Source organism: Microcaecilia unicolor, chromosome 11 (genome assembly GCF_901765095.1).
Source record: "Microcaecilia unicolor chromosome 11, aMicUni1.1, whole genome shotgun sequence".
NCBI classification, from domain to species: Eukaryota; Metazoa; Chordata; class Amphibia; order Gymnophiona; family Siphonopidae; genus Microcaecilia; species Microcaecilia unicolor.
This window is the reverse complement of record NC_044041.1, coordinates 158,838,745-158,910,374: the sequence shown is the minus strand read 5'-3', so window position 1 is coordinate 158,910,374 and position 71,630 is coordinate 158,838,745. Positions and strand designations below refer to the sequence as shown.

Below are 71,630 nucleotides of genomic sequence, written 5' to 3'. Positions count from 1 at the left end.
GTCGTGGCCGTCTTTTGTTTTCCCTTTTTATGCCTTTTTGATTGGCACAATTGTTTCCTTTAATTTCGCAGATGCCGTTTTTCCGTCCATGTCATCAAGGACACCCAGTGGCTTCAAGCGGTGTACTTGGTGCAACTGGACCATCTCGGGTACCGACCCCCACGCGTGGTGACTCCAGTGCCTTGGGCCCGATCATCTACCAGCTGCTTGTAAGCTGTGTTCTTTGATGAAAAAATGGACCCAAGTGTCTTGGGAGGTTCGAGAAAAACTTTTTGCGGATCGGTCCGGTCCTTCAACGTCAGCATCAGCATTGGTACCGAGGTCGGCGGCATCGACGTCAAGGGAAGCATCGACTTTGAGAGCACAGGTAATAGCTGCCGAACGATCACATCGCGCTGGGAGCAGCGAGGCATCGAGTGGGTCTCCACCTGTCTCGAGGCCTACTGCTATGCAGGCCCCCTGGGACCGCCCTTCGTCGGACCCGGCCCCGAGGAGGCATGAGGATTCCATGTCCTCTTCGGTACTGAGAAGTCTTGATGACGGGCGTCGAGTGAAGGCTAAGAAACACCGTCATCGATCTCCTTCCAAGCGCGGTACCGAGAGCTCCGGGGAGCCGAGGGATTCAGCACCCGAGAAGCGTCAGCGCCGAGAGGACCACTCACCCTCTATACAGGAGGTGCGGATGCGTCGGTCTTCAGGCAGCCTGGTACCGTCTTTCGAGCCCCCACAGATTCTGCCACCGGCCCCTGCACTGGACCCGCAGCCTTTTCTGATGGCAGCTCTCGACGAGCACATCAGGGCCTTTCTTACAGAGCTTTTGGAGGGATTGCTGCGCCAGTCTACTTCAGTGCCAGGGGTGCTTGCACCTTCTGCACCGTCTGTTGAAGCGGCATCTGGTCCTTCACCTGTGGTGAGGTCCCTGACCTTGGTGCCACTTGTGGCGTCGGCTGCCACCCGGGACGACTCTCCGACGTCGGCGGAGGAAGCTTCGCCGCAGTCCAGGCAAGGGTCGACTACTCGACATCCCCCTTGAGGTCGTCGCTCCTTGATGTCGAGACAGGCTCGGGTTCGGGCCGCTCTTAGAGAGCTTTTGTCCGATACCGAGGATGAGCGTTCGTGGGAGGAAGAGGAAGATCCCAGATACTTTTCTGAAGAAGAGTCCTATGGGGTCCCCTCTGATCCTACTCTGCCCATTGAGAGAAGGATGTCTCCGCCTGAGAGTCTTTTTTTCCTCCTTTGTTTGGGAAATGTCTAAGGATATTCCCTTCCCTATGGAGGTTGTGGATGAGCCCAGGGCCGAGATGCTCGAGGTCTTGGATTATCCTTCTCCACCTACAGAGGTTGCAATGGCTCCTTTGCATAACACACTCGGGGAAGTTCTTATGCGAAACTGGACGTTCCCTCTCTCTAATCCAGTGGTCCCCAAAAAAGCTGAGTCCCTATAGAGTCCATGGAGAGCTGGTAATGGTGAAGTCTCAACTACCTCACGATTCCACGGTGGTGGATTCTGCTCTCAGGAGTGCCAAGAATACTAGGGACTATGCCTCGGTGCCCCCAGGCAGAGAGTCTAGGACCTTGGATTCTTTTGGGAGAAAGACGTATCAGGTCGCTATGCTCTCAGCCAAGATTCAGACATACCAGCTCTACACGAGCATCCACTTGCAGAACTCGGTGAGGCAACTGTCTGGTTTGGTTGAAGCACTTCCTCCGGAGCCCGCCGAACCTTTCCACCAGGTGGTCAGACAGCAGAAGGCGTGTCGAAAATTCCTGGCCAAGGGTACTTACGACACTTTTGATGTGGTATCCTGAATAGCTGCTCAAGGTATAGTGATGCGCAGACTCTCATGGCTGCGCATCTCTGACCTGGATCATAAGATCCAGCAGAGAATGGCGGATGTTCCTTGCTGGTGGGATAAGCTTTTTGGTGAAAAATTAGAGGATGTGATCAATCAGATCAAGAAGCACCATGATGCTATGGATTCTCCTGCCGGGCGTCTTCTGTACCACCTCCTCATCTGGGAGGTTTTTTGGAGGAAAAAGGAGGCTCCCTATTCCTATAATAGGCATAGGTACACTCCTGCTTCTCGGCAACCTACTCAGGCTCAGTCCTAGTGCGCTTGTTCCTGTCAACGGCATGCGCCTAAGGCCCCTGCGGCTCCCCAGCAAAAGCAAGTGACGGGCTTTTGACTGGCTCCAGTGCAGCATAGCCTCCGAAAAAGTGTCCATGCTGGACGACTTGCCGGTCGGGGGGGGGGGGGGTGGGTTGATATTTTTTCACCAAAGGTGACCTCTCATAACCTCGAATCGGTGGGTTCTTCAAATATTCTGCTCAGGATACACACTCAATCTGGAATCCAAACCTCCAAATTGCTCACCGGGAGCTCATTCTTACAGCTCCCAGCAAAAGCAGGTACTTGCAGAGGAACTCTCTGCCCTTCTAAAGGCCAGTGCGGTCCAACCCGTTCCACCAGGGGAAGAAGGGCTGGGATTCTATTCCAGGTACTTCCTTGTGCAAAAGAAAACACGGGGGATGCATCCCATCCTAGACCTAAGGGCCCTGAACAAATTCCTAGTCCGAGAAAAGTTCAGGACGGTTTCCCTGGGCACCCTTCTTCCCATGATTCAGGAAAACGATTGGCTATGCTCTCTGGACTTAAAGGATGCCTATACCCACATCTCGATACTCCCAGCTCACAGGAAGTATCTTCGATTTCGGTTGGGAACTCAGCACTTTCAGTACTGTGTACTGCCCCTTGGTCTCGCATCTGCGCCCATGGTTTTCACAAAGTGCCTGGCAGTTGTTGCAGCATCGCTACGCAGACTGGGAGTGTATGTGTTCCCTTATCTCGATGATTGGCTGGTGAAGAGCACCTCGGAGGCAGGCGCTCTACAGTCCATGCGGATGACTCTTTGAGTGCTAGAGCTACTGGGGTTTGTGATCAATTATCCCAAGTCCCATCTAGTCCCGGTTCAAAAATTGGAGTTCACTGGAGTTCTGTTAGACACTCGGATTCATTGGAGTTCTGTTGGACACCCGGACATCTCGAGCTTGTCTTCCCCAGGCAAGGGCAGACAATCTCCTGGCCCTCGGGTCCATGGCTCAAGCGTCTCAACAGATCACAGCTCGGCAGATGTTGAGACTCTTAGGACACATGGCTTCCACAGTTCATGTAACTCCCATGGCACGTCTACATATGAGATCAGCTCAATGGACCCTAGCTTCTCAGTGGGATCAGGCCACAGGGGATCTAGAGGATATAATCCATCTATCCACCGACGTTTGCAGTTCCCTTCAGTGGTGGACAATTCGATCCAATTTGACCTTGGGACATCCATTCCAAATTCCTCAGCCACAAAAAGTGCTGACGGATGCATCCCTCCTGGGGTGGGGAGCTCATGTAGATGGACTTCACACTCAAGGAGCTTGGTCCTTTCAGGAAAAGGGTCTTCAGATCAATCTCCAACATTTTTCCCCATCCACATATCTGCCCTGGTGAAGACAAGTTGCACACCTTGGACTGTAAGAGAGCATTGGCCTTTTATGTGGGGCGGACAAAACCCTATAAACAGCCCGCCCAGTTGTTTGTTTCTTTTGATCCCAACAGGAGGGGAGTCGCCATCGGAAAACGCACAATCTCTAATTGGCTAGCGGATTGCATATCCTTTACTTATGCCCAAGCTGGGCTGACTCTAGACGGACATATCACGGCTCATAATGTCAGAGCCATGGCTGCGTCAGTGGTTCACTTGAAGTCAGCTTCTATTGAAGAGATTTGCAAGGCTGCAACGTGGTCATCAGTCCACACATTCACATCTCACTACTGCCTTCAGCAGGATACCCAACGCGACAGTCAGTTTGGGTAGTCGGTGCTGCAGAATCTGTTTGGGGTTTAGAATCCAACTCCACCCTCCTAGGCCCATTTCTGCTCTGTTCTAGGCTGCACTCTCACTTATTTGTTTTTCTTTTCAGGTCAATCTGTGTTATGTCCTCGCTGTTGCAAGGCCCAATTGACCAATATTCATTGTTTTGAGTGAGCCTGGGTGCTAGGGATACCCCAATCGTGAGAACAAGCAGCCTGCTTGTCCTCGGAGAAAGTGAAGATACATACCTGTAGCAGGTATTCTCCGAGGACAGCAGGCTGATTGTTCTCACAAACCCACCCTCCTCCCCTTTGGAGTTGTTCTAGTTCTCTGGTTGCTTTTTATTAAACTGAGGATGACACGCTCATGCTGCTGGCAGGAAGCCGTTCACGCATGCGCTCTGCCCGTGCGCCGGAGCATTTTCGAAGGATTTTTATTTTGCTTGCAAAATTTTGCCGGTTTCCTGGGCCGCCGCGGACGTCGAACCAATCATGAGAAGAATCAGCCTGCTGTCCTCAGAGAATACCTGCTACAGGTATGTATCTTCACTTTCTACTGTCTATTGTTGGCCTCCTACTTGCCCTCTAAAGCAGTCCCTAGAAATGATGTGCCTCTGCCCAAAATGTAGCTTTCTGCAACTATTCTCCTTTCCTTGTAGCTGCAGGGGAGCTATGTTTTAAAATGTTATAAGCCTGGGAACTATTCATGACAGGCATCATGCTGACACTGCCCTGGAGAGATTTCTTTTCACCTCACAGGTGAGCAGTATTCTTAGGTTTTCATTGTAAAGAAGACATCTATGCAAGGTGCAAACAAATAGAAAAAGTGGGTTAGAAATCTATACTGTATATGTATGCATGTCTCTCTCACTCTTGAAATTGAATGTGTGTGTGACAAATATGGACTAATGGAAAATGTTTAATCCAAGAGAAGCTTTAGAGGATTATCTGTTGCCCAGAAGCAAAGGGCCAATATTTTCTAGCACAGATTAAATGTGACAACTCATATTTACCTTACTAGTTAGAGATAACTGAAAAAAATGCTTAAGGATTGCACAGAGGCATGTTTCACAGGTGATTGGGTAGAGTGTATTTTGTGTATTGGAGTGAGTTAATGGAGCAGTTAAGACTGGCAGGGAGACTAAATGAAGGAGTAGATGGGAAGTTATGAGTAGTAGTGTGGGTTGAATGCATGGCAGGATGGTGTGGGAATGGACTGGGTGGGGGGGGGGTGATCAACAGCAGAGGGCTGACTGAGTAGATGTACAGGTTCTGAATGGCAGAGAGGTGAGTGGATAGGGGGTTATGAGTTGCAAAATCTGAATTAGAGTGGGTGAGGGTTGGAGTGGCAGCACGATTGAGTGAGTCTGTGAGAGGGGTTACCATTATTTCTATAGCACTACTGGATGTACACAAACATGTAGGACAATCCCTGCAGTGATCTGAAGAAGTGTGTGAGGATATGCCGAGTTAGTGAGTGGATGGTGAGTTATAAGTGGAAGAGGGCCTGAGTGAGTAAATGGGGGTAGGGGAATTAGTGTCGGAGCACTAAGTGAGTAGATTGGGGTTATTTGTGGCTGGGCGTTGAGTGGGATGTGTCAGTGCATCTGTTGGGGTTGTGGGGGATGTGATACAAGATTGCTTGAAGTAGGCTTTGACTACTGGGGATTTTAGTCAGCCACTAGACTAGTCGAGTTTTCCCAGAGATAGTCGCATTTAGGCGTAGGCATCTTTATTGATTATCAGCTCTCTTTCATTCCTCAGGTCTCGGCATTAACAAAATCAGGTTTTTACATTTACTACAACTTTGCTCCGTTTGCAGTTATTTTGATATAGGAACATTTTACTCTCTCCTACAAGTTTTGTTACTTTCAAGGCTTGATTACTATCTATGAGCCTATATTCCACTTTTTTCCTTGAAAATTCTAAGCTTTCAGAAAAGAAGCCTCAATAATGGAGGGAAATACAAAATATAATAATCTGACTGCTACCATTTGAGCATTGTTAAAATGCTTACTTTGAAAACAAATACGTTTTAACAACTTTTCAAAAGACAGTAGGAAGATAATTCTCTACTCTGTCTCAGAAGGCTATTAAAAAAACCCTGGTCCCTTGAAATGGGAAGGACAATTCTATTTGTCTCTTATTTCGAGCTCCTTTCAACGATGGAAATTGAGTTTAATTTTCTGAATTGCATGCAGAGTGGACAAATTTGGAATATTTAAAATCCTAGTAACTCCTTCAGAATTTGAACCATGGCAAGATTTAAAAAAAAAACAAGCAATTTTAAACACTATTTGTGAATTAATTGGAAGCCAGTGCAAGGATTCTTGCAAAGGAGTGGCCCTCTCGAATTTGCCCAAATGAAAAATGAGCCTAGCTGCGGTATTCTACAAGAGTTGACATTTTCTTTCCAGTTTCAAAGATGCTGTACAGTATAAGGAGTTACAGTAATCTGAGGAAGGAGTAGTGATTTGGCTAAAACCCCAAACTTTTCCTTACTCAGAGATAACCTAATAGATCTTAGTTGGCATAATTTGAAAAAACTATGAAAACTGTTTATCTGGGATTCATAGGTTCATTTAGGGCCTCTTATCAAGCCTCACTAGCAGTTCCCACGTGACAATGCAGATGGAGCCATTCAAAATGAAAGGGCTTTTGTCAGTATTACCTTGCCAGGAGCCGCTAGCGTGGCTTGATAAAGAAGGCCCTTAGAGTCCAAAAGGATATCCAGTATCCTTTTTCAATTTTCAAATATAAGTCCACTTAATTAGAGAAATATTTTGTTTTAACTTAGTTTTGTAAAATGTCCTCAAAAGAACTCAACTCGGGACATAAAAAAACAAAACAAAGGACTGAAAGACATTAAACAAAATTTTAAAATACTTCAAAAACTCTGCTATTCATGTGCTATGCCATGCTATTATACCTTATTGTCCCCCATGTTTACTTTCTTTGAATGACCGTTTGGTTCTTCCTAGGCATGGGGTTGCAAATTATGGATGTACCTGTCATTCAGTGTTCTTTTTTTGCAGCACCTGCTGCCTGGAATGGTCATCCTTTGCCTATACAGTTACAGTTGTTTGTTTTTCATCAAGCATTTGGAGAATTGTTGGGCTAACTCTCTAGTATGACTGGTCTGACTAATGTTTCTGTTTGTATAGATTACCCTTTGCTAATTAGATGTGGATGAGTCATTTGTCCTGTCCTACTTAAACTATGAAAATAGGTTCTTGCTATGACTGGCCTTTGACCTATATATTTTTTTGAGTTCTTTTCCATCATTTTAGTACGTCTACCAGTTTAGCCTGCTTGCCAGAAAAGGTCATATAGAAAATCCAAATAATCATAAACAAAAATGTGAACCTAAGTGTTTAGTTTGAACAGTTAAACGTGCTGTGATCCTGACACTTTTATTCCAGAAATACAAGGTCCAGCCAAGCTGTAGTCCCAGTGAAGAAAGAATGAAACAAACAATGTTAAACATGATATGGGCTCCATTCAGCTAAATTAGTAAAGTCAGATATAGTAAACAAATCTTTCATGTTGGTGCAGGGACTGAGGATAGAAGCAGGCTAAGCAAGGCATGAGCTTGCTTGGGTGTAGTATATTCAAGCCACTTACCACCATGAAATACTTTTTTGCAGGATATTACAGAGTAAGGCACACATATTTCTCCGAGGACAAGCAGGCTGCTTGTTCTCACTAATGGGTCGGCGTCCACCACGAACGGAATTTTTCAAAGCAAAAAATCTTCAAGGCTTTGACAGAACCTTCTGGCGCGCGTGGCCGTCTTCCCGCCCGTCTCACGAGAGTCCTGCTTAGTTATATCGAAAAGCAAGAATTAAAGGACAACAACTCCAAAGGGGAGGTGGGCGGGTTTGTGAGAACAATCAGACTGCTGTCCTCGGAGAATACCTGCTACAGGTATGTATCTTCGCTTTCTCCGAGGACAAGCAGGCTGCTTGTTCTCACTGATAGGGTATCCCTAGCACCCAGGCTCACTCAAAACAAAGGTCAATTGGGCCTAGCAACGGCGAGGACATAACTGAGATTGACCTAAAACAGAAACAGCTAACTGAGCGTGCAGCCTGGAACAGAATAAAAATGGGCCTAGGGGGGTGGAGTTTCAACAGAGTGGGTGATTACAGCAATGGAAATGTCCCTAGTACAAGTGTGTTTGCTGATAGTAGGGTCGTTTACCATATTGTCTTCCCACTGGTGTGGATTTTTCTCTCTTTAGTTTCAGGTCATCATTTGATTTGATTTCATCACAAATCTGTCTATAAACAATTACACTCCTAGTATCACCATGATGAAAAAGTGAAAGGTCTTGCTAATATGATGAAGCCAGATGGACTGAGGGCCCTCCAAGCAGCTCAGACTCATATCTGATTGTGTTCATTGCATCATGTGACCTTTCTTTTATTGCTTTTTAATTTCATGTGATTGCATTATGATTTCCATTAGTATAGTTTATGTTTGTTTTGTCATTATAATCTACCTCCTATTGCTATCTAAATTGAATTGGGAGAACCAAGGCCACTACTAGACAGACTTCTAAAGTCTATGTCCCACAAATGGCAAAAAGACAGGTGAAGCTTTGACAACTTCAGTGTTGTAGATCACTTTATTAAAAAAAAAAAAAAATATATATATATATATTTGCAGATGACACAAAATGATTCAGGGTTGTTAAAACATATACAGACTGTGACAAATTGCAGAAACACCTTAGGAAATTGGAAGACTGGGCATCCAAATGGCAGATGAAATTTAATGCGGACAAATGCAAAGTGATGCCACATTGGGAAGAATAATCCAAATCATAGTTACCCGATGCTAGGGTCTACCTTGGGGGTCAGCACCCACGAAAAAGATCTAGGTGTTATTGTAGACAAAATGCTGAAATCTTCTGCCCAGTGTGCGGTGGTAGTCAAAAAAGCAAATAGGATGCTAGGAATCATTAGGAAAGGGATGGTAAATAGAATACTATAATACCTCTGTATCGCTCCATGGTGTGACATCACGTTGAGTATTGTGTTCAGTTCTGATCACCATATCTCAAAAAAAGACACAGCAGAATTAGAAAAGGTTCAAAGAAAAGCAACCAAAATGATAAAGGGGATGGAACTCCTCTCATATGAGGAGCTTGGAAAACAGACGGCTGAGGGGAGATATGATTGAGGTCTACAAAATCCCGAGTGGTATAGAATGAATAGAAGTGAATCGACTAGGGGACACTCAAAGAAGTTACATGGAAATATTTTTAAAACAGGAGAAAATATTTTTTCACTCAAAGCTCTGGAATTCTTTGACAGATGATGTAGTAACAGCAGTTAGATGCTGTGTTAAAAAAAAAAAAAAAAAAGGTTTGGCCAAGTTCCTGGAGGAGAGGTCCATTGTCTGCTATTGAGACAGACATGGCGAAGCTACTGCTTGCCCTGGGACTGGTAGCACAGAATGTTGCTACTACTTAGGTTTCTGCCAGGTACTTGAGCCCTAGATTGGCCACTGTTGGAAAACAGAATACTGGGCCAGATGGACCAATGGTCTCACCCAGTATTGCAATTCTTATGTTCTTATATTATGTACTTACTTTCAAAAGAGAAAAACATTTAAAAAGTGGCATAAAGCAGCATTTGGATGTTTTGCTTGCCAAAATGTTCAAATTGCTATTTTCAAAACCTATTTTGCAGACTTTTATCTATCCATTTCATCTGCAGTGCATCTAAATCACAAGAAGGCATGTCAGGGTTGGATTAGGGCATTCCTAACACTTGGACAGAACAAAACAAAAACATCCATGACTAAAATGAAGACATTTTGAGCTAGATCTATTTTAATAATGACTAAGCCACAAAAATGTGCCCTAAATGACCAGATGACCACTAGAAGAATAAAGGAATGACACCCCCTTACTCCCCCCTCCCACCCCCCAAAGATGTGAAAGGAACAGTACATACCAGCTTTTATGACAGCTTCAGATGTTAAGGCCAGTCCTATTAGAGCAGCAAACAGGTCCCTGGAGTAGTCTAGTAGTTGGTGCAGTGCACTGGTGGAGAAGGGGGCCTGGGCCATGCCCAGAATCTGTTATACTTGTGATGGAAAGTGTCAGCCCATCAAATCCTACCGTACCCACATATAGGTGACACTTGCAGCCATAAGGGCTAGTGTAATGGTGTATAGGTGGGTACAGTAGGTTTTTGGTGGGTTTTGGAGGACTCCCCTTACAATAAAAGGGGGTAACAGTGAGATGTGTACCTGGGAGCTTTTATGTGAAGTCCACTGCAGTGCCCCACTGCTCTGCTGGGATGTCTGTGTGGCCAGTCTACTAAGAATGCTAGCTCCTCCTACATACCAATGCCTTCATCTGTACATTTCTTACTTGGAGACTGCCTTACAGATCATTACTTGCTTTTAAATATCTCAAAAACCACAGCATGCTGGATGGATAGCTGTAGTCAAGTGGTGTGCTGGAGCCGGCTCACACCAGCTCGCAAGAGCTGGTTGTTCATTTTTTAAAGCACTTGCGAGCTGGTTGTTCTGGCAGGCGAGCCGGCTCCTAGGGGTGGTGCAACCCGGCGGTGAGGTAAGCATGGCAGGAGGGCACCACAAGCCATGCTTACCTCACCTCCCGCCGCTCTGGGGGGGGGGGGTTAAATTGTTGATTTACCTCAGTCGCAGCAGCCGCAGTGAAAGCCCGTCTCGTCTTCCCTTCGTTCCCGTCAGTGTCCCGCCTTCTTCTGACGCCATTTCCTCTTTCCGTGAGGGCGGGACACTGACAGGAAACGAAGGGAAGGTTAGAGACGGAATTTCACTGCGGCTGCTGCGACAGAGGTAAATCAACAATTTAAACCCACCCAGGACAGCAGGAGCAAAAAGAGGGATGTTGGGGGGAGAAGACGGCGGGCAGGTGGACATTGGAGTGGGAGGGCAGGGGAGAGAGGAGCATCAAAGCCATTGATGGATATGGATGGTAAAGCAGGGCTCAGGGAGAAATTGCTGGACATGGAGGGGAGAGAGGCGAATCGCTGGGTATGGATGGCTGGATGGGGGGGGGGGGCAAGGAAGAGAAGAAAATCGCTGCGTATGGATGGCTGGAGGGGGGGCAGGGGAGAGAAAAGAATCGCTGGTTATGGATGGCTGGGGGGGGGCAGGGGAGAGAAGAGAATCACTGGCTATGGATGGCTGGAGGGGGGGCAGGAGAGAAAAGAGAATCACTGGCTATGGATGGCTGGGGGGGGGCAGAAGAGAGAAGAGAATCGCTGGGTATGGATGGCTGGAGGGGGGCAGGGGAGAGAAGAGAATTGCTGGGTATGGATGGCTGGAGGGGGACAGGGGAGAGAAAAGTTGCTGGACATAGGTGGATGGAAGGGAGGGGAGAGGAGAGTTGCTGGACATGGGTGGATAGAGGGGAGGGCAGGGGAGAGAGGGTAGCTGAACATGGATGGATGGAGGGCTGGAGAAATTCTGGACATGGATGGAGGGGAGGGAAGACAGGAAGGAGATGCACATGGATGGAGGGGAAGGGAGAGAGAGAAGAAATGCTGGACATCGATGGAGGGAAGAGAGAGGAAATGAGATGAACATGAACGGAGGGGAGAAGGGAGAAATGCTGGACATGGATGGAGAGGGAAGGGAGAGAAGAAATGCTGGACATGGAGGGAAGAGAGAGGAAGGTGATGAGATGAGGGAAAAGGAAGAGAGGAGAAAAACTGCACATGGATGGCGAAAATAGCAAGAAGCTGGATCCACTGGACAGTCAAGTCTGCGGAGGACCAGAAATGAAGAAGAAAGGAGGAAAGGAAAGAAATAAATGGAAAGGAAGCCCTGGAAACAAAGTCCAGGGAACAGATAGAGAGCAGCAGAATCAGATACTGGGCCAGCATGATCAGAAAAACAAAGTCACCAGACAACAAAGGTAGAAAAAATTATTTTCATTTTAATGTTTGGAATATGTCCACTTTGAGAATTTACATCTGCTATATTTTGCAGTGTATAGCAACGTGTTTCTTTCTGTTTTTCTGGTATTGTGCTTCTTAGGATTTCAGGTTAATTTTTGAAGAATTTGAATAGGGGCTACCTCTGTTCTGCATGTATGACTGCAAGGCCAAGTGTCTGAATAGGGATCTGTTTGTTAGGTTCTGAGATTTTGATAACACATTGTTTTTCAGAGTTGGCAAGACTGTCTGTTCTACTAATTCCTGGTCTGTAAGCTAATGTGGTTTGTGTCATTTTGGGTATACTGCAGAGATTTTGTTTTTCCTGGTAAATGGCTTCTAAAACAGACATGTTATGAGAATCAGGTTCTCAACGTTAAAAGTTTATATTTATTTACTTATGTTTAAACGGTTTTTATTGAAACTTCAGCATATCACAACTGTTCAATACTTTCACTGTGTTATTCTCCAAACATATGCTGCATATGAACAACTGAATACAAGTTAGCATCCTTGGAATTTTACAACATTTCTCCCCTAACCCCTCAATAGCCCCCCCCTCCCCAGACTTATCCGTCTACAGGCTAACAACAGAGTTCAAGACATCATCCAATTATGTTTGACATTTCTCCCCAATCTCCTCAGCTTAGCTTTATACAGAACTTAATACCTCTCCACTACCAAGTCCTGAACCTCCCCTCCTCCCCCCTACCCATTCCCACCTCCCCTATCCCAGTGCAACACTCAAAGAGCCCGCCACAGTTACCGATTCCAAGAAAGCGTGTTCAGAATTTGACTCCGCGCCCTTGGCGAGATTATGTCTAAATAAACCCCCCAAACTGCTAGAAACCTCCGCTGCCTACCCGGTGACAGACCTGCACCTCTGGCCTCCCAGGTCATTAATTCATGCAGTTTATTCCTCCAGTGCCAGAAGGAAGGAGGGTGATCTTTCGTCCAATAGAGGAATATACATTTCTTCCCTAAAACACAAGCCTTCCCCAGGAATATTTTTTCTCCTCTTGTGCCCATTCGCCACTGGCTAGGTGCACTAAACAACACCTTCTCATAAGTTAGCTGAAATGGTCTGCCTACAACCTTCTGTAAGAACTGAGATATTGCTGACCAGTATGGAGAGACCCTTCTATATTGCCACAAACCATGAAAAAGTGTAGCTTCTGCCCTGCTGCATTTCAGACAACCCTGTGAAGCCACCACCCCCATATGGTAGGCCTGTCGTTGCGAGATGTAGGCCCTGTGCACCGATCGGAAGTGACATTCCTGCAACTCGACATTATGTACCATCTTAGGACCACTTTGAAGGGCCGTTAACAACAATCTAGCTGGTACTGGTCTGCCTACTTCTGTACTCCACCGATCTGCAAGATCCTGTAAATCCCGGACTTGATCCCGTCTACATAATTCTCTGTGAAACCATGATGTCGACGCCTGACCTACAGCGTCCCCTTCCAACAATTCGCGCAATTGCTCACCGAAGCCAGGCGACAAGCTTCCAGCCGGCAGCGACCTCACATAGTGAGCCAATTGAGCATACGCCAGAATACTCGACGGGTTCCTCCCACAAAGTTCTGCAAAGGCCGGATAGCCCAACAGGGGGCCATCCGGTTGAAGTACACTTTCTAGAGTAGTCACCCCTTTTACTTTTAATTGGTGGAACACCCTATTGTCCTGTCCTGGGGAAAAATTCAAATTCCCTTGCAGGGGCAGCCACACACTACTCATAGGATTCTGTCGCCATAACGGAAGCAATGTTCTCCACAATTGCCATATCGGCCTAAGCAGTAAACTCCTCCTGACTTGCTCTGGTAGTTGCCCTCTAGTAGCGTGTAGTAATGAGGCCACATGCCATGGACCGAAGTAACTCCTCTCCAAATCCATATCTGTGTAATTACTGGTGCCCAACATCCAATCTTGCAAATGACGGAGCAGACATGCTTGGTTATACTTCCTAAGATCAGGAAATCCCAACCCTCCGGACCCAGTGTTACCTACCAAGAATTTCCACTTCATTTTCGACTTTCGACCCCCCCCAACAAAACTTTGCCACCATCCGGTGAAACGCCGCCAAATCCCTGCAAGTAAGCCAGAGAGGCAATATTTGAAATACATAAAGCCACCGGGGAAAGATTATAATTTTAATCAGATGTATTCTACCCAAGAACGACACCGGTAGAGCCGACCAAGTCGCCAACTGTTCCTTCGTCTCCTGTAGCAACTTAGAAATATTGATCTTATATAATATTGAAGTGTCCATTGCTAACTGGATGCCTAGATATCTAATGTTCCCTAATGCCCACCTCAGAGGGAATCCACCCCCCCCCCCCAACTTCTTACGCCATCCGAGCTTGCTAACGCCTCTGACTTCATGAGGTTCAGTTGAAAGCCGGAAAAATCTCCAAATTCTACTAAGCTTTCCCCATAAGATTAGGCAATGACATCTTAGGGTCCATTATAAGCATTAAGTTGTCCGCAAATGCCGCCGATTTAAAGGCGTGCTGCCCTATGTTAACCCCTTTTATACCCTGGTTAGATTGTATCTCCCACAGCAAAGGGTCTAAGGTTAAAACAAAAAGCAGTGGCGATAGTGGGCACCCCTGTCTGGTGCCCCTTTTTATCTGAAATCTATCCGACATTACTCCGTTTGCCCACACCTGTGCCTTCGGATCTGCATATAAGGCTCGTATCGCTTTCAAAAATCCCCCTCCTATTCCATACGCCCTCAACACCTCATAAATCCCCAGTCTACCCGATCAAACGCTTTTTCAGCGTCAAAGCTGATCAACAATGCCGGGATCCGTTCCCTTCTAACCGTTTCCAGCGCTGCTAATATCCGTCTCATATTCTTCGCTATTACTCGCCCACAAGTGAACCCCACCTGCGGTTCTGCTACCAGAGAGGGAAGGACTTTAGAAAACCTATTCGTCATGATCTTAGCCAGAAGCTTCACCTCCGAATTAAGCAACAAAATTGGGCAATAGGATTCCGGTCTATCCGCTGGCTTACCCGGCTTTTGGATAAGTATGATTTGAGCTTCATTAAGATGTTGGGGCAGCTGCTCCTGCTGGATCATACTATTGAAAACCTCAGTCAGTAGTGGGCTGATCTCAGCCTTCAGCAGCTTATATAGTAACATAGTAGATGACGGCAGAAAAAGACCTGCACGGTCCATCCAGTCTGCCCAACAAGACAACTCACGTGTGCTACTTTTGTGTATACCCTACCTTGATTTGCACCCGTGCTCTCCAGGGCACAGACCGTACAAGTCTGCCCAGCACTAGCCCCGCCCCCCAACCACCGGCTCTGGCACAGACCGTATAAGTCTGCCCAGCACCATCCCCGCCTCCCACCACCGGCTCTGGCACAGACTGTATAAGTCTGCCCAGCGCTATCCCCGCCTCCCAACCTCCAGTCCTGCCTCCCACCACCGGCTCCAGCACAGACCGTATAAGTCTGCCCCACACTATCCCCGCCTCCCAACCTCCAGCCCCGCCTCCCACCACCGGCTCTGCTATCCAATCTCGGTTAAGCTCCTGAGGATCCTTTCCTTCTGAACAGGATTCCTTTTATGTTTATCCCACGCATGTTTGAATTCCGTTACCGTTTTCCTCTCCACCACCTCCCGCGGGAGGGCATTCCAAGCATCCACCACTCTCTCCGTGAAGAAATACTTCCTGACATTTTTCTTGAGTCTGCCCCCCTTCAATCTCATTTCATGTCCTCTCGTTCTACCGCCTTCGTATCTCCGGAAAAGGTTCGTTTGCGGATTAATACCTTTCAAATATTTGAACGTCTGTATCATATCACCCCTGTTTCTCCTTTCCTCCAGGGTATACATGTTCAGGTCAGCAAGTCTCTCCTCATACGTCTTGTTACGCAAATCCCATACCATTCTATTACCATTCCATACCATTATAAAATTCGCTCCGAAAACCATCCGGGCCCGGGGCTTATATTTATTTACTTATTTATGGCATTTTATCCCACATTAAACATGAATTAGATTGGAACCTGGGAACATTTAAATTTTTTTTTCCTGGAGAGAGTAATGCATTGCCGCCACCCCCCCAGGCTCTCTCCTCGGCTACAGCCAGCTCTGCAATTTGGGGGGGGGGGGGGGTGCAGAGGTGGACGGGTGGGCGCAGAGGTGAACAGGGGCCACAGAGGTGGACCGGGAAGACAGCCTGTTGTTAAACATTTACCAGCACACCACTGCCTGTAGTTCTCCGAGGACAAGCAGGCTGTTTGTTCTCACATGCGGATCGACATCCGCATCCACCCAGGAACCGGCATTTTGCAAGCAAAATATAAAAAATGTTTTGCCAGAGCCTTCTGGCGCACGTGCAGCGCGCAGACTGATTTCCTGCTCGTCACGTGAGCGTGTTCCCTCAGTTGTTTTTTCTCCGCACTGCGGTGCGGTGTTGTTTTTCGCTGTTCCTCACAGGCCCAAGAGAGAGTCTAAGTTTTTTTCTTTTATTATCGTTTTTAAAATTAAAAAAAAAAAAAAAAAAAAGAGTTCCTTTACTTTTTCCTCCCTTTTGAAGTTTCCTTTCTTTTTCAACGCGGCCGGCTTCAGACCGCGTGGTCGGATTTTTCCCTTATTTTTGTGCCTTTTTAACAAGCACAATCGCGTCTTTTGATTTCGCCGAAGCCGTTTTTCCTTCCATGTCATCGAAGACTCCCAGCGGATTCAAACATTGTACTCTGTGCAACCGGACCATCACAGGTACCCACACCTGGTGTATCCAGTGCCTTAGGCCCGACCATAGCCCAGCTGCTTGTAGTCTGTGTCTTCGTATGAAGAAATGGAAGAGTCTCGAGAAGGCTAACGAGAAAAGCTTTTTGGGGGCTTGGTCCTTCGACGTCGACTTCGGTACCGAGGTTGGTGGCATCGACATCGAGGGAAGCATCGACGTCGGGGGCGGAGGTAATGGCTGCTGAAAGACCAGTTCACGTTGGAAGCAGTGAGGCATCGAATGGGTCTCCACCTGCCTCGAGGCCTCCTGTTATGCAGGCCCCCCGGGACCCACCTTTGTCGGACCCGGCCCCGAGGAGGCGTAAGGATTCCACATCCTCCTCATCAGTACCGAGGAGTCTCGATGGCGGGTGTTGAGCGAAGGCGAAGAAGCACCGCCATCGTTCTCCGACACATGGTGCCGGGAGCTCCGGGGCGTCGAGGGAATCAGCACCTGAGAAGCGTCGGCGCCGAGAGAATCGCTCCTCATCTATTCAGGAGGTCCCAATGTGTCGGTCTTCTAGTAGCCCGGTGCCTGCTCCCGAGCCTCGACAGATTCTGCCACTGGCTCCTTTACCGACTCCGCAGCCTTGTCCGATGGCGGCTCTCGACAAGCGCATCCGGACCCTGCTTCCAGAGCTTCTGGAAGGACTGCTGCGCCAGTCTGATTCGGTGTCGAGGGTGCTTGCGCCTTCCGTACCGTCTGCTGCAGCGGTATCTGGCCCTTCGCCTGTGAAGTCTCTCCGACTTCGGTGCCGCCTGCGGCATCGGTGTCAGCTGCCACCCAGGTCGACTCCTCTTTGACACTGGTGGAGGAAGCTTCACCGCAGTCCAGGCAGGCGTCGACTTATCAGCACCACCATCGAGGACGTCGCTCCTCGGCGTTGAGGCAGGCTCAGTTTCGGACTGCTTTGACAGATGTCATGTCCGATACTGAAGATGAGCGTTCGTGGGAGGAAGAGAAAGATCCCAGGTACTTTTCTTCTGACAAGTCCTATGGGATTCCCTCTGAACCTTCCCCTCCACCAGAAAGGAGACTTTCTCCACCGGAGAGTCTATCCTTTACCTCCTTTGTCCAGGAAATGGCTGCGGCTATTTCCTTCCCTATGGAGGTTGAGGATGAGCCCAGGGCTGAGATGCTCGAGGTCCTGGATTATCCTTCTCCGCCTAGAGAGGCTGCAGTGGCTCCTTTGCATAATGTACTGAAGGAAGTCCTTAGGCGAAACTGGTCGTTCCCTCTGTCTAATCCTGTGATCTCGAAAAAAGCTGAATCAATATCGGATCCACGGTGAACCTGGATTGATGAGGTCTCAGCTACCTCACAATTCCATGGTGTTGGACTCCGCCCTCAAAAGAGCCAAGAGCACTAAGGGCTATGCCTCTGCACCCCCAGGCACAGAATCTAGAACCTTGGACTCTTTTGGGAGGAAGATGTATCAGGCCGCTATGCTCGCTGCCAAGATACAGACATACCAGCTCTTCACAAGCGTCCACTTGTGAAACTCGGTGAGGCAAACTGTCCTGCTTGGTTGATGCACTCCCTCCGGAGCAGACCGAGCCTTTTCGCCAGGTGGTTAGGCAGCAGAAGGCATGTCGAAGATTCCTGGCCAGGGGTACGTTCGACACTTTTGATGTAGCATCCAGGATCGCTGCCCAAGGTATAGTGATGCGCAGACTGTCATGGCTGTGTGTCTCTGACCTGGATCATTCAGTCCAGCAGCGGATGTTCCTTGCCGGGGGTAAACCTTTTTGGTGAGAAAATAGATGATCTAGTTGACCAGATCAAGAAGCACGATGCTATGGATTCTCTCTCCCGCCGGGCGTCTTCTGCTACTTCCTCCTCATCTAGGAGAGTTTTTGGAGGGAAGAGGACTGTTCCCTATTCCTATTCTAGACGTAGGTACACTCCTGCTTCTCGGCAGCCTGCCCTGGCTCAGTCCCAGCGCGCTCATTCTCATCAACAGCGTGTGCCTAAGGCCACTGCGGCTCCCCAGCAATAGCAAGGGACAGGCTTTTGACTGGCTCTAGTTGAGGGTTGTTTTCATATAATAAAGCATTTTTTGGTATCCTCATTTGTTCTCCTCACTTTTTTGTTTCATAGCTCACGAGGGTTTTTAACCTCCTTTTTTTGTGGCTTCTAGTTCACATAGCCTCAGTAAATGTGTCCGTACTGGACGACTTGCTGGTTGGGGGAAGGTTAATGTTTTTTCACCAAAGGTGGCCTCTTATAACCTCCGACCGGTGGGTTCTTCAAATTGTCCAGTTAGGATACACTCTCAATCTGGAATCCAAACCTCCAAATTGCCCACTGGGACCTCAGTCCTACAGCTCCCAGCACAAGCAGGTACTTGCAGAGGAACTCTCCGCCCTTCTACAGGCCCAAGCAGTCGAACCTGTTCCACCAGGGGAAGAGGGGCTGGGATTCTATTCCAGGTACTTCCTTCTGCAAAAGAAAACAGGGGGGATGCGTCCCATCCTAGACCTAAGGGCCCTGAACAAATTTCTTATCCGAGAAAAGTTCAGGATGGTTTCCCTGGGCACCCTTCTTCCCATGATTCAGAAAAACGATTGGCTATGCTCTCTGGACTTAAAGGATGCTTACACACATATCTCGATACTTCCAGCTCACAGGAAGTATCTTCGATTTCGGCTGGGAACACAGCACTTTCAGTACTGTGTACTGCCTTTTGGCCTGGCGTCTGCGCCCAGAGTATTTACAAAATGCCTAGCTGTAGTTGCAGCATCGCTACGCAGACTGGGAGTGCATGTGTTTCCTTATATCAATGATTGGCTAGTGAAGAGCACCTCGAAGGAAGGTGCTCTGGAGTCCATACGAATGACTATTCAGGTGCTGGAGCTACTGGGGTTCATCATAAATTATCCCAAGTCTCATCTCACCCCAGTCCAAAAATTGGAATTCATCGGAGCTTTGCTGAACACTCAGACAGCTCGAGCTTATCTCCCCAAGGCAAGGACGGACAACCTTCTGTCCCTGGTGTCCATGGTTCGAGTGTCTTAGTCAGTCAAGGCTCAGCAGATGTTGAGACTTCTGGGGTACATGGCCTCCACAATTCATTTAACGCCCATGGCATGTCTACATATGAGATCAGCTCAATGGACCCTAGCTTCCCAATAGTTTCAAGCTGCGGGGGATCTAGAGGATGTAATCCAACTGTCCACCGACTTTCGGAATTCTCTTCAGTGGTGGACAATTCAAATCATTCGATCCAATTTGACCATAGGGCGACCATTCCAAGTTCCTCAGCCATGAAAAGTGCTGACGACGGATGCATCTCTCCTGGGGTGGGAGCTCATGTAGATGGGCTCCACACTCAGAGAGCCTGGTCCTTTCAGGAAACAGGTCTGCAGATCAATCTCCTGGAATTAAGAGCAATCTGGAACGCTCTAAAGGCTTTCAGAGGTCAGCTGTCCAACCGAGTAATCTTAATTCAGACAATCAGGTTGTCATGTTTTACACCAACAAGCATGGGGGCACCGGATCTCGCCCTTTGTGTCAGGAAGTCATCCAGATGTGGCTTTGGGCTCGCCGTCACGGCATGTTTCTCCAAGGCACTTATCTGGCAGGCATAAACAACATTCTGGCCGACAGGTTGAGCAGGATAATGCAACCTCACGAGTGATCTCTGAACATGGGCATAGTCCGCAAGATCTTCCGAGTGTGGGTGGATCTTTTTGCCACTCAGATCAATCACAAGGTCCCTCAGTTCTGTTCCAGGCTTCAGGCCCACAACAGACTAGCGTCAGATGCCTTTTTCTTACATTGGGGGACAGGCCTTCTGTATGTGTATCCTCCCATACCTCTAGTAGGTAAGACTTTGCTGAAACTCAAGCAAGACTGCGGAACCATGATCCTGATTGCACCCTTCTGTCCACGTCAGATTTGGTTCCCTCTTCTTCTGAAGTTGTCCTCCGAAGAACTATGGAGCCTGGAGTGTTTTCCAACCCTCATCACAGAACGAGGGGTCGCTTCTACATCCCAACCTCCAGTCTCTGGCTCTCACAGCCTGGATGTTGAGAGCTTAGAATTTGCCTCCTTGGGCCTTTCAGAGGGTGTCTCCCGAGTCTTGCTTGCTTCCAGAAAAGATTCCATGAAGAGGTGTTACTCTTTCAAATGGAGGAGGTTTGCCATCTGGTGTGACAGCAAGGCCCTAGATCCTCTTTCTTGTCCTACACAGACCCTGCTTGACTACCTTCTACATTTGTCAGAGTCTGATCTCAAGACCAACTCCGTAAGAGTTCACCTTAGTGCGATTAGTGCTTACCATCGCCGTGTAGAGGGTAAGCCTATCTCCGGACAGCCTTTAGTTGTTCGCTTCATGAGAGGTTTGCTTTTGTCAAAGCCCCCTGTCAAAACTCCACCAGTGTCATGGGATCTCAACATCGTTCGTATCTAGCTGATGAAAGCACTTTTTGAGCCACTGATTTCCTGCCATGTGAAGTACTTGACCTGGAAGGTCATTTTCTTGGTGGCTGTTACTTCAGCTCGTAGGGTCAGTGAGCTTCAGGCCTTGGTAGTGCATGCACCTTATATCAAGTTTCATCATAACAAAGTAGTCCTCCGCACACACCCTAAGATCCTGCCAAAGGTGGTGTCAGAGTTCCATCTGAACCAGTCAATTGTCTTGCCAACAATTTTTCCCCGTCCTCATACCCGCCCTGGTGAAAGCAGTTTGCATACCTTGGACTGCAAGAGAGCATTGGCCTTTTACATGGAGCGGACAAGCCCCTTCAGACAGTCCGCCCAGCTTTTTGTTTCTTTCAATCCCAACAGGAGGGGAGTCGCCATCGGAAGACGCACACTCTCTAATTGGCTAGCAGATTTGATTTCCTTCACTTACGCCCAAGCTGGGCTGACTCTACAGGGCCATGTCACGGCTCATAATGTTAGAGCCATGGCTGCGTCAGTGGCTCACTTAAAGTCAGCCTCCATTGAAGAGATTTGCAAGGCTGCAACGTGGTCATCAGTCTACACATTTACATCTCACTACTGCCTTCAACAGGATACCCAATGCGACAGTCGGTTTGGGCAGTCAGTGCTGCAGAATCTGTTCGGGTTTTAGAATCCGACTCCACCCCCCAGACCCATTTTGGTTCTGTTCCAGGCTGCACTCTGTTGTTTATGGTTTCAGGTCAATCTCTGTTATGTCCTCGCCGTTGCGATGCCCAATTGACCAATGTTCGTTGTTTTCAGTGAGCCTGGTTGCTACGGATACCCCTCATGTGAGAACAAGCAGCCTGCTTGTCCTCGGAGAAAGCGAAGATACTTAAATTTTAAATATTTAAATTTTGCTTACAAAATGCCAATTCCTGGGCCGACGCGAACATTGACCCACATGTGAGAACAATCAGCCTGCTGTCCTTGGAGAATACCTGCTATAGGTAAGTATCTTCGCTGTATTTGGGCATCAGAGATTAAAGACTACCCGTTCATGAACAGGTGTTACCATAAAAAAAAGGAATTTTTTATTTTACATTAGCTACACTCCCTGAAATATGTTTGAAAAACCTGCTGTTTTCACTCTAATCCTTGCCTTGTTCAATGTCTGTATCCGATTACAGAAATGTGGTATATACAGGCACTTCAATAACATCAAATGTTTACAGACACTACAAAATGCAGCAATACACATTCAAAAATCTGTCCCCCAATAAAGAACAAAGGCATCTGATGCTCATCTGCCATGTGACCCAAGCCTGGAACAGAACTGGAAGACTGTTGAGATGAGTGGCAAAAAGATCCATCGAGAGGGTACCTCACTCTCAGATCTTGCGGGCTACACCCATATTGAGAGACCAATTGTGAGGTTTCCTTACCCTGCTCAGTCTGTCTGCCAGGCTGTTGTCCTTTTTGGCTAGGTAGGTGGCTCACAGGAGCATCTCGTGGAGGGCCCACTGCCACATCCCTATCACTTCCTGGACACAAAGGGTAGGAGCCCATATCCCCTGCTTGTTCACACAGTACACTGCAACCAAATTGTCCATTTGAATGAGAATTTGTTGCAGTAGCCGATCTCTGCAAGCCTTTAGGATGTTCCAAAGGGCCCTCAGCTTGAGGAGTTTGATATGAAGATCTGTTTCCTGAGCAGACTACGTCCCTTGAGTGTGAAGCTCATGGACATGAGCGCCCCATCCCAGGTTGGATGCATCCATTGTTAACATCTTTTGAGGTAGCACAATTTGGAACAGTAGTCCCACAGTCAAATTTAACCAAATTGTCCAGAGAAGGGAGTGACCCAACTCTGTAGGGACCTGGATGACATCTGCTAGGTTCCCAGCTGCCTGAGTCCATTGGGAAGCTAGGGTCCACTGGGCCTCTCTCAAATACAGATAAGCCATGGGACAAGCACTGTGGAGGTCAAGTGGCCTAACAATCACATCATCTGCCAAACTGTGATCTACTTGCTGCTTTGGACTTGCAAGGCGATTGTCACCAAGGCATCTGCTCTCACTTGGGGCAGAAAAGCCAGAGCTTGCACTGTACCAAACAGAGCACCTATGTGCTCCAATTGCTGTACTAGGAAAAGATGGGACGTGGGGTCATTTATGACGAACCCTAGCAGCTCCAGCACACAAATAGTTTTCTGCATTGACTCTTGCACAGCCAATCATCCACGTAGGGAAACATGTAAACTCCCAGTCTGCATAGTGACGCTTCAACTACTGAATACCCTAGGAGCTGACGCAAGGCCAAAAGGCAGAACACAATACTGGTAGTGATGTTTCCCTACATGGAATCTGAAGTATCGATCAGATTCAATCAATGCCAGAAGTTTGGGTTGGTCTCGTGGTTTCAAGTCTCATGAGACTTGAAACCGAGAGATCAACTCAAACTTCTGGCACTGCATGGCTAATGCTTACAGACAGCTGAGTCGCAAAGGGGAGGAAGGAATCCCACTGTAAGCAGCACAAGAAGTGCCAAGCTTCCGAAGGCAGGGGGAAAAAAAAAACACCTGGTGGGCTGCATTCTGGCCTGTGGGTTGGACAAGCTTGGCATTGCCAATCGTGGGAAGAAGGGTGCCTAGGGAAAGCATCCTGAACTTGTCTTTGTCCAGGAATTTGTTTAGGGCCCTTAGGTCTACGATGGGACAGAATCTCCCTGTTTCCTTGGGCACAACAACTCCCCGGAATAGAATCCTTTCATCCCCTGGTGGAATGGGTTTGGGCCGCATTAGCCTATAGAAGGGCAGAGATTTCCTCTACAATTACTTGCTTGTGCTGAGAGCTAATGAATGATGCTCTCAGTGGACAATTTGGTGGTGTGACACCAATGAAGTGCATAACCAAGATGGACTATTTGAAGAACCCACCAGTCTGAAGTTAAGTTACAAGGGGCCACCTTTGATGGAAAAAATTGAGCCTCTCCCTCACCAGGTCCCATGATGGTTACTTGGACTGTGGCTGTGCTCTCCTGGAGCAAGTCAAAAGCCCGGCCCCTGCTTTGACTGGGGAGCCGGCTGGGGCTTCTTAGTGCGGGACTGACAAGAGCTCTGGGACTGGGGCTGCTGGGCAGAGTAAGAAGGCAGCAAAAACCTACGCCTTTCAGAGTAGTAGGTCCATCACCTAGACAAACTCGAAAATCTCCTGGCTGAGGCTGCCGAGAGGAGTCTGGGTGGTATCTGTGTGCTTCTTTATTAGGTCAGCTACTTCCTCCACCTTGCCCCCAAAAGATAATCTCTTTGGCAAGGTACATCTGCTAATCTCTCCAGCAGAGAGTTTGGATGCAATGTCAAGTGTCCTAAGAGAAAAAAACAACAATAAATTAAAGACAAAATGAAAAAATGAGGGGCTCTGTCAGATGACTTCACCCCAGCGGCATAGCCAGACCTCGGCGGGAGGGGGGGGGGGGGGGGGGCAGAGTCCAAAGTGTGTGTGTGTGGGGGCACATTTTAGCATGCCTCCCCCAGCCGCTACCCCCTCCCCCCGCTGAAGCGTTTATCTGTCCCACACTTGCTTCCTCTCCTGTTTTCAGTGCGCCGTGCACTGCATGCTCAGTTTCTTTAAAACGAGAGCATGCACGGCATGACTGAAAATAGGAGAGGAGGCAAATGCAAGACCAGTGCAGGACAGATAAACGTTTCAGCTGGCGGGGGTTGGGGTTCCCTGCCAGCCAAACCGGGGACCCCAGAGCCAATTTTGGGGGGGGGGCCCAGGCCCCCCATAGCTATGCCACTGCTTCACCTACATGTGACAATGCAATTGGCCTGCTTGTCTCTGGAGTGATACTTTGTTCCTTCAATGACAATTTTATAAACTCTGTTGTCATTACTCAGGTTCTTTAATTCTGTAATTACATGTTTATCAGAAACTATTCAGTGCCACATATATGCAATATAGGGAAAATCAGGAGGGGGGGGGGACCTTTCCCACCACAGATAATTCAGTAGTATGGCAAAAGTTTGAGAATTGTTTGAACGTCAAGTTCAACTGATATGAATCTTACCAGCTACCTCTGTCTCATTAAATTCACCCTGCATGGCTCTACAGATCTGGAAATAAATCAAACTATACAAATTATGATAAGCACCAGAGAAACAGAGCAGAAGTTTTATCCTCAAATTTATTATATAAAAAATTTCCACATAACAATGCAGCGGGGTAGCCCAGCAGCAGGAATAGGGCAGGAGATTCTTATTACCACTCTCAAATCATCCTTCCAAAGTTAAACTAATATATGGAAAAAAGTGGAAAAACATCAAAACTACTATTAAAGAATAACGCTCCCTCATGTAAAATAAAGGAAAATTAAAGTAACTTTTAGTAGATTTGATGGGTCCTTGTTACTTTGCCTTTGGATTGACAGGTATAGGGACAATTTATTTGCCAGCAAGCAGGGGATTTCTCAGCACTACGATGACAGAGTCCCCTCGGAGGAACATCTTGGAGATGTAACGATCCTTGTTGACAGGTTTGGATTTCTTCTTCCCCTTTCCACTCTTTGGGACTTCTGTCCACATTTCCTTCACGTTCTCCAGCACCATGTTACAGTGCCTGAAAGAGAAAGCAGAGTTACTTACCAGTGAAAGGGAGGTTCTCTGTGGACAACTGGGAAAGGCAACATGACTGAGCAAGGTCATTCCAGGCTGGTCACTCACTAGATTGAGCTAAGCTCAGAGAAGTGGTAGAACCCTTGGTGAATATATGCAAGAATCACATTATTAGGGCCCTCCCTCTCTCCCCCTCACTGTAGACCAATGATATAACAGTGCTGAAACTTAGCAAAGAGGGCAGGGTAGTATGGCCGCAGTCTCCTGCTATCTCCTTACTGGAAATTAACTCCACTTTCTCCATGGATAAACGGGGGAGATGCAGCCAAAACTATGTAACTCCTGGGTGGTTGGAAAGGAGTGGAGATCAACCAAAGAGGTTATGCAAAATGGACTGTCCAAATGCCATCCTGATATTACAAGGTGTTTTTCAGGCATTAATGTTTTGGGAAAGCATGGTGAGCAGGGACTGTCTCGTAAGAGTTTAGTGCACGGAATCACATACATCTAGTAGCACCATAGATATAAATAGTAACAGCAATAGTAGAAAACCAATTTGCAGCTTCAAAGATGTCATTTATGGAGCATTTCTGAGGTTGCTGTAGTGTAGATCCTGTTTTTGCACAATGTGCCCTGGTAAAGGCAGGTTAGCCTTGTATCAGAAATTGATAAAGGCCAATACCCAACTGGAAACGGTATGCTTGGTGACCCACACCGTGGACTGCTTTGGATTAAAAGGAAACAGGTAGCTAAAGAACAGCATGTCTGCAATCCGAGTCCAGGGTTTTCTCAGCCAAGCAGAACAGGCGGAGGGTTTTTTTTTTGGAGCTTGCTATGCTGGGAGTGCTGCCAGTGCAACACAGAAAGCCTGGAATGGTCAGAAATCACAATAGAATGTGCTCTGGACTTACAAGCCACAAGCATCCAGAGAATTGGCAAAAGTTTAAAAGTGGAAAATCTATCTACAAGGCTTTACTGAGACCGAGTCAGCACGGCTTTTGTGTGGGGAAATCTTGCCTGACCAATTTACTTCAATTCTTTGAAGGAGTAAACAAACATGTGGACAAAGGGGAGCCGGTTGATATTGTGTATCTGGATTTTCAAAAGGCGTTTGACAAGGTACCTCATGAAAGGCTACAGAGGAAATTGGAGGGTCATGGGATAGGAGGAAATGTCCTATTGTGGATTAAAAACTGGTTGAAGGATAGGAAACAGAGAGTGGGGTTAAATGGGCAGTATTCACAATGGAGAAGGGTAGTTAGTGGGGTTCCCCAGGGGTCTGTGCTAGGACCGCTGCTTTTAATATATTTATAAATGATTTAGAGATGGGAGTAACTAGCGAGGTAATTAAATTTGCTGATGACACAAAGTTATTCAAAGTCGTTAACTCGCGACAGGATTGTGAAAAATTACAAGAGGACCTTACGAGACTGGGAGACTGGGCAGCTAAATGGCAGATGACGTTTAATGTGAGCAAGTGCAAGGTGATGCATGTGGGAAAAAAGAACCCGAATTATAGCTACGTCATGCAAGGTTCCACGTTAGGAGTTACGGACCAAGAAAGGGATCTGGGTGTCGTCCTCGTCGTCGATAACACGCTGAAACCTTCTGCTCAGTGTGCTGCTGCGGCTAGGAAAGCGAATAGAATGTTGGGTATTATTAGGAAAGGTATGGAAAACAGGTGTGAGGATGTTATAATGCCGTTGTATCGCTCCATCGCTTGAGTACTGTGTTCAATTCTGGTCGCCGCATCTCAAGAAAGATATAGTAGAATTGGAAAAGGTGCAGCGAAGGGCGACTAAAATGATAGCGGGGATGGGACGACTTCCCTATGAAGAAAGACTAAGGAGGCTAGGGCTATTCAGCTTGGAGAAGAGACAGCTGAGGAGAGACCTGATTCTGAAGCCTGCACCGCCTTTGCTCGGGAAGAAACACATAGCCCGAGGCTGTGTCGAACCTGGCCCCCAAATATTCTAGAGATTGCGAGGGAGTCAGGTAACTTTTGGCCATATTGACGACCCAGCCCAGAGATTGAAGGACTGAAAACACTCTGGCTGTAGCTAGATGACTCTCTTTTTCTGAGTCTGCTCTGATGAGCCAGTCGTCTAGGTACGGGTGAACTTGGATACCCTCTCGCCTGAGAAAGGCAGCTACTACCACCATTACCTTGGAGAAGGTTCGGGGAGCTGTGGCGAGGCCAAAAGCCAAGGCCCAAAACTGGAAATGTTTTCCCAACACCGCAAACCACAGAAACTTCTGGTGCGGGGGCCAAATTGGTATGTGCAAGTAAGCTTCTTTCAGGTCCAGAGACGTGAGAAACTCTCCTGGCTGTACCGCCGCAATGACGGAGCGCAGGGTTTCCATTTGAAAATGCTGCACTCTTAAGGACTTGTTTAGCTCTTTTAAGTCCAGGATCGGGTGAAAAGACCCGCCTTTTCGTGGCACCACAAAGTAAATGGAGTAGCGGCCTAGACCTTGTTCGGTGGGAGGCACCGGGGTCACAGCCTCTATCTGGCTCAGACTGTACAAAGTCTCCTCTACCACCGCCCGTTTGGCGGCAGAACCGCATCGGGACTCCACAAACACGTCTCTCACCGGGGCATCGAATTCTATTCGGTATCCGTCTCTGATCAGGTCCAAGACCCACTGATCTGCGGAGATCTGTGCCCACTCCTCGAAAAAGAGGGAAAGTCTTCCTCCGATGACCAGAAACGAGGAGGGGGCCGGCGCACCATCATTGAGAGGGTCGCCCCTGAACTCCAGGCCTTGAACCGGCAGCTGCGGAACGTTTGTCCGAGCGAAAGAAGTTTCTCTGCTGAAAGCGGGCACGCGAAGTGAACCCAGCAGCACGCCCCGGCCGGTACCTTCTAGCTTCACAGAAGCGAGGTCTGTAAGAGGAGCGGACCGCCTGACCCTTAGAGGAAGGCTTCGGCCTATCTTCGGGCAAGTGCTGAGGTTTGGAATCCCCCAGGCCTTTAACAATGTTTTCCAGCTCCTCACCAAACAGGAGAAGGCCTTGAAAGGGCAACTTCACCAACCTTTGCTTAGAGGCCATGTCTGCCGCCCAATGTCGTAGCCAAAGAGTGCAGCGAGCCGCCACTGCTACTGCCATTTGTTTAGCCGAAACTCTGACCATATCATAAAGGGCGTCAGCCAAAAAGAACAAGGCTGACTCCATCCGCGGAGCCACTTCAGATAAGGTCTCCGCTCCATCACCAGGCTGTTCCACTGCCTGCTGTAACCAAGCCAGGCAGGCTCTAGCAGCATAACAACTGCATGCAGATGCCCGAACAGTGAGACCTGCCAAATCAAAGGACCGCTTCAGAGCTGAATCAAGCCTGCGGTCTTGAATATCCTTCAAGGCAACACCTCCTTCAACAGGGAGGGTAGTTCTCTTTGTCACAGCCGTGACCAGGGCATCCACTTTAGACATTGCAAAGCGAGCCAAATGTTCCTCACTCAGAGGGTATAATTGCCCCATAGCCCTGGCAACCTTCAAAGGTCCCTCGGGGTCAGCCCATTGAGCTGAAAGAAGCTCCTGGATGGAGACATGCAAAGGAAAGGCTCGAGCAGGCTTTCTGGTACTAGCCATCCTTGGATTAAAAGAGGAGGCTGTGCCACTCCCAGGATCTTCAATCGAGAGGGCTTGTAAGGCATCTGAAATAAGCGCTGGCAGCTCCTCGCGATGGAAAATCCTCACCGCAGACGGATCATCAAGCTCCTGTGGCAATTCTGCACCTGACTCTGGCTCCTCAGCCCAAGAAGTTCTGACAGACCCCTCAGAATCCTCATAGCCCGACCACAGGGGGGAGCGCCACACTCAGAAGGGGAATTAGCCCTTCTGCGTTTATCAGGAGGATAAGAAACAGGCAAAGCCAACTCCAAAAGGCCAGGATCCACCGGGGGGGGGGGGGGGGGGGGGGGGGGGGGGGGGGCAGGTAGAGGGTCCGAAGATCCCTGTGGAAGAGCTCTTTTAAGCATGTACGCCCTATGCAGCATTAAAACAAAATCAGGGGAGAAAACCGCTCCCTGACCGCCCGGATCCTGCCCAGGGCTATCAGCTCTATTATTAGCCTCACTCAGAGGACCCCCCCCCCCCCGGATTCAGGGCTCTCCGTCGCAACGAAGGCCGCGCCATGTGGAAAATCCAAAATGGCGTCCGCTGCCAGCTCAGAGCGCAAAAGATCGCCGCTCGCCATGCTTGGGCCGGCTCTACCGTCTGTACAGCACGAATTACAGAGCCCTGCTGCTGATTTGCGCTTGCCACATTTAGAACAGCGCTTTACAGTCTCCGCAGCCATCGCCAAAAACGGCGGTAAAATTCAAAAATGGCAGTTTGTGCCAAAAACGTCCCGATCGCGGGCCCACTCCGGAGGAGTCAGAAAACATTCTTACCTCACTAGACCAAGTATCACAGCTCCGGTCCTGCAGAAGAATCTCAAGAAAAAAACCTCTTTTCCAAGATCGCTGCGCTAAAGCACGACGCGACTTTAATTATTTATTTTTTAACACTGTGAGGAAAGCAGAGGCAAAAGAGGTAAATAAAAACACTCCGGAGGCTCAGATAAGTGTAAAGGCAGGGAAAGGCGAACCAATGTGCCTGCATCCACTGAGTGGGAAAGGACAGGGAAAAGCAAGCTAATATGTCCACATCCACGGGGGCATGGGTAAGGCAGAGAAAGGGCTGACCTATGTGCCTTCAAAGTGAAGCTGCTATAGCTTCTAACACCACGGCTAACAACTGGCAAACCAGGAGCCACCCCCAGGCAGATTTTTGATGGAGCTCGAAGAAGCTTCAGCCACCCTGCTTGGGGAGATAGAGAATACTGAAGAGGCAGTGGAGCTAGCTGGCCATGAGGCACTGTGAAAAGTTGAGTGCTCTCTATCTCCCCCTGCTGGTTGATGGACACAACCCATACGTAATGGCTTCATCTGCTTGATGACAAGGAAAAATCCCTTATTTTTAATAATCGTTTTGCTATTGTTTTCAATAGCATTTCCTATTGTCTTGGGTGAACCAGTGTGCTGGCAATCTCCACCTACTGGCTTCAGTCCATATAACGGGCTAGATAGGCTCACCCCATCTCCTGTTTTATCTAAACTCCTAGGTAAAAAGGGTGGAGGAAGTGTGGGTGTAAGGAAGAGGGGAAAAAAAGGTTGGTAAGGGGGGCATACATGGAAGAGTGGGGAAGGGAAAATAGAGCACATGGGATAGAATAGGATGGAGAGGGGGACACGCTGGTCATGCATATGTGTATCTTAATTCTGTATTTAGCAGAGTACTGAAGAAAATGATTTATGTTACTTTTACTACTATTTTTACTGCTTATAGAATCTGGCTTTCTTGGGAGGGGGTTCAAGGTGACTGCAGCACAGCAAGGGCAAGGCGGGCTGGGACGGAAGAGATTATTTGAGGTGGGGACGGGCTACATTACTATCCCAATGCAACTCTCTACTCCATAGTGAAGTACAAGCGTTGAGCCTCCGGAAGAAGGGGGCCTTTAAGCGAGAGAGCTGCCCAGCTAGAGTGTGCCAGGCTGGCAGAAGCGACTGGGCTGCTGACCCAGCAGCTAGTAGAAGTGCAAGATGACATGTGCAGAGTCTGTCAGTGTGCAAGAGTACTGAGAACAGATGGCAATGCTGGAGCATAGAGTCCAAACACGGCAAGGCCAGCTAGTACAGAGGCAGGACTAGTTGACCCAGATGGAAGTCTCCACAGGTGAGACTTTGAAAGAGTAGGAGAATATGGCTACCTAGCTCAAAAAGGCTTCTCTGTCAAGAGCTGCTTTGGAGAGATGTCAGCATACAAGGGAGAAAAAGCTGAAGAAAGCCATGAGGACAGTGAAAGAGAAACAGCAGATACAAGGTGCTCATGTAGTGCTGGAGGAGTGGCCTAGTGGTTAGGGTGGTGGACTTTGGTCCTGAGGAACTGAGTTCGATTCCCACTTCAGCACAGGCAGCTCCTTGTGACTCTGGGCAAGTCACTTAACCCTCCATTGCCCCAGGTACAAATAAGTACCTGTATAAAATATGTAAGCCGCATTGAGCCTGCCATGAGTGGGAAAGCGCGGGGTACAAATGTAACTAAAAAAAAAAAAAAAAAAAGGGAGATGTCTCTTCAAGTAGAAGATTTAAGGAAACAACTGGAGGAAGAGTCGGGATCACAAGAGGTCTGGTGGAAGCCTTACAGATTGCTAGCTGAGTCCAAGTGGGCTCAAGAGGCCAGAGTGCTCTAGTCCATGCGATTTCTGAAGTGGTTCAGCAGTGAACCTAGAGTGTGACTGGTATCAGAGGTGCCAAACTGGGCAGAGAATGGCCTGTCCTATACTGAGAAGGAGGGCCAGTCCAGTCACCAGGAACATGGAAGTGTCAAGTGACTTGCTGCAGGTATACGAGGAAGCCACTATAAAGCCGCTGAAAGATATAAAAAAGTGAAGTTCTCAGAAAATGAGCAAACCATGAGTTCTGTCTTAGGATTCACCCTGAACTTGGGGGTGAGGATGCAGTCAGAGGAGGCAGAGCTGTTGGTGAACTCATGAACTGTGACAGTACTACTTTGCCTGTGGAGTGTGAAGTCTCCCAACCAGTGTTGAGCAGCCCAGAAGAGGGCGCAAGAGTAAGTAAGGAAGATGAAGATGCTAAAATGGAAAGTGGTACGCTGCCTGTAGGCAAAACTTCAACTCCCTGAGGAAGACAGGGTGAGGCCAGAGGCCTATGACTGGACTCTTCAGTGATTCAATGGGACAGGATGATCCAGGACAACGATCCATCTATCCTACAGTGCAGTTCCTACAGCAAGAATAAAGGTGTGGGCTTGGAAGGAGCTGAAACATCTCAGACTGGAACTCCTCAGGAAAAGACTTGACGGTGTGATCTAAGAGGGTCCCGTTGGGTAGGAGCCAGAGACTCTTGGAGATGCAGTTGCCTGAAGATGTGGTGCCAATATGGAACACAGATGGTCAAGCTTAGATACAGATGGCAAGCAGCGGTGTCCTTGTGCCCAAGATCTGGCTAAATGCAGCCACTGTGTGTGACGGGGCCCAATGGTTGCTCTGTTTACTGTGCCCCATCTACGTTATGCTGATGAGAGCATTACCATCAAGGGTGGGAGTCTGGGTTTGGCCCAAGGGCAGGTTGGAGTACCCTGGGTGTCCATGGGAGTCCTGGATGTCCTAGCAGATGATAGCACTCAGCCCTTATAGTTGAGGTGGTCCCAAATAGTGCAAGCACTCTACCTGTAAAGGCTAAGCTGAGGGGGAAGGTGGTAAATGGATAGGATCACTTCCTCACTGAGGCTGAGAGTGAGCCACCTTAGGGTACTTGGAGTTATGCTTGACGAGTCAGAAGGGCAGGGCTCAGGCAGGGAGGTAGAACAGATCATAGAGGCCCCGAGGCAAGTTGTCTCCAAGGGAGTACCGAGAGTGACCTGAGTCAAGAAGCCTCAAGGGTGCAGCCCTGAGACAGGACCTCCCAGAAAATGAGAGAGAGAGAGGAAAGAAGAGTAGCCTAAGCGTAAGTTTCCCTTGGGTAGGAAACTAAGTAGTCTTCAGGAGTTGATTTATATATATATATATATATATATATATGGAAAAACTGCCAAGGTATGAGAACACCCTGCAAAATATTTCTAAAGCGAAGATACTTACCTGTAGCAGGTATTCTCTGAGGACAGCAGGCTGATCATTCTCACAAGTGAATCGATGATCCACGTCAGCCTGGGAACTGGAATTATGCATAGCAAAGAAAAAAAAGCTTTGCTAGAGCCTTCTGGCATGCATACAGTGCAACACTGCACACACATGGAGTGCCTTCCCGCCCATTGTGCTCCTCAGTTAATTCCAAAAGCATAAATGAAAGAAAAGAGGTAGGCGGAATTGTGAGAATGATCAGCCTGCTTTCCTCGGAGAATATCTGCTACAGGTATCTTCGCTTTCTCCGAGGACAAGCAGGCTGAGTTATTCTCACAAGTAGGGTATCCCTAGAATACAGGCTCACCCAACACAACAAACATTAGTCAATTGGGCCTCACAGCCAGGAACAGAACAAAATGGGCCAAAGGGGGTGGAGTTGGATTCTAAACCCCAAACAGATTCTGCAACACTGATTGACCGAACTGGCTGTTGCACCAGGTATCTTACTCAACGCAGTAATGAGATGTGAATTTGTGGACCCAAGACCATGTCGCAGCTTTGCAATTTTCTTCAGTGGAGGCTGACTTCAAGTGAGCCGCTGACGCCGCCATGGCTCTGACATTATGAGCCATGACATGACCTGCCAGAGTCAGTCCAGCTTGGGCATAAGCAAAGGAAATGCAGTCTGCTAGCCAACTGGAAATGGTGTGTTTACCGATGGCGACTCCCCTCCTGTTGGGATCAAAGGATACAAACAACTGGGCAGACTGTCTGAAGGTCTTTGTCCGCTCCATGGAAAAGGCAAACACTCTCTTGCAGTACAAGGTGTGAAAGCTGCTTTCGCCAGGGTGGGCATGAGGATGGGGGGAAAGATGTTGGCAAGACAATTAACTGGTTCAGATGGAACTCTGACACCACATTCGATAGAAACCTGGGGTGCACACGGAGGACTACTCTGTTGTGATGAAACTTAGTATAAGGTGCATCCACTACTAAGGCCTGAAGCTCACTGACCCTAAGAGCTGAAGTAACAGCCACCAAGAAAATGACCTTCCAGGTCAAGTACTTCAGATGGCAGGAGTTCAGTGGCTCAAAAGGAGCTTTCTTCAGCTGGGTGAGAACGACGTTGAGATCCCATGACACTGGCGGAGGTTTGACAGGGGGCTTACCTTCTACATCAGCATGTAGAAAGTAAGCCTAATTGCACTAAGGTGAACCCTTACGAAGTTGGTCTTGAGACCAGACTCTGACAAGTGTAGAAGTAATTCAAGCAGGGTCTGTGTAGGACAAGAGAGAGGATCTAGGGCCTTGCTGTCACACCAGACGGCAAACCTCCTCCATTTGAAAGAGTAACACCTCTTAGTGGAAACTTTCCTGGCAGCAAGCAAGACCCGGGAGACACCCTCCGAAAGACCCAAGGAAGCAAATTCTAGGCTCTCAACAACCAGGCCCTGAGAGCCAGAGACTGGAGGTTGGGATGTAGCAGCGACCCCTTGTTCTGAGTGATGAGGGTTGGAAAACACTCCAATCTCCACGGTCCTTCGGAGGATAATTCCAGAAGAAGAAGGAATCAAATCTGACGCGGCCAATAAGGTGCAATCAGAATCATAGTTCCGCGATCTTGCTTGAGTTTCAACAAAGTCTTTCCCACCAGAGGTATCGGAGAATATGCTTACAGAAGGCCTGTTCTCCAATGAAGGAGAAAGGCATCTGGCGCTAGTCTGTCGTGGGCCTGAAGCCTGGAACAGAACTGAGGGACTTTGTGATTGAGTGGAGTGGCAAAAAGATCCACCGAGGGGGTGCCCCACGCTCAGAAGATCTTGCAGACTACGCCCATGTTCAGAGACCACTCGTGAGGTTGCTCAGTCTTTCAGCCAGGCTGTTGTTTACACCTGCCAGATAAATGGCTTGTAGATACATGCCCTGATGGCGTGCCCAGAGCCACATCTGGACGGCTTCCTGACACAAGGGGTGAGAACCAGTGCCCCCTGCTTGTTGGTGTAGTACATTGCAACCTGGTTGTCTGTTTGAATTAGGATAATTTGGTCAGACAGCCGATCTCTGAAAGCCTTTAGAGCATTCCAGATCGCTCAAAGCTCCAGAAGGTTGATCTAAAGACCTGTTTCCTGGGGGGACGACCAGGCTCCTTGAGTGTGAAGTCCATCTACATGGGCTCCCCACCCCAAGAGTGATGCATCTGTCATCAGCAGTTTTTGAGGCTGAGGAATTTGCAATGGAAGTCTCAAGGTCAGATTGGACCGAACTGTCCACCACTGAAGAGAGCGTACAAGCTCTGGGGACACTCAGATGACATCTTCTAGACTCCCCATGGCTTGATACCACTGAGAAGCCAGGGTCCATTGAGATCTCCTGTGAAGGTGAGCCATGGGTGTAACATACACTGTGGAAGCCATGTGGCCCAAAAATCTCAACATCTGCCGAGCTGTAACCCGCTGTGAGGTCCGAAACTTGGACAAAGGGACAAAAGATTGTCTGCACACGTCTCCAAAGGATAATCTTGAACTGTGAGTCGAGAAGGCTTCTATGAATTCCAATTGTTGGACGGGAAGGAGATGGGACTGGGGTAGTTTATTACAAACCCTAGTAGCTCAAATACCTGAATAGTCTTCCGCATGGACTCCCGAGCACCTTCCTCCAAGATGCTCTTCACCAGCCAAACGTCGAGATAAGGGAACACATGCACTCCCAGTCTGCGCATCGATGTTGCAACTACTGCTAGACATTTGATAAAAACCCTGGGAGCTGACACGAGGCCAAAAGGCAGTACGCAGTACTGAAAATGATGTGTTCCCAGCCAAAATCTAAGATACTTCCTGTGAGCTGGAAGTATCGAGATGTATGTGTAAGCATCCTTCAAGTCCATAGAGCATAGCCAATCGTTTTTCTGAATCATGGGAAGAAGGGTACCCAGGGAAACCATCCTGAACTTTTCTCAGAATAGAAATTTGTTCAGGGCCCTCAGGTCTAGGATGGGACGCATCCCCCCTGTCTTTTTCTGCACAAAGAAGTACCTGGAATAGAATTCCTGCCCTTCTTCCCCTGGTGGAACAGGTTCGACCGCATGGGCCTTTAGAAGGGAAGAGAGTTCCTCTGCAAGTACCTGCTTGTGTTGAGAGCTGAATGAATGAGCTCTTGGTGGGCAATTTGGAGGTTTGGATTCCAGATTGAGGATGTATCCTAAACGGACTATTTGAAGAACCCACCAGTCAGAGGTTATTAGAGGCCACCTTTGGTGAAAACACTTTAAACCTCCCCCCAACCGGTAAGTCGCCCGGCACAGACACTTTTATGGTGGCTATGCTCTGCTGGAGCCAGTCAAAAGCCCGTCTCTTGCTTTTGCTGGAAAGCAGCAGGGGCCTTAGGCGCATGCTGTTGACAAGAATGAGCACACTGGGGAGTAGCCTGAGTAGGCTGGCGAGCCGCCGGAGCATACCTATGCCTAGAGAAGGGGTAAGAAGTACTCTGGGACCCACCAAAACACTTCCTAGATGATGAGGTGGTCGCAGAAGGCGCCCGGCGGGAGAGAGAAGACATAGCATCAGTATGCTTCTTGATCTGGTCAACCAGTTCTTCGACGTTCTCTCCAAAAAGATTATCTCCCCTGCATGGGGCATTCGCCATTCTCTGCTGGACCGAATGGTCCAGGTCAGAGACACGCAGCCATGAGAGTCTATGCATCGCTATATCCTGAGCAGAGATTCTGGATGCCATGTCAAAAGTGTCGTAAGTGCCCCTGGCCAAGAACTTGCGACACACCTTCTGCTGCTTGACCAGCTGGCAAAAAGGCTTGGCGTACTCCGGAGGGAGTGCATCAACCAAGTCAGACAGCTTCCTCACCGAGTTCTGCAAGTAGGCACTTGTGAAGAACTGGTATGACTGAATTTGGGTGATGAGCATTGCGGCCCAATACATTTTTCTCACAAAAGAGTCCAAGGTCCTAGCTTCTCTGGCTGGGGGAGCCGAAGTATAGTCCCTAGTACTCTTGGCTCTCTTGAGAGCGACATCCACCACCATGGAGTTGTGGGGAAACTGAGACCTCGCCAACCCTGGTTCCCCATGGATCTGATACTGGGTGTCAATTTTCTTGAGGACCACAGGGACAGAGGGGACGCCCAGTTCCGCATGAGGACTGCCTTTAGTACATCATGCAGAGGAGCAGTCACAGTCTCCTTAGGTGTAGAGGTGTAGTCCAGGACCTCGAGCATCTAAGCCCTGGGCTCATCCTCCACTTCTACTGGGAAGGGTATGGCCTCAGCCATTTCCTGCACGAGGTGAAAGAGAGGCTCTCAGGTGGCGATAGCCTTCTCTCAGGTGGAGGGAAAGGTTCTGAAGGAATCCCATAGGATTAATCGGGGGAAAAAAACTTGGGATCCTCTTCAGACTCCCACGAGCAGTCCTCCTCTGTGTCAGATAGTACTTCCCTAAGGGATGTCCAAGACCGTGCCCTTCTCGACTTCGAGGAACCATGGCCTCGAGAATGGCGTCGAGGAGTCGGTTCTTGCCTCAACTCTGGTAAAGTTCCCTCCACCAACACTGAAGGAGAACTGGCCTGGGTTGCAGTTGACACTGGGACCGCAAGTGGTGAGTGCCAGAAGCCGCACTGCGGGCCATGCCGGGCCGCAGCGGAAGGCATGGTAGGCGCAGGCACCCCCTATGCACATTGCTGAATAAAGGCCTCAAAAAGCTCCGGAAGCAAGGCCTGAAGCAGCTCGTCAAGAGCCGCAATTGGTAAAGGCTGCGGGGCAGGTGCGGGCTCAGGATCTCGGCTGCTGGGAGACAGGCACGCCAGCACCTCTTGAATGGAAGGGGAGCACTCCTCCCAGTGCCGACGCTTCTCGGGAGCCTGATCCCTTGACATCCTGGAGCTCTCGGCACCATGCGTCAAAAGAGATCGGTGTCGGTGCTTCTTGGCAATGAGCTCCCCAGCCTGATAGGCTGACATCCATTATCACCAGACACCAAAAAGGAAGAGCCAGTGGCATCCCCTGCCGCAGCATGTTGTCAGAAAGCCACCAATCCATACTGCGCTGGGCCGCAGGAAGCCACCTTAGTCTGCGTTGGTATTCCTGGGAAATCTGAGACCATTGCTGAAGCAGAGCACGCTGCAGTGGCCTCATGTGACGCGCTCGCCCAGGGAACCACCTCTATGGTGGCCGTCATCGATCCAGGAGCTGAACAAAGTCCGAAGCTCGAGGGCGAGGCATCCGCAGGAGCCGGCGGACCTGATTCTGAAGCTGGAGACGCCTGTTGTCGGGAAGAAAAACGAACCCCAAAGCCATGTCGAACTGGACCCCCAAATACTCGAGAGACTGAGAGGGGGTCAGGTGACTTTTGGGCATATGACTACCCAGCCCAGAGTCTGAAGAACTGAAACAACTCTGGCTGTGGCAAGTCGGCTTTCGTCTGCCAAATCCGCTCTGATGAGCCAGTCGTCGAGATAAGGGTGAACTCTGATACCCTCTCGCCTGAGAAAGGCAGCCACCACTACCATCACCTTGGAAAAAGTCAGAGGGGCAGTTGCCAGGCCGAGAGGCAAAGTGCGAAACTGGAAAAGTTGGCTCAATATCGCAAACCGGAGAAACCGCCGATGCGGCGGCCAGATGGGAAAATGCAAATACGCTTCCTTGACGTCCAAAGATGTGAGAAACTCTCTTGGCTGTACTGCCGCAATGACGGAGCGCAGGGTCTCCATGCGGCAGTGTCGCTCCATGCGGCAGTGTCGCACGCCTAAGGCCTCGTTGACTCTGCGTAAGTCGAGGATAGGTCTGAACGACCCGCCTTTTCGAGGCACCACAAAATAGATGGAGTAGCGATCGTAGCCGCGTTCGGCAGGAGGAACCGGAACCACCGCTCTGAGCTTCAGCAACACCTGCAAGGTCTCATATACCGCCACCCGCTTGACGGCAGTGCCGCATCGGGACACCAAAAACGCGTCTCCCACCGGGGCAGTGAATTCTAGTCGGTAACCTTCTCTGATCAGGTCCAGGACCCACTGATCCGAAGTAATCTTGGTCCACTCCTCGAGAAAAAGGGAGAGATGACCCCCTACTGCGGGAACAGACGAGTAGGAACTGGTGCCCATCATTGTGGAGGACGCCCCTAAACTCCTGGGCGTTGTCCAGACGCTGCAGTGCGTTTGTCCAAACTAAAGGAGTTCCTCTGCTAGAAACGGGTACGCTGACCAAACTCCGCAGAGCGCCCCGGGCGATACCTACGAGCTTCGCGAAAACGTGGCCTGGAAGAGGAGGGAAAAGAAGGACTTTTGGAAGAAGGCCTCGGCCTATCCTCAGGCAACCGTTGGGACTTAGAGTCCCCTAGGTCCTTAAACAATCTTCTCCAAATCCTCCCCAAATAAAAGAAGGCCCCGAAAGGGTAACCTCACCAGCCTTTTAGAGGCCATGTCAGCCGCCCAATGCTGGAGCCAAAGAAGGAAGCAGGCAGCAACCGCCACATACATCTGCTTAGCCGAAGCTGTGATCAGATCATAATAGGCATCAGCCAAAAAAAGACAGGGCAGACTCCATATGCGGGCCTACCTCAGCGAGGGAACCCGCTCCATCGGCGGGCTGCTCAACCGCCTGCTGCAACCAGGAAAGACAGGCCCGAGCTGCATAGGAACAGCAAATAGCCGCCTGTAAGGACCCGAGATTTCAAAAGGCCGCTTCAGCGCGGATTCCAGCCGTCAGTCCTGCATAACTTTCAAAGCGACCCCTCCCTCCACCGGGAGAGTAGTCTTTTTTAGTCACAGCCGTGACGCATCCACTTTAGGCATCCCAAAGAGGGCCAACTGACTTTCTCTCAGAGGGTAAAGGTGACACATAGCCCTGGCTACTTTCAAGGGACCACCAGGGTCAGACCACTGAGATGAAATAAGCTCTTGGATGGAAGCATGCATGGGAAAAGCCTGAGAAGGCTTCTTAGTACTAGCCATCCGAGGATTAATAGAAGAGGCAGCGCCCTCGTCAGGATCTTCAATACAAAGGGCCTGTAAGGCATCAGAAATGAGAGCTGGCAGCTCGTGGCGTTGGAAAATCCGAACCGCTTTAGGGTCATCCAACTCCTGTGGCCAACAGCCACCCTTGTCTGGATCATCAGTCCGTGAGGGCCTGCCAGACCCCTCAGACTCCCCGAAACTAGACCACGGGGGAGAACAGGGTGAAGAGTCCCCCTCAGACGGGGAATTCACTCGTCTACGCTTAGCGTCAGCCAAAAGCTCGGGGGAAGAAATAAAGTCTCCAGCAGATGCTGGGCTATCAAGAACTGGAGGCAACCCAGTCTGAAAGGAATTGTCAGGAGCCTCAGGCAGTGCTCTTTTTAACATAAAAGCCTTATGCATCAGCAGCACAAATTCAGGGGAGAAAAACTCACCCTGTGCATCCGCCCCCACACTGGGGGAAGCGGAGGCAATAGTTCCTCTAGAAACCTCGAAACGAGGCGTCCCCCTGCACTCAGACCCCTCCGCAACTGCGAGGGTCGAGTCACGCGGCGCCTCCAAGATGGCGCCCGCTGCCAACTCCGTCTGGCGGGAAGAATCACCGCCCGCCACGCTCGTGCCAGCATTAGCATCTAGGCAGCATGTACTGCAAAGCCTCGCTGCTGATCTGCGTTTCCCACAGTGGGAGCAGATATTAACCCCTTCAGCAGCCATCAAATAAAGAAAATGACGTCCTCGCGCCAAAACTTACCCCGCACAGAGCGCTGTCAGCGGGAACCTCCCCGGAGGAGCTGGGTACCACTCTCACCTCAGGAGACCAAGTCAAACGAGCTTCGGTCAAGCAGCACCGAACCAGAAGCTCTAGAGAAAGCCTCAGAAATCGCCACACTGAGAAAGCGAGACTTTTTTTTTTTTTACTGTGAGGAAAGTTAGAGGCAGGCAGCCACAGAAGAACTCCGGGAGGAGGGGGAATGGGGTAAGGCAGGGAAAGGGAAAACCAAGTATGCCTTTAAAGTGGGCACCACCAGCCACAACACCCCCCGCTCTACTGGCAAAGCACAGGAGCCACCCCAGGCAGAAATCCAGGAGCTGAGAAAGCAACGTCCACACCTGCTGGGAGATAGAGATATACTGAAGGCAGAGGGGGCTGGGCGTCAGAGATATACTGAAGGCAGAGGGGTCTGGGCATCCAGGAACACCATGTGCTTTCAGTGTTCTCTATCTCCACCTGCTGGTAGGCGGATACAACCAATCAGTTAATGGATTCATCTGCTGTTGATGACAAGGAATTGAGAGTTAGGTATGAAACCTCTGAATGGTAAGCTATGGAGTTTATGCTAGCAAACATTGTTTGCACATTAGAACCTATTGCAATGTAAAGCTTAGGTATCGGTGGTATCTGACCGCTGACAGGATTCATCAATGGTACCTGCAGGCCTCATCAGCTTGTTGGCATCAATGTGGTTAAGTGGACACCTGGTCATAGATGGTGGACTTGTTCTAAAGTGAGAGCATTTTGGAAGAGTATACGATTTCAAATTTGTTGATTAATGGGACCATCAATTACCTGGGACCAAGGAATTTTTCTTTTCAATAGAGCTATTCCAGGATTGATAAGCACAAACTAAAGTGGTCCATCACTGTCTCGGCGCAGCAAAATTGACACTGGCTGCTAGCTGGATGGAGGTGGGAATTCCACCTATACATAAATGGCAAGCTAAGTTAAGCTATATATATATATTGTATGTAAAAATAACAGCGATGACAAAATTCCCTGGTGAAATGGGAGAAAGTGTGGAGTTCCCTATGGGAGGTGGCCTTTGCTTAAGATCTATGGATTGATGTTTTGGACCAGTAACATATCAGAGGATGAGAGGGGGGTTCTTACTGTTTGGGAGGGAAGTTAAACTGTTATACTGTAAAATGTTAAAATTGAAGGTATATAGCGCCATGATAAAAGTATAGCTGTTATATTTATTTAGGAGTAGCTGCTTATTTGGGATTATTGTTCCATACGATATTCTTTTGTGAGATGTAATTTCTTAACCTATCGCTGATATTATGGAAAGTTTGTAAATTTGATTTCTACTGCCATGATTTGTTGTTAGTCTTACAATAAGGACTCTCAGTCTTACAAAAAAGACTCTTTTAAATTAACAGAGTCCCAAATGTCCTTCAGGAAACAGATATTAGATTGCCATTGGAGGGATTCCTAAACACGCACAGTAGGGTTTCTACCACTTTTCCAAGTTCAGGAAGAAAACCAATCCACTGAAGGAGCAGACTAGGATGACATCACCCAATCACGTCTCCTCTGCCTGTTCATACAGGAATGACTACAAGCTAACACAATCTTCCCCAGCAGCAAATTAACACAAGAGAAAGCAACTTCTGGGCATGTACTCAAACTTGCTGCCTTACTTGACTACCTTTTCTTGAAGGCTTTCTGGGAGCAATTCTTAGCCAGCAATACCAGAACAGAATACCCATGTTGCTGGAAAGGAGGAAGGCTACTAGATTATAAGTATCCTTCAACATGGTGTCACAACACTGGCCATTTTTAAGGCCTGTATCTTGCTAACATCTGGTAATACAATATATACAAAAGCTACCCTTATCTGCTGTACCAGTAATGTGTTCAAACATTGTAATTGGGTACTCCCAGATCTGCAGCTAAAGGCATCAGGATACCTTTTTGATTGGGGAAGGGTAGGGGCTGATGCCATGTGGCCACCATTCTGCTACCTATGATCCAGAGAAATAGGTCAAGTCAGCAAGTGCTTACTGGCTACCCTCTTTAAGAATATTTTAGCTCCAATAGTGTGGAAGGGCTGAGCCTTGTAAGCACAAATGCCTCACCTGTCAAAGGCCTTGACTCTTCCCAAAAGTTTCTTGTTGTTGCGGCAGTTGATAAGGACCTGAGTGTTGTTCTTCACTGACTGAGTCAGTACAGACAAGGGTCCAGTATTGAACTCCTCTTCTTCTCGCTTCTGCAGCTCCTCTGGGGTCATCTCACTCTTGGGTTTGTTTAACAGACTCCTGCAACCAAACCAAAACAATGTGAGCAGAAGCAGAACAGCTAGTGTGGACCCTGTATCAGAAGATCCTCTCAAAACAGGCTGTCTACTTCCTGCCTTGCTATAAGTCAGTAACACCAATCTGTCTTTAACATCCATGCCAAGTTTGCCTCAAATAAGTTACTGTATAAGGTAAAATTATGTATAATCATACCAGATAATTTCTTTCCATTAATCATAGCTGATCAATCCATAGACTGGTGGGTTGTGTCCATCTACCAGCAGGTGGAGATAGAGAGCAATCCTTTTTGCCTCCCTATATGTGGTCATGTGCTGCCGGAAACTCCTCAGTATGTCGATATCAAAGCTCCATCCGCAGGACTCAGCACTTAGAGAATTACACCCACGAAGGGACACTCTGCCCAGCTCACCACCGCCGAAACGGGGGAGGGGAATTAACCCAGCTCATCCCCACACAAGTGGGGGAGGGGAATCCGTCCAGCTCATCCCCGCGGAGCGGGGGAGGGACACCACACCCGCCGATGCGGGGGATCGGCTTATCCTGCAACCGCAACCGCGGGAGGAGCTGACTGACCCTAACACCGCCGAAGCGGGAGGGGTACAAAGCTGCCCTACAGCCGCACGAAGCGGGAGGGAGTGCCGGCAGAATTTAAATCTCAATCCAGCCCCGTAAAACGGAGGGGAGAGGAATGCAGCAGCTCACTGTAACACAAACTCGTCTCAACTCTTGAAGAATCCAAGTGAAGGAAGAACTTGAACACGAAGTCTTTCTGAAGTAACTGAAGACTAAACTTGAACCTGAAATGCAACCAGAATAAAAACAGTACAGATATCTGGGAGGGGCTATGGATTGATCAGCTATGATTAATGGAAAGAAAATTATCAGGTATGATTATACATAATTTTACCTTCCATATCATCAAGCTGATCAATCCATAGACTGGTGGGATGTACCGAAGCAGTACTCACCCAGGGCGGGACATAGAAATCCCTGACCTCAACACTGAAGCTCCAAACCGGGCCTCCGCCCGTGCAGCCACAGTCAACCGGTAATGCTTGGAGAATGTATGAGCCGAAGCCCAAGTTGCCGCCTTGCATATCTCTTCCAAGGAGGACAGGATCCGGCCTCTGCCATCGAGGCCGCCTGAGCTCTCGTGGAGTGAGCCTTCAGCTGGATAGGCGGCACCTTCCCCGCGGCCACATAAGCCGCTGCAATGGCTTCCTTGACCCATCTTGCCACTGTAGGCTTAGCAGCCTGCAGACCCTTACGAGGACCTGCAAACAGGACAAACAGATGATCCGATTTCCGGAAATCATTGGTCACTTCCAAGTATCTGATGATGACTCGTCTCACATCCAGATATTTAAGAGCAGAGTACTCCTCTGGGTAGTCCTCCCTACGAAAGGAAGGGAGACAGAGCTGCTGATTCACATGGAAGCGAGAAACAATCTTGGGCAGAAAGGAAGGCACTGTGCGAATAGTCACTCCTGCCTCAGTGAACTGCAGAAAAGGCTCTCGACATGAGAGCGCCTGGAGCTCGGAAACTCTTCTGGCTGAAGTGATAGCCACCAAAAAGACTGCTTTCAACGTCAGGTCTTTCAGAGATGCCCCTCGACAAGGGTTCAAAAGGCGGCTTCTGCAATGCTCTTAACACCAGGTTGAGATTCCACGCAGGCACCACTGAGTGCAGAGGAGGGCGCAGGTGATTAACTCCCTTGAGAAAGCGCACCACATCTGGCTGTGAAGCCAGGGAAGCACCCTTCAGGCGGCCCCTGAAGCAAGCCAGTGCCGCTACCTGGACTTTAAGGGAACTGAGCGACAGGCCTTTCTCCAGACCTTCTTGCAGGAACGCCAACACTGAAGAAATTGGAGCAGTGAAGGGAGAAAGAGAGCCTGCTTCACACCACGCTGCAAAGATACGCCAAACCCTGGCGTAAGCAGTAGAAGTAGAGCGCTTCCTCGCTCTCAGCATAGTGGCGATGACCTTGTCTGAGAAGCCCTTCTTCCTCAGACGCTGCCGCTCAATAGCCAGGCCGTAAGACCAAAGGGGGAGGGATCCTCCATCACCACGGGACCCTGATGTAACAGGCCCTGTTCCACTGGCAGTCGCAGAGGATCGTCCACTGAGAGCCTGATCAAGTCCGCATACCAGGGACGCCTGGGCCAATCCGGACCCACCAGGATTACCCTGCCGGGATGCTTTGCCACCCGGTCTAGCACCCTGCCCAACATGGGCCAGGGCGGGAACACATAGAGGAGCTCTTGTGTCGGCCACTGTTGGAGAAGAGCATCTACTCCCAGGGATCGAGGGTCCCGTCCTCTGCTGAAGAAGCGCGGCACTGGCAATTGGCCGATGACGCCATCAGATCTAGGCTCGGCTGGCCCCAGCGCTTCGCGATGTCCAAGAACGCCTGAGCAGATAGCTGCCACTCTCCGGGCTCCAAGGTATGGCGACTGAGAAAGTCCGCCTTGACATTCATGACTCCAGCAATGTGGGCCGCTGAAAGCTGCTCCAGGTTCGCTTCCGCCCACTGGCAGAGATACATAGCCTCCTTGGCTAGAGGGGCGCTCTTGGTACCTCCCTGGCGGTTGACATAGGCCACAGCCGTGGCATTGTCCGACAGGACCCGTACAGGCTTCCACACCAGTACCGGGATGAACTCCAAAAGCGCCAACCGAATGGCTCTGAGTTCCAGGAGGTTGATAGACCACTTTGCCTCTGCAGGAGACCAGAGCCCCTGCGCTGTCCTTCCCAAGCAGTGGGCTCCCCAGCCCGACAAAGAGGCGTCCGTCGTAACGACAATCCACTCTGGGGTCACCAGAGGCATTCCCGCAGACAATTTGTCTGTCTGCATCCACCAGCTCAGCGCCTTGCGCACTGCTGGGTCCAAGGGAAGTCGCACAGCATAATCCTCCGACATCGGAGTCCAGCGCTGCAGCAAAGAGTGTTGAAGTGGTCTCATATGAGCCCTGGCCCAGGCACTACTTCCATCGTGGCCGTCATAGAGCCCAACAGCTGCACATAGTCCCAAGCCCGAAGAGGAGAGGCTCCCAGGAACTGGTCCACCTGAGCCTGAAGTTTGACAATCCGATTGTCTGGCAGGAACACTCTGCCCACTTGGGTGTCGAATCGAACTCCCAGGTACTCCAGGGACTGAGTCGGGCGCAGCTGGCTCTTCTCCCAGTTGATGATCCATCCCAGGGAGCTCAAAAGAGCAACTACCCGGTCCACAGCTTTGCCGCACTCTGCATAAGAGGGGGCTCGGATCAACCAGTCGTCCAGATAAGGATGGACTTGTATCCCTTCCTTTCGTAGGAAGGCCGCGATGACACCATTACTTTGGAAAAGGTCCGCGGAGCAGTAGCCAACCCGAATGGGAGGGCTCTGAACTGGAAGTGTCGTCCCAGGACTGCAAAACGCAGGAAGCGTTGATGAGGAGGCCAGATGGGAATATGCAGGTACGCTTCCTTGATGTCCAAGGAAGCCAAGAACTCTCCTGCCTTCACTGCCGCTATAACAGAGCGGAGAGTCTCCATGCGAAAGTGCCGCACTTTCAAGGCCCAATTGACCCCTTTGAGGTCGAGGATAGGCCGGACAGAACCTCCTTTCTTTGGTACCACAAAGTAAATGGAGTAACGTCCCTTGCCAAGCTGACTTTCTGGCACAGGAACGACCGCGCCCAGGCGGATCAGATTGTCCAAGGTCTGCTGCACTGCCACAGCTTTGACCGGAGACTTGCAGGGAGAGAGTACAAACCCGTCTTTTAAGGGTCGGCAGAACTCTAGCTTGTAGCCGTCTCTGATGACTTCCAGCACCCACGCGTCTGAAGTTATTGTGGTCCACTCGCCCAGAACGAGGACAGCCGTCCTCCAATCTGCACTGGGGCGTGGACCAAGGCCCCGTCATTGGGTACGAGACCCTGGGGGAGGACCGGAGGAAGCACCTCCGGGACGGCGGTCTCTGCGAAAGGAATGCTGCTTGGGGGAGAAATTCCTCTTGAAGGAAGAGGGGGCAGAGGAACCCGACTTGCCGGGCGGTACCGACGGGCTTCCTGCAACCGTCCTCTGGAGGTACGGGACGAGTACTAGCCCAAGCCCTGACCTCTGGTAATTTCTTGCCCTTAGACGTGCCGAGATCGGTCACGATTTTGTCCAGCTCGACCCCAAAGAGCAGCTTGCCTTTAAAAGGCAATCTAGCCAGGCGGGATTTAGAGGCGTGGTCAGCAGACCAATGTTTCAGCCAAAGCCACCGCCGCGCAGAGATTGTCTGAGCCATGCTTTTAGCTGAGGCCCTCAAGACATCATACAGCAAGTCCTGCCAAATAGGCTAAGCCCGATTCCAGGGCCGGCCAATCAGCCCTCAAGGAATGATCCGAGGGGGAAAGCCCGCTGCACCATAGTCAGGCACGCCCTGGCCACATAGGAGCCGCAAACTGAGGCCTGCAAACTTAAAGCAGCCGCCTCAAAGGACGACCTTAAGGCCGCCTCCAATCTTCTGTCTTGGGCGTCCTTTAGGGCCGTGCCACCTTCCACCGGCAACGCCGTTTCTTAGTCACCGCAGTGATTAAAGAATCCACGGTAGGCCACAGTTAGGCCTCACGTTCACTCACAGCCAAAGGATAGAGGCGGGACATAGCCCTAGCCACTTTAAGGCTCGCTTCCGGGACATCCCATTGAGCCGAAATTAAGGTGTGCATGGCATCATGCACGTGGAAGGTTCTAGGCGGGCGCTTCGTCCCCAGCATAATGGCAGAGCCAACAGGGGCTGAGGGAGAGACGTCCTCCGGAGAGGAAATCTTCAAAGTGTCCATGGCCTGTAACAACAGGTTGGGCAAATCCTCTGGGCTAAAAAGCCGCGCTGCAGAGGGGTCATCCGCTCCATCCGAGCGGGGATCCGTCTCCTCCAAGGAATCCGCAAAGGACCGTTGGGAGACCTCAGACACGCTGCCCTCATCTACATCGGAGGAGACAAAGTCCTCCAAGGCCTGGGAATCAACCCGAGGGCGTTTACCTCTGGGAACCTCAACCTCTTTACCAGACGAGGGAGCAGGGGCAGCGTTTTGCATGAGGAAAGCCTGATGCAGCAGCAAAACAAACTCGGGGGAGAAACCCCCCAGACTGTGCACTTCCGCAGCCTGGGCAACAGCCCTAGACGCACCCTCAACCGGCGCTCGCAAGAGCGGGGGAGAGACATGCTGCGCATCCAAAATGGCGTCCGGCGCGACACTCCGCGAAGGAGCCGCGCGGGAAGAACGGCGCTTAACTTTAGCCGCTTTTGTGCCGTCGCCCAAATTAAGGGCGTTCATGGCATTAATGTCTCCAACCTCAAGGGCGGCCCACGAAGAAGCCGTCCGAGCCGCGTGGCCGGCCAAGATGGCGGAGGCGAGGGAGCGGGGGATGGGCGTTTATGGCGGGAGAAAACCGCCACGCTGGAGGAAGGACCGGGACATTCATCGGTCACGAAACTGTCACCCAACAAGGGCGAATCAGGCTGTAAGACCCCCGCATCCCCTCTAGAAGCGCTCAAGCGATCCGGGGAGCGACCCTTTGCGCCCTCGCCCTCCGACGCCATATGCCACGAGGAGAAGAATCGGGGAACCCCCTGCCCGCTATAAAAAGGTAAAAATTACCTGCTGTCCGCTCCGAGCTGTAACGAACTGGTGTCCCAGTGAGTAGCTGCAATGAACGTTTAAATAAACGTCGAAATAAACGCCTTTAAGGACGTTTAAAATTTTTTTTTTTTTTTTTTACGGAGCCAGCGGGAGGGGGGAGAAAAGGAGGGACCTGGCACCACCAGGTTTGCACTTGCTCAAAAGAGCCCTCAACCCCAGGCACTCAACAAAACCTAAAAATTAGGCTTGGAGGCCTAGCCAGAGCTGCTGCTGTGTGTGACCACCACCTGCTGAGATAGAGAACATACTGGGGAGTTTCCGGCAGCACATGACCACATATAGGGAGGCAAAAGTTTGCTCTCTATCTCCACCTGCTGGTAGATGGACACAACCCACCAGTCTATGGATTGATCAGCTTGATGATATGGAATTCAGATTTTCAGGTTATGTCTATGCAAATACATCTGCCGAGTTTTACATAGGCATAAGCAAGGTATAATCTGTACACAAAAGGGCCTTAGGGCTTCTGATTTTAGGTTTTCACCAACAGAATGCCTTGAATGCAAAACCATTAACTGGTATTTACTGGATAAACACTGAAAAAATACTATCACCCCTAGTATTCTCTCACTCCACCCCTGGCTTGTTCTTGTAATCTCCACTCAGTTCTTGTGCTTTTTCTGTGTAGATGCTTCTTGATTCTAATAGAAAAGGTACACAACAATAGTACGTGTGGAATAGCAACACAGATTTTTTTTGTACCTTCAAAGAACCCTAATTAGCTGGAAACAAACACCTAAATTTACAATTTATACACACTCAAGAACAGAAGCTCTACTTATCCTCATAAAGCATTGCTGAACAAAAGATGGCTGAGAATTGGGGATGGTGATGAAGAGAGATCACAGGAGTAAGAAGGATGGTAGAAAGGATGGGCTCGCTCTCGCTCTTTTCTCTATCCTTGTGATCTTGGTCCTCCATCCTAAGCCCCCAATCTCTGCTGGCCTACAAGCACCCCCCCCCCCCCCCTCACACACACACTCATCTGCATCCCAATAATGGTCACTAATTCCTTCTCCTAGAAAACTGCCCTCTTCAGCAACAACTCTTACTGGTCAATGAGAGAGAAAAACAGGCGTCCACTTCAAGACAGAATCATGTGGTTCTCCTCTACCATGCATGTAAGCTGGCTACACTGCCTGCTTTCCTCAGCCTCCTTAGACAAGTAATACGTGGAAAAATAACAGGCTGTACTGTAATGATGAGCGACATCTTTCTGTAATGGGAAAAAGGATCCTTGGGGAGAAATTCAGACACTACTTTTCTAGACATTTAAACTGAGCCCCTACGTCTTGCCCCATCCTTGACCATCTTTAAATCTAGATTGAAAGCCCACCTCTTTAACATTGCTTTTCACTTGTAACCACTCGCCTCCACCTACCCTCCTCTCCTCTTTCCTCTACACATTGATTTGCTTGCTTTATTTTTTGTCTATTAGATTGTAAGCTCTTTGAGCAGGGACTGTCTTTCTTCTATGTTTGTGCAGCGCTGCGTACGCTTTGTAGCACTATAAAAATGCTAAATAGTAGTAGTAGTAGTAGAGGGTGGGGGTGACAAAAGGAAACAAGGGATTTCAGAAACTCACTCCCAGAATAAAAATGACGGCACAGGGAAAGGTCATGTAAATATAGAAAACCACCTAAACTCACTAAGCACATGGAAAGCATGAGCACAAATGCTCGTAGTCTAAGTAAAAGGGTTCAAGACTTGCAAGCCCTGATATTTGAAGAAAACTTGGATATTGTTGCTATTATGGAGACATGGTTCAACGATTCCCACGAATGGGATGTGACCATACCGGGTTATAATCTTTTTAGGACGGATAGAGAGGGCTGAAGAGGTGGGGGAGTGGCGCTGTATGTGAGAGACAATATCAGAGCGGCTGAAACGCAGGGAACCTGGGAAAAGGAAGAAGCTTTATGGATCGTCCTGGAAAGAGAAGATGGAACCACACGGGTGTTATTTACAGACCTCCGGCACAAACGGAGAAATTAGACAAGGCTCTGATAGAAGATATTCAAAAGATTGGTATGAAAGGGGAGGTGCTACTGATGGGAGATTTCAATTTGTCTGACATGGATTGGAAAGTCCCGTCTGCGGAATCGGAAAAAAGTAGGGAGATTGTGGATGCCTGTCAAAGTGCCTTGGTCTGACAAATGGTGACGGAACCCACGAGGGAAGGGTCAATGCTGGATCTAGTGCTCACGAATGGAGGAAGTGTTTCCAATATCCGGATGGGTGCCCACCTATGTAATAGTGATCATCATACCATATGGTCTGATATAAGGGCGAAGGCGGAGTGCGGACGCACAAAACTCAAAGTACTGGATTTCAGACGTACTGATTTTGATAAAATGGGGGAATACCTGAAGAAGGAGTTGTTGGTGTGGGAAGGCATAGGAGATGTGGAAAAACAGTGGTCCAAGCTAAAGGCTACTAAAAATATGGCGACTGATCTTTATGCGAGGAAAGTAAACAAAAACAATAGAAGCAGGAAGCTTATATGGTTCTCCAAACAAGTAGCTGAAAAAATAAGAGCAAAAGAGGCTTTGTTCAAGAAATACAAAAGAACGCAACGAGAGGATCACGGAAAAGATTATCGGATTAAACTCAAAGAAGCGAAGAGGGAAATACGGCTAGCGAAAGCATGAGCGGAAGAAAACATGGCTAAAGATGTAAAGAGAGGTGACAAGACCTTTTTCAGATATATTGGAGAAAGGAGAAAAGTTAGGAATTGTGAGACTAAAAGATAATGAGAATGGCTATGTGGAGAGTAATGAAGATAAAGTGAATGTGCTAAACAATTATTTCTCTTCAGTGTTCAAGGAGGAAAATCCTGGAGAAGGACTGCGGTCGGCTGCCAAGGGAACATCTGGGAATGGAGTGGATACTGCGCCATTTACAGAAGAAAGAGTTTGAGAATCTGAAGGTGGACAAAGCTATGGGGCAGGATGGGATATATCCCAGGATACTGAGGGAGCTCAGAGAGGTCCTGGCGGGACCTCTTAAACATTTATTTAAAAGATTTTTAGCGACGGGAGAGGTTCTGTGAGATTGGAGATGAGCAGATGTGGTCCCTCTTCACAAAAGTGGAGGCAGGGAAGAAGTGGGAAACTACAGACCGGTAAGTCTCATGTCGGTGGTAGGAAAAATAATGGAGTCGCTGCTGAAAGAAAGGATAGTTAACTTTCTAGAAACCAACAGGTTACAGGACCCGAGGCAACATGGTTTTACCAGTGAAAAATCCTGCCAAACGAACCTTATTGACTTCTTTGACTGGGTGACCAAAGAACTGGATGAAGGACGTGCAATATATATAATCTACTTGGATTTCAGCAAAGCCTTTGATAAGGTCATCCACAGAAGAGTCATTAATATGCTGAAAGGATTGAACTTAGGACCGAAAGTGGTGAACTGAAAGGGAAACTGGTTGACCGACAGGTGGCAGAGGGTGGTGGTAAATGGAATCCGCTCAGAGGAAAAGAAGGTGAGCAATGGAGTTCCTCAGGGGTCGGTGCTGGGACCTAATCTGTTTAATATATTTGTGGGAGATATTGCTGAAGGGTTGGAAGGAAAGGTTTGCCCTTTTGCGGCTGACACGAAAATAGCCAATACAGTGGATACCCTGGAGGGAGTAGAAATGATGAGAAGGGATCTCCGAACGTTAGAAGAATGGTTGAGGGTCTGTCAGTTAAAATTTAAAACTGAAGATCCCACACAGCAGCACAAAGACTGCAATAATGTTGATACCAATGCTGTAACCTAAACAGGCAAACACAACTAAGCACTTAAAGTGGAGAAAAAAAAGCCTCAGTAACGCCACCCAGCCAGCCTGAAACAAACTATAAGGCATGGGATTTCTTCTATTTCCTACTGTTCCTTTGACGCTCCACTGCCAATATCGTCACCAGCCTGATTTTGCGATACAGATCGGACACAGGATCGGAACCTCTGATGCAGCTTTTGCGAAACGGGGACTCCCTATTCCCTGGGTTTTCTGGATGAACAGACCAGCTGGTGAAGATATTGGCAGTGGAGCGTCAAAAGAACAGTAGGAAATAGAAGAAATCCAAATAAGTGTTTTGTGGCTGTATCACCAGTGGGGTTGAACTGGACTGAACTATATTGTGTTCTATATGTATACACATGTTTGTTACCTGACCAGTTTTTTTGAAACACTTCAGCACATTGAGGAGTGGAGTGTTTTTTGGAGCCACATGATGGTGCGCCGGGCCCACACCTTATAGTTTGTTGTTTCAGGCTGGCTGGGTGGCGTTACTGAGGCTTTTTTCCTCCACTTTTTTAAGTGCTTGGTTGTGTTTGTCTGTTTAGGTTACAGCGTCGGCATCAACATTATTGCAGTCTTTGTGCTGCTATGTGGGATCTTCAGGTAAAATTTAAAGCCAAGAAGTGTAGAGTGATGAACTAGGGTGCACAAACCCAAAAAACAGATACCAAATAGAAGGGGAGAGATTAGTAAGCTCAACTCAGGAGACAGACCTTGGGATGTTGGTGTCGGAGGATCTAAAGGTGAAGAAACAATGTGACAAGGCGATGGCCATGGCCAGAAGGATGCTAGGCTGCATAGAGAGGGGTATAACCAGCAGAATAAAGGAGGTGTCGATGCCCCGCTACAAGTCATTGGTGAGGCCCCACTTGGAGTATTGTGTTCAGTTTTGGAGGCTGTATCTTGCTAAACATATAAAAAGACTGGAAGCTGTGCAAAGAAAAGCTACAAAAATGGTATGGGATTTGCGTTGCAAACCGTACAAGAGACTTGCTGACCTGAACATGTATACCTTGGAGGAAAGGAGAAACAGGAATGACATGATACAGACGTTCAAATATTTGAAAGGTGTTAATCCGCAAACAAACCTTTCACAGAGACGGAAAGGCGGTAGAACTAGAAGAAATGAATTGAGGTTGAAGGGGGGCAAACTCAGGAGTAACATCAGGAAGTATTTTTTCACAGAGAGGGTGGTGAATATGTGGAATGCCCTCCCGCGGGAAGTGGTGGAGATGAAAACAGTAATGGAATTCAAACAAAGGAATCCTGTTTAGAAGGCATGGATCCACAGAATCTTAGCGGAAATTAGGTGGCGACGCTGGTAATTGGGAAGCAAAACCGGTGCTGGCAGACTTCTACAGTCTATGCCCTGATCGTGACTGAATAGATATGGATGGGCTGGAGTGTAAATTTTAAGGGGTTTCGATGTTAGCTTCAGAACTTAGTACAAGAAGAGTGCTGGGCAGACTTCTACGATCTGTGCCCTGAAAAGGACAAATCAAACTCAGGTATAAAGTATTACATGCCATGTAAAATGCCTATCTTGTTGGGCAGACTGAATGGATCGTACAGGTCTTTTATCTGCTGTCATTTACTGTGTTACTATTATGGAAGTCTGGCATATTAGAGGATGAGGGAAAGGCCGTTCCAAAATAAAAAAAATACTACCTGGTGCTGTGAAGGAATAGCCTAGTGCAGTGGTTGCCAAACCTGTCCTGGAGTCCCCCCAGTCAGATTTTCAAGGCGCTTTAACTATGTCATTTACACTACATAAATGAATGGGCCCTGAGCACGAGAAGTCACATTCATTTTTGCAATATACAAAAGCGTACGCAGCCCTCACAAAGAATAACGACCTCATGTGAAAAGGGACCGCATAAACCAACACCCCTAACTCCAAACCGGTACCCTACAAGCAGCGCTCTCATCTGCTACCTATTAGTGTTGGGAGCAAGACTCACATGTTTCCGTGCCCGTCTTCTTTCTCGCCTCACCGGTGTCGCACGCACGCTACACAACCGCCGTCTGCCACCGTCACTGACAACTTCCTCTTCCGCTGCCTCTGGGTCAACAAGCGAGAAAAAAAAAAACTACAACTTAAAAAGAAAAAATTCTCCAAATTAAAATCTAAAAAAAATTGGTGCGCGAGAAATGTTTATTTCTTCCGTTCAGGACAAACTTTTCGCCAGATACAACACGTGTGTAAAAGCAAGGTTAAAGCACTGCAGGCGATAGGAGAACCACCACACTTTCCCACTTATTCCAAGTTTCCATGGAAACGAACCCGGATGTATAAAGTCTTTCTTGTAACTTGGAAAAAAAGTGTTGATTGTTGAATTTTCTGGAAAGGTCCGGTGTATAGTATGGCAACCGTTTGCGAAGAGGTGCAACAGCGAGCAAACACTCTCCCCCCCACCCCGATACTCCTCATGTAGCCCGTTGGGCAGCCTGGGCTATCCTTGGGCTTCTTTTTGGGCTGGGAAATTTTTCCCCATCTGATCTGCCAAACCCTGATGTAGGGCCAAGGCGCAGTAGTAGCGTAGTTGTGGTTAAGAGTACAGGGCTAAGAAACTATTCACACCCACCCACTAATGCTATAAGTCAAAGTTTCCCAAATATGTTTTGCGGATCCCATAGCCAGTTGGATTTTAAGGATACAAGATCAATTCGGATTTTTTTTTTAATTTACAAGGGTAACTTTATTGAGGTTATGGGATATAACAAAATGTGAAAAAAGAACAACAAACTTAAGACAATATAATGTAAATCCGACACCAAGAACCAAACGGAAAGATACTTACAATACACTTAAATTTAGTAAAGTTTTTATATCTATTAATAGCCACTACCCTCCCCCAAATCCCCCTCTCCAAATCACCAGACTACCCCCCAGAGAAAAATAATAAGAAGGAACAAAACATAGTAGTGACTTGATGTAATAAAGGGCAGCCATATCTTTCCTAACATAACTTAGTAGATGACAGCAGATAAAGACCTGTACAATCCAGTCTGCTCAACAAGATAAACTCATAGCAAAAAGTATGATGTGATAGTATTTATGTATACTTGATCTTGATTTGTCCTTGCCATTTTTCAGGGCACAGACTATAGAAGTCTGCCCGGCACTGGCCTTATTCTCCAACTTCTAAGTTGTCATCGAAGCCCCTTTCCGGCCCATCCCAAATCTTTCCTGCCATGATCACTTGGGCAAGGAGGCACATCTCAGACCAGCTACAAGTCTGTCCATCTCACAAATGTACCAGAGCATGTTATACCATTTAATCAATGGTAGTCAACAGGGCTGCCTCCGGGCTTGTGCAATCACAAGGCGAGTCGCATTTAAGCACTGCTTAGCATACAGGTGACCATCTTTCCTTGCTCCTGGTGAGGCAGCCATGGGCATAATTATATATATAAGAAATTATATTAAGTGTTAATTCTGTTTAGGGTTTAAAAGTTTGGTGGTTAAATTCTCAGTTCTGTACAGTAAAGTGAAGGAATGCCAGATGGTTCAGATTATTTTGAAAGTCTGGCTTTAGCTAAGCTAAAGGTTAAAAAGGTCAAAGACAGAAACTTCTTTCACCCCTTGTGAGTGATGGAATGCAAGCTAGCACATCTGTATACCATTATGAGCCAGGCATATTGCAGGCAATTTAAAAGGATTAGGCTGAAATGCTGTTTAGTTAGAAGAAAAGAATTAGATTTTAGAAGTGCTTAATATGTAGATATTCCTGATATTTAGAATATGTCTTATAAGGAATACTGATTCTGTGTATTTTAGAATATGTCTTATTTTAGAATATGTTTATTCTATGTAGTTAATATGTAGAATACCTTTTTAAATCTAATGTTTGTTCAACTCTTTGCCTTACGTTCTGAGTAGGGCTGCAGTGAAAAGGTCAGCATATGGTTTGAGTTTTCTGCAGTCCTGGCTGGTTTAATGTATGGAGCTGATAGGTGAAAAGGGTCAAGAAAAGTCTTGATTAATTATAGGTAAATGTAGGAATGGTCCTGAAAGTAATAACAGACTATAGCTGTATGCTATTAAGTAAGACTGGCCCTTGACCCCTTAATGAATGCCAGAGTTCAGTTAGCAGTTAGTATGGAGTTGACTAGGAATATGAGAATGTCCCTTAGTCCCTAAATGAATTCAGTTTAAGCTATAGCTGAGAAATTAATCATAATGAAAATGTAAGAGATGGGAGCCACAATGTCTAGTGTGAGAGGCCCCAGGTCATAGGTCAGTTTGAGAAATATCAAACCTATGTAACTGATATTTTTAAAGTAATGATTGGCTGAGGCAAGGTAACCAATCTATTCTTTACCATCTGGAAAGTAAGGGGGGCTAGAGAGGGGGATAGCACTGTATTTAAGTGGGAGTAGAAGCAGTTTACGTCAGAAGGAACAGACAGAAGAAGGAGAGCTGAAGGAAGACAGACAGCAGAAGAAGAGAAGGAGCTGAGACAGAAGCCATAACATCCAGAGAGCTGAGAGAGAGAGAGAAGAGAGCTAGAACTGATGTCCTACTCTGTTTGCTGGCAAATAAAGAAGATTTCTCCCTCATTCTGGTGTGTGCTGTTTGACTCCTGAAGTACCACAGATTCTGCTAACAATAGGGGTAATTCATGCATCCATTCCTGCAACACTGGGAGAGGTTAAAAAGAAAAATTGCAGGATCCCAGGGAATCACATGCCAAAGCCAGTGCTGCATACAAACTTGGATAGATTTCTAAAAAGAAATCACCTTTTGACAAGTCCACCATATCAATTTGGATTTTGAAATTTAAAAATTACTTGTATTTCCAAATTTCAGTAGTTTAGGCAAATGTGGACCTACAATTCAAGCTATACCTGCGGTAATAGAGGGTGAAATGACAGTGGGAGAAGCAGGATTTGATCCATTGTTTTCCTGATTGTTAGCCTGCTGCTCTAAATATTAGCCTACTCCTCTATTCCATAGCCTGAAAGGCTGCGCTTAACACAAGCAGGTATTTCAGGAAGCAGGTGAAAGCTTGTCTGTTCAACCAGTCCTTTAATGGAAGAAGTAACTAAAGTGTTAGTCTCACTCACATACTCAAGGAGCGACTTGGGTTGCACATACTGCTTCAGGACATGTTTATCAACTACCCTAGCTGACCTCATGTACAACTTTTTAAAATCAGTCACCTTACTCTCTTACCTATCTATATGTTCTATCTTTGCTTTACCCTTCACTATCAGTTATAATGTTCTATTACATATTGTGTTGACATTGTAAGTAGTATATTATGCGACACATTTATATTGTCCTCCTATATAATAATTCTCACCTCCAGCGTTCTAATCTTGCTGCCTCAGACCATGGCTCCTTCGGAGTTGGTCTGCTAGGCTCCGTAGATCGCTGACGTCACCGGAAAGGAGACACCAGACTGGCTCGGCGATAAGGAGCAGGAGCAGGAGGGGTACGTCACCCGCAACACTGACCAACCGCAAGTCAGGAGCAAAAGGCCCTGCCCCTGCCGCTCTCGCCGCAATGCCACGCCCCCCAGGTCGCTGCCGCCGCTCACCCACCACCCCCGAGGTTGCCACCGCTCCCCCTCTACCCCCCCGAGGTGATCCAACAGCCCCCCCACAAACTGCCTCGCCCATATTTCACACACCTTCCCAGTATCTCCCTCCCTCACTCCGAGTGTCAGGGTCTCCCTCCCAGATCCCCGAGTTTCAGGGTCTCCCTCCCACTACCAGGATCCTCCCTCCCAGTTCCAGGATCCCCCCTCGCTCACAGTTCCAGGATCGTCGTAGCCTCCCTTCCTCCCTCCCTCCCGTCCACTGCCAGCCCCCCTCCTTACGAATTTTTGAAGTCTCACCCAGTCGGGGTTACAGCGGACGGCGGCAGCAGCAGCATCGGTAAACGGCGTACAGGCAAGGGCCATCTCTGTCTCTCAGCTCTGGTCCTGCCCTTGTGGAAACAGGAAATGAGGGCAGGACCAGAGCTGAGAGACAAAGATGGCCCAAGCCTGTACACCGTTTACCGATGCTGCTACTGTTGCTGCCGCCGTCCGTCGTAATCCCGACTGGGTGAGACTTCAAAAATTCGTAAGGAGGGGGGCTGGCAGTGGACGAGAGGGATGGAGGAAGGGAGGCACGATGACCCTGCAACTGTGAGCGAGGGGGGATCCTGAAACTGGGAGGGAGACCCTGAAACATGGGGATCTGGGAGGGAGGGAGGGGGACCCTGACACTCGGAGGGAGGGAGATACTGGGAAGGTGTGTGAAATATGCACGAGGCAGTCTGGAGGAGGCGGATCACCTCAGGGGGGGTGGAGGGGGGAGGGGGGAGCGGTGACGACCTCGGGGGTAGAGGGGGGAGCGGTGGCGACCTCGGGGGTGGTGGAGGGGGGAGCGGCGGCGACCTGGGGGAAAACCTTGCTAGCGTCCATTGTGTTCAGAAACGGGCCTTTTTTACTAGTTATTTTAATATTTTGGCTGCTGTAATTGCCTATGCCTCGTGCTTGATCTATTCTTACTGTGCACTGCCTTGAGTGAATTCCTTCAAAAAGGCGGTAAATAAATCCTAATAAATAAATAAATAAAATACAGTGGAGACTTTATGAGGTAGCTACAAGAAAGAACACCAACATTTAGGCATTGGGATGATGCGCACTAAGCACAACTTCTATAAAACGCAGAATGTCTGTTATGGAATACTAATGTAAGATCGACATTTGGTGCCTGACTATAGGCGTGAGCCCTTATGCCATGTCAAAGGCTGGTGTAAGTGCTTGCACCTAACTGTTGACAGTTAGGCACGTAACTCCTAATATTCTGTAACCTGCACACCTAACTCCTGAAACTTTGGCTTGCTGTGGAGTCCAATTGGCAACACTACCTGAGGACTCCACAGCCAGCCAAACTTTCAAGAGTTAGGTGTGCAGGTTACAGAATGCTAGGAATTACGTGCCTAACTGCCAACAGGTGCAAACAAGCACTTATACTAGCCTTTGACATGGCATAAGTGCTCACACCTAAAGTCAGGCACCAAACGTCGGATTTACGTTAGCCAGCAATAGAAAAGTCATTTTTTGTGACCTCAGGTTCCCTGCTCCTGCTCTCTGCCCCCTACGGTCCAGCAACTCTCTCCCTGCTCTCTCATGGGTCTTGCATCTCTACCTATCCACTCCCCAGGCTCCTGTGAGTCCAGTGGCACCTCTCCCTCCCTCCTCCCCCCCCCCATTTGTCTTCCAAACACAGCGAATCGCTGGCAGTGGCAACGATGAAGATAGCTATTTCCAGATGGCCTCAGGGCCCTCCCTGTGCTGCGTCCCACTCCCCCCTCCTCTGATTCAACTTTCTATGAGTGCAACATAGCAGAGGGAAGGCCCCAAAAGGCCAACTGGAATCATCATGTCTTCATCACTGCTGCTGCCAGCGACTTACCACATTAGAAGGACTGCAGGGGGAGAGGGAAAGATGCGAGACTTGCTAGACCTATAGGATGGGGGAGAAGGAGAGATGCCAGACCTGTGGAAAGGGGGGGGGGGGGTGGAGAGATGCTGGATCCAGGTACAGGGAAGAGCAGAGGGGAAAGAGAGAGAGACTCTGGATCAATGGACAGACGTGAGTCTGCAGGGGGGGGTTGAAGGGGATACACTGGACAAGCACACAGGAAAGATACTGGGCATGGAGTGAGCAAAGAGATAGGGACACCCGGGATTGATACTGGACACAAGGGGAGGGGTAGGGACACTGAGAGGGCAGATACCAAACATGGGGGGAGGATACAGGCAGAGACACAGAGGGGAGATGCTGGACTGGACAGCTAAGGATGCAGAGGGAAGATGAATGGTGGGGATGAAGAGAGACAAAATGTCAAATGGAGAGAAAACCCTGGCAAAAGAATTAAGGGAAAAAGCAGAAAGGAGATGCTGGGACCAAAGCAAATGGAAAAATAAAATGCACAAATGACAAAAGCAGAAAAAATATTTTATTCTGAATTTATTACTTGGACTATTTCAGCTTTGGCAAATGTACACCTCTAATATGCTTTCTTTTTACCCTTTGGCTTCCATGGTTATTTTCTATGCTTCTGTTTTAGTCTCATCTTGACTATTGTTAATATGGTATTTGCTGGCCTTACCTCTGTTCTGTCCAAACATCTCCAGTTGGTACGGAATACCACAATCCATCTTTATTTTTGTTCAAAGAAATTTAATCATGTCACCCCTCTCTTATTCCAAACCACTGGTTTCCCATCCAGTACAGGATCCAGTTCAAGATTTTGATTCTGACCCATAAAATTCTCTTTGCAACTGTTCCCGCCTGTCTCTCATCCCTTATTTCCTCACACCTCTGCTGAAAGATGTTAAAACAATGTTATGATTGTGGTCAGAACCCCTCTCAAACTTACCTTTTTCCTGGGGGTCAGCTTCTTAGCTGGCTTCTGTTTCTTTTGTCTGTCCTTTCTGAGCTAGCTCTCTCTCTCTATGCTGGCAGCTTCCAGCAGCACGACTCTAATTGTTCCACTTTACTATAGCTGTGTCTGTGGACTGAGTTAGTTCTACCTCTCTTTGGGTGTACTGGCTTCAAGTGCTTCACGGTGCTGCATTGGTGTGGGTTGGGCCTCTCTGGGGTTCAGTGTGCTGTATGCCTGGCTCTAGGGAGTGTGACATCATCTGGGAGGGCCTTGATAAGGAAGTAGTGTTCTTCCCTTCCGGGCCTTTGCAACATTTGCTTTTGCTACAATTGCTATAGGGCCAGGTCAGTGTTAGTGCAGTGTTCACTTGTGACTTGTATGTATTTAGCTCCCCTGCTTTTTCCCTTGTGGCTCCCCTGCTTCCCCTTCTGTGGCTTTAGAAACTGTTCTGTGCTTGGGGGTTAGTAGCCTTCTGTGTTTGGGGCTTTAGAAGCCCTTCGGTGTTTGGTGCTTTGGAAGCACTTTTGGTTCTGTTGTGTTTAAAGCACTTCTGCTTTGCTTGTGTTAGTTTCCCTGCTTTTCCCTCTTGGCTCCCCTGCTTTCCCTCTTGTTGCTGATAGAAGTACTTCAGGTTTTGGTGCTGTTAGCAGCACCTTTGGTAGTTTAGTGCTGTAGGAGCTCTGTGATAGCTTGGTGCTTAGGAGCACCTGTGGTAGCTTTGTATTGTACCTTCCTTGCTTTTCTCTTGTGGCTTCCCTGCACTTCTGTTAGTGCAGGGAAGCCACACTAACCCCTGTTAGTTTTGGTTAGAAGCACTTCTGTGGGTTTAGTTTAGTGCTGTGGGGCACAGCTGTAGCTTGGTGCTTAGGAAGCACCTTTGCTAGTTCTTGTGTTTTTTCTTCCTTGCTTTTCCCTTGTGGCTTCCCTGCACTTCTGTTAGTGTAGGGCGTAGGGGCACCCCTGTTAGTTTACTGTTAGGAACACTTCTGTTGGTTTAGGGCTTGGGAGCACTTAGGTCAGTTTAGGATTTAGGAGTACTTCTGTTTCCAGTCCTGTTCCCTGTGTCATCCGGTATCCGGTAAGTCCTGCCGGCCACTCGAACCCAAGGGCTCAACCCTTGGGGGGGGGGGGGGGGCAGTGGCTAAGTGCAGGTGAAGCTGTACGGACCAGTCCAGTGTGCTCCAGTCCGGTGTGCTCCAGTCCAGTGTGTTCTGGTCCGGTATGTGTTCCAGTCCAGTGTGTGCCAGTCCAGTGTTCCAGTCCTGTGTCCTCCAGTCCAGGGGATTCCAGTCCTTGTGTTCCAGCTTGTTGGGCGGTGCCTGCAGTCCTTGCCGGTGCCGGTGCCGGTGTGCTTGCCCAGTGTTGGTTGGGGGGTTTTGCCTGCTGCTGCCGCTCCTCGGCAGCAGCCCAAGGGCTCACGTTTGCTCCAGAGCCCGGCCCCGCGGGCTCTGAACCTGAGAACCTGACAGATTGCAAAGGCCATGAGCCCAGCAAGATCACCCGCCCAGATGGGGTCCAGCTCCATCGTTGTTCTTGATCCTTCTATGACTCTTCGTCAGTATCGTGGGAAACTTTTGTCTCATCCTGTTTTGAAGAAGACCCCTGAAGCGGCAGCTGAGAGAAAACATGTCCGGCTGCTTGGGATCGTTGAAAACCCAGTTTCGGACATTGACCCTTTTATCACGCTCTCTGAATATCGCCGCAGCCTTGTCTTGAATCCAGCTTTGTGGGATACTCCTGAAGCTGTCGCTGAGAGGAGACGTCTTGGGAATTCCACGCTCTGGGCCCAGCAGGGGTCCAGTCCAGTCCCAGCTGCGCGTCCAGCCAAGTCTACAACTCCAGTTCAAGTGGCGCTTCCACTCAAGCCTCGGAGCCTAGTCCAAGGGACGCTCCTAACCGAGTCGCCGACTCCATTTCAAGTGGCGCTTGCACTCAAGCCTCTGAGTCCAGTCCAGAGGGCGCTTCGAACCGAGCCTCCTATCCCAGTTCAGGTGGTGCTTCCATTCGAGTCTCCGAGTCCAGTCCGAGGGATGCTTCCGACCGAGTCTCCGATTCCAGTCCAAGCAGCGCTTCAAGCCAAGTCTCTGCATCCAGTTCAAGTGGCGCTGTCTATTGAGCCTCCTAGTACCAGTTTGGATCCCAGTTCCAACCCCATTTTTGAGCTGGATCCGTTTCTGACGCTCCATGATTACAGTGTCAAACTGTTGTCTGATCCAGCCCTGAAGAATACTCCTGAAGCTGCAGCAGAGAGAAGGCGTGTCTCCTGGCTTGGGTTCGAAGAAAACCCAGTTTCTGCTATTGATCCCTCTACCAAGCTGTTCTTTTACCGCTTCCAACTCCTCTCGGAGCCAACCCTGCGGGATACTCCTGAAGCCCAAGCTGAAAGAAGGTGGCTTCCTGACTCTGCCCGCCAAGCTTCTGAGTCTGTTTTGATTTCCAGCCCAGATGCTGAGTCCAAGCCAAGGCCCAATTCCAGCCAGGTTCAGAGGCCTGTCCGAGCAGCGCTTCTAACCGAGCCTCCAATCTCAGTTCAAGTAACGCCTTCAGTCAAGCCTCTGAGTCCAGTCCGTGGGACGCTTCTAATTGAGCCTCCGATTCCTGTTCAAGTGGCGCTTCTGGCCGAGCCTCCGGTCCCAGTTCAAGTGGCACGGCCAGTTAAGCCCCTGAGTCCAGTCCAAGGGACGCTTCTGACCGAGCCTCCGATGCCAGTTTGAGTGGCCCTGCTAGCCAAGCTGCTGCCAAGTTCCAGTGGCAGCCAAGATGCTGAGTCCAGATCGAGTGGCAGCCAAGATGCTGAGTCCAGAGCGAGTTGCAGCGGTGGCAGTCAAGATGCTGAGTCTGGATCGAGTTGCAGTCCCAGCTGGGATGCTGAGTCTACATCGAGAGATGAGTCCATGATGAGTGCTGAGTCTACACCGAGTGCAGAGTCCAGCCGAGATGCTGAATCAGAATTGAGTTGCAGCTCCGGTCAAGATGTTGAGTCCGGTGAGAGTTACAGTCCTGGCCAAGATGCTGAGTCCGGTGAGAGTTGCCGTCCCGGTCAAGATGCTGAGTCTGGGTCAAGTTGGAGTTCCAGTTCCAGGCAAGATGCTGAGTCCGGGTCAAGTTGCAGTCCCGGTCAAGATGCTGAGTCCGGAGCAAGTTCCAGTGCCAGCCGAGATGCTGAGTCTACTCTGAGTACCGAGTCCAGCCAAGATGCTGAGTCCAAATTGAGTGACAGTTCCGGCCAAGATGCTAAGTCCAGTGTGGGTTGCAGTTCCGGCCAAGATGCTGAGTCCGGTGTGAGTTGCAGTTACGGCCAAGATGCTGAGTCCGGAGCGAGTTCCAGTGCCGGACAAGATGCTGAGTCTACGCTGAGTACCGAGTCCAGCCAAGAAGCTGAGTACGAATTGAGTGGCAGTTCCGGCCAAGATGCTGAGGCCGGATCAGGTTGCAGTCTCAGGCAAGATGCTGAGTTTACTCCTAGTTCCCATGTCAGCCAAGATGTTGAACTCCGTCTGAGTTCCAGCTCCAGCCAAGAGGCAAGGTCCAGTCTGAAGTCCAGTTTGAGTTCCTGTCTGGCTTCAGATTTCAGGATGGGTGTTGGCTCTAACCCAGTTCTGGCTGCTACAGTGGAGTGCCAAGAGGTCAAGGAAGTTGTGGACTCCTTGTTGCATCCAAGACTCAGATCCTGCCTAGCAGCCGTCCTAAAGAGCCTCATGACTGCCAAAGCCACTCTGGTTTCCAAGTTCCAGATGTACTTGTTACTTCCTGCCCAGCCGTCCAGATTTATGTTGTGAAACCCATTGGGAGATTTCATCACAGTTACCCATGGAGACCTAAATTTTCTTTGGAGACCTGGAGCTCCCGTGGGGACACGGGAGCCTTGAGGGGGAGGTGCTGTTATGATTGTGGTCAGAACCCCTCTCAAACTTACCTTTTTCCTGGGGGTCAGCTTCTTAGCTGGCTTCTGTTTCTTTTGTCTGTCCTTTCTGAGCTAGCTCGCTCTCTCTATGCTGGCAGCTTCCAGCAGCATGACTCTAATTGTTTCACTTTACTACAGCTGTGTGTGTGGACTGAGTTAGCTGTACCTCTCTTTGGGTGTACTGGCTTCAAGTGCTTCACGGTGCTGCATTGGTGTGGGTTGGGCCTCTCTGGGTTTCAGTGTGCTGTATGCCTGGCTCTAGGGAGTGTGACATCATCTGGGAGGGCCTTGATAAGGAAGTGGTGTTCTTCCCTTCTGGGCCTTTGCAACGTTTGTTTTTGCTACAATTGCTATAGGGCCAGGTCAGTGTTAGTGCAGTGTTCACTTGTGACTTGTATGTATTTAGCTCCCCTGCTTTTTCCCTTGTGGCTCCCCTGCTTCCCCTTCTGTGGCTTTAGAAACTGTTCTGTGCTTGGGGGTTAGTAGCCTTCTGTGTTTGGGGCTTTGCTTTAGAAGCCCTTCGGTGTTTGGTGCTTTGGAAGCACTTTTGGTTCTGTTGTGTTTAAAGCACTTCTGCTTTGCTTGTGTTAGTTTCCCTGCTTTTCCCTCTTGGCTCCCCTGCTTTCCCTCTTGTTGCTGATAGAAGTACTTCAGGTTTTGGTGCTGTTAGGAGCACCTTTGGTAGTTTAGTGCTGTAGGAGCTCTGTGATAGCTTGGTGCTTAGGAGCACCTGTGGTAGCTTTGTATTGTACCTTCCTTGCTTTTCTCTTGTGGCTTCCCTGCACTTCTGTTAGTGTAGGGGGTAGGGGCACCCTTGTTAGTTTCGGTTAGAAGCACTTCTGTGGGTTTAGTGCTTGGTTTAGTTTAGTGCTGTGGGGCACAGCTGTAGCTTGGTGCTTAGGAAGCACCTTTGCTAGTTCTTGTGTTTTTTCTTCCTTGCTTTTCCTTTGTGGCTTCCCTGCACTTCTGTTAGTGTAGGGCGTAGGGGCACCCCTGTTAGTTTACTGTTAGGAACACTTCTGTTGGTTTAGGGCTTGGGAGCACTTAGGTCAGTTTAGGATTTAGGAGTACTTCTGTTTCCAGTCCTAGTCCCTGTGTCATCCAGTATCCGGTAAGTCCTGCCGGCCACTTGAACCCAAGGGCTCAACTCTTGGGGGGGGGGGGGCAGTGGCTAAGTGCAGGTGAAGCTGTACGGACCATTCCAGTGTGCTCCAGTCCGGTGTGCTCCAGTCCAGTGTGTTCCGGTCCGGTGTGTGTTCCAGTCCGGTGTGCTCCAGTCCAGTGTGTTGTGGTCCGGTGTGTGTTCCAGTCCGGTGTGTGACAGTCCAGTGTTCCAGTCCTGTGTCCTCCAGTCCGGGGGATTCCAGTCCTAGTGTTCCGGCTCACTGGGCGGTGCCTGCAGTCCTTGCCGGTGCCGGTGTGCTTGCCCAGTGTTGGTTGGGGGGTTGCTGCCAAAAGTGGTGTTGGAGTTCCATCTGAGCCAGTTGATTGTCTTGCCAACATTCTTTCCCCGACCTCATGCCCATCCTGGTGAAAGCAGCTTGCACACCTTGGATTGCAAGAGACCATTGGCCTATTACATGAAGCGGACAAGGCCCCACCGACAGTCCGCCCAGCTTTTTGTTTCTTTTGATCCCAACAAGTTGGGGGAGGTCGCCATTGGGAAATACATCATCTTAATTTGGCTAGCAGATTGCATTTCCTTCACTTATGCCCAGGCTGGGCTGGCCTTGGAGGGTCATGTCACGGCTCATAATGTCAGAGCCATAGTGGTGTTAGTAGCCCATTTGAGGTCAGCCTCCACTGAAGAAATTTGCAAGGCTGCAATGTGGGCTTCAGTCCACACATTCATATTCCTCTACTGACTTGAGCAGGATACCCGACATGACAGTTGGTTTGGGCAGTCAGTGCTGCAGAATCTGTTTGGGGTCTGGAATTCAACTCCACCCTCCTAGGTCCGTTTTATTCTGTTCCAGGCTGCACTCTCATTCAGATTGTATATAGTTTCAGGTTAATCTGTGTAATGTCCTTGCCGTTACGAGGCCCAGTTGATTAATGGTTGTTTTTTTTTGTTGAGCCTGGATGCTAGGGATTCCCCACTTGTGAGAATATGCAAGCCTCCTTGTCCTTGGAGAATATGAAGATACTTACCTGTAGCAGGTATTCTCCGAGGACAGCAGGCTTCATATTTTCACAATCCCACCCACCTCCCCTTGTTGTCTTCTTCATTATTTTATTTTTATTCTTTTGCTTTGAAATTAAACTGAGAGGATCACGTTCTTGCAGTGGGTGAGAAGGCACTTGCGCATGTGCAGTGGAGCATGGCTTTTGCTTCACAATGCTCTGTTTTTTTACTTTGGCATAAATGCCGGACTGGGCGACGCAGATTGGCGTCTACCCATGTGTGAGAATATGAAGCCTGCTTTCGTTGGAGAATACCTGCTACAGGTAAGTATCTTTGCTTGTATCTAGCAGTATACAAGTTTTATTATTGTATAATATAATGGCTGGTTGAGAGAGAGAGAAGGACATCATCTGTGAATAAAGTTTTAGTTTTGAGTTCCCCTGAAATATTTTCATTGGCTTTAATGGGTGCAGCAAATGGCTCCATCACCAAAGCAAACAACAAGGGCAAAAGGGGACACACTTGTGTGGTGCCTCTACCTAATTCAACATAGCCAAATTGCCCCCATTTTCCCTTACACAGGCTCTTAGTGACAGATACCATGTTTGTATCTACATAAGTACATAAATATTGCCATACTGGGAAAGACCAAAGGTCCATCAAGCCCAGCATCCTGTTTCCAACAGTGGCAAATCCAGGTCACAAATACCTGGCAAGATCCCAATCTGTTTCCTGAGGTATTCCCCTACCCCTGTCTTTTCCAAGACCCAAATCATACATGGCCAATGAACTTGGTCAAAGGCTTTTTTGACATCAATACTCACTAGGTATCCTGTTATGTTTTGTGTTTTTGTGCCAAGTATAGTAATTCCATAATCCTCCAAATATTGTTGGAGGGCCTGTCTTTTAACTATAAATCTCACCTGGTCAATGTGGATCACATCCAGTAGGGCAAATGAGAGACTGTTTGCTAAGACCTTTTCCAAGAGCTTAATATCTGTATTTAAGATTGATATAGTCAATAAGATTGGCGTTCCAATGGGTCTTTCTGAGGTATAGGTATAACTGTTATCCATGCCTCCATCGTGGTCGGGGGGACAAAGGTTCTCACTGCCTCACAGAGTTAAAAACTCTCTATTCTCCAGTGAACCCATCAAGCACTGGGGTCTTGCTGGCTTGGTGGAGTCTTAATTGCATTCATGATTTCATTGGTAGTGATGCTGTCCTCCAGGCTAGTCTGCTGAGCTTGTGCCAAAGAAGGGAGATCAATACCCGTTAAATAATCCCGTCTCAGTATCGGAGATATGTGAATCCTGTTGGTATAATGTTTGCTAATAACTCCTAAATCTCTCTGTCTTCATCTTTAAACCTATATACCCCTCTATTAAGTTGTATTTTGCACAATTTTAGGTACTAACATTTTACCCACCTTATTATTCTGAACATAGACTGCCAAAGAATGTATTAAGCTTAGCTCTTCAGTTTGCAAATTATCTAAGTGTAGTTTATCTGATCCAGTTCTTTAATGCCATGCTTCCAATAGCGAAAGAAGGGCTTCCCTCCTATGCTTCTTCTGAATTGTTGCTTAATTTAAAAAATACCTGGAAATTGCTTTTAATGCATCCCATACAATACCCAGAGAGGGCCCTGAGTTAAGATTATGTTCTAAATAAGTGTTAAGGACCTTCCTATATTGAGAGCAAGCCTTCTCATCACGAAGCAGTGTTGTTCAGAGACCATCACTTCTCTCTCTCCTCCTCCCTCACATCAGGTAAATCACCCAACATTTGGATCTGAAAAGGTAATACAACTAAGTTGAGAGGAGCCTCCTATGAATGAGAAAGTTTTATCCAGAAAGATATAATCTAGCCTAGAATAAGTACTCCTCACATGAGAGTAAAAAGTATAATCCCAATCTCTAGGGTGTCCCCACCTCCAGGCTTCATAGATCCTTGTTATGATTCTGCTGAGACAGGCAGGGGAATGATTGGGACTCGCTTCTGATTGGCCTGTCAGGGATTGAGCTGAGTTCTGAAGTTGCAGACGTCAGAAGTCAGATCTATTTAAACTTACCTCTCTCTACTGCCTATGCTTGTAAGCCCTGCCTCTGCTAGGCAGCCTTTCTCTAGTGTCTGCCTTATCCCTTTCGGTACTCTTGTGTGCCTGCTTCTTTCCTGTCTTTGAGAGCAGCCTTTTCCTTCAGCCTGTTTTTCCCTGTTTAGCCATTCCTGTGGAGCTTTGCTCTTGTAGATTCTGTGTCTACAGTGTCCCATTCTGTCCTGGGCTTTCCTTTTTTCCCTGTGGGCTTTGCCCTCTGCTACCTGTGTTTCTGTGTAGCCTTTGTTTGCATTCTCTCCCTCTGGTCGTAGTCTGTATCTGCCAGCTTTTTGTCTGTCGCCTTTCCCTTGTGTCACTAGCTAGCATTGTGTGCGTTGCATGAGCTCCAGTCCCTTCGGGCACCCCTCGTTGTTCTTTTCCCTTCCCTAGTGTATGACTCGGCTCCAGTTTGGCTGTGAGGCCCGTATTCTTGGACTCTGTATGAATGGGTTCCGGATCGGCCATGAGGCCTGTCTAAGTGGTCTATCTCTTTTTTTCTGGTGGTGCTTGTTGATTGTCCTGAGTATGCGGGGCTTTGTGGCCGTGATATTTCTTAGCGCCGGTTTGGACTACCCTAGGCCTTGGTCAAGGTCCTTCCTAAGCCTCGACCTAGCCAAAAGGGCTCATGATCAGATTAACAAGCCTTAGTTCTTCCACCATTTGCTTCAATTCTGCGGCCAATCTCCTGTCCTTCCCAGATGGTGAACAAGAGCAGTCTTGATCTGGAGACATAACGGCATTCAAGTCACCTCCCATAATCAACTTACCCAGTAAAAAAGGAATCAGACAAGTGAAAACCTTTTTATAAAAAGAGGCTTGGGCTTCATAAGGGGCATACAGACAAGCAAAGGTTAATTCCTATCAGTCAAGCAGCCCTTGGAGAAAAAGAAAATGACCCTCCAAGTCTCGCTTTGCATGCAGTCTGTAGCATTAAAGAGCCTGAAATTATAATGCTACCCCATGCTTTTTAGAGCATGCTAGGTGAAAGCTAGGATGAGATAGTAGATGCTCACACTGTCTTTTAATATGAGTCTTCTGCAACATGATCACATGGGGCTGTTTCGGCATTAATTCCTGGAACAACAGCTGTCATTTATTGGGAGAGTTAAGGCCTTTGACATTTATATGTAACAACTGTGACGGTAGCCCACATATGGTTTGAGGAATGTATTCTCCTGCTTATGCCAAGGAATTTGCAAGCATCAGTGGCTCCCAAACTCCAGCCAGTCAGGTTTTTAGGATATTCACAAGGAATATTCATCCTAACTCTTTGATCACTGAAAAACAAATTATTTATATCAAAATCCAAATTTTTATTCACAAAATCTAGAACCCATTAAAACCCAACAATCACCTTATCTCACCCCCGCATAGGAATTCTTATGCCAGATGTTAAACTGTAAACTGCTAACGCCATAGGATGTTAGTGATACACAAATAGAATATGATCCAGTGGCGTAGCCACAGGTGGGCCTGGGTGGGCCGGGGCCCACCTACTTAGGGCTCAGGCCCACCCAACAGCAGCACACATTTAGTGGTAGCTGGTGGAGATCCCAAGCTCAGCCAGCTGAAGCCCTCCTCCTGATGGTGCTGAAAACATTGCTCTCCACTTCAGAAGTCTGAGCTTCCTAAGCTGCTGATACTGGCAACTGCGCATGCTCAGTTTTCAGCGCATGCCTGCAGCAGGCTGCCAAGGTAGAGAGCAGTATTTTCCTGCCAGCTGAGATATTTTTTTAAGTTGGTGGGGGAGGGGGAGAGAACACTTGTGCCCACCCACTTCTTGTCTAGGCCCACCCAAAATCTGCTGCCTGGCTACGCCCCTGATATGATCTTGTCCTCAATGTTTGTTTTACCATCTTCTAATGAGATGGTTAATTCTTAAATATGCATGCTGTAAATAAGCACTGCCTTTCTTTCATAAACCAATTTCTAGGTACCCATCTGTGCTGATATAGCATATTTAACTTCACTCCTTGTAGCTTATCATAGTGATGTCTACCCCCAATGGGGTGACAAATGCTTCAATCTGTACTTTTAATGACAGAATATCCCCAAACGAGAGTGGTGAACAGTGCTTGAAACACTTCAAGTGGTCTATTTCTAGTCTTTTAGTCTCTACGTAACTGCATGTTTCGCCATATATGTGTCATCAGAAGACTAAAACTGCAATACAAAAATCTACCTTATAAACTAACACAAACCAAATATATCGTCCAACGTTCCTCTAAAACATTTAATATTTACTCACCACATGTTGAATACATTCTGCTTGGATTTTCCCAAGTTGGAAACTCAACTGATGGCTCCACTGCCAACTAGAAGCCAACCACCAGAAGTTGGGTGTAGCTGGAGCTTATGTTTTAAAAATACAGGGCACCCAGTGAATTGAGTTACACTGATGCCCAATCAGCTTCCTTGTTTAACCCAAACAGTTCCACTGTTTTCCATTGATATATCATGCGTTGCTCTT

The 71,630-nt window shown here is 48.6% G+C and overlaps 1 protein-coding gene across 1 annotated transcript; it reads right to left on the bottom strand.

The window, feature by feature from the left end:
• Positions 1-25,113: 25,113 nt before the first annotated feature.
• On the bottom strand, positions 25,114-54,710 carry SNRPD2 (small nuclear ribonucleoprotein D2 polypeptide). The gene is made up of 3 exons (XM_030218596.1): positions 54,604-54,710; positions 43,004-43,183; positions 25,114-25,562 (listed from the first exon to the last, which is right to left on the bottom strand). Coding segments are annotated over exons 1-3 (357 nt in total). The 5' UTR covers positions 54,606-54,710; the 3' UTR covers positions 25,114-25,387.
• Between the last annotated feature and the right edge of the window lie 16,920 nt (positions 54,711-71,630).

Excerpts from the sequence above, each read along its gene's own strand:
- SNRPD2 (XM_030218596.1), bottom strand. Across the intron at positions 25,563-43,003 it reads AGAGTCAAGGCCTTTGACAG|GCACTGTAACATGGTGCTGG; the intron begins GTGAGGCATTTG and ends TTTCTCTTTCAG.